This window comes from Dreissena polymorpha, chromosome 6, assembly GCF_020536995.1.
Source record: "Dreissena polymorpha isolate Duluth1 chromosome 6, UMN_Dpol_1.0, whole genome shotgun sequence".
Lineage (NCBI taxonomy): Eukaryota > Metazoa > Mollusca > Bivalvia > Myida > Dreissenidae > Dreissena > Dreissena polymorpha.
Window position 1 is genome coordinate 43,513,133 of NC_068360.1, and position 72,089 is coordinate 43,585,221.

The 72,089-nt window shown below is 35.0% G+C and overlaps 1 protein-coding gene and 1 non-coding gene across 2 annotated transcripts; both read right to left on the reverse strand.

The window, feature by feature from the left end:
- Nucleotides 1–13,794: 13,794 nt before the first annotated feature.
- On the reverse strand, nt 13,795–43,845 carry LOC127835634 (galactose-binding lectin-like). Its single transcript, XM_052362070.1, has 5 exons — nt 43,793–43,845; nt 17,779–17,812; nt 16,851–17,158; nt 14,298–14,563; nt 13,795–13,985 (listed from the first exon to the last, which is right to left on the reverse strand). Exons 1-5 carry the CDS (start codon nt 43,843–43,845, stop codon nt 13,795–13,797), a joined length of 852 nt encoding a protein of 283 aa, XP_052218030.1.
- On the reverse strand, nt 15,741–15,830 carry Trnaf-gaa (transfer RNA phenylalanine (anticodon GAA)). Its single transcript is given in 2 exon segments — nt 15,741–15,776; nt 15,794–15,830. It is a non-coding gene; the product is annotated as a tRNA-Phe (tRNA).
- Nucleotides 43,846–72,089: the final 28,244 nt, after the last annotated feature.

Genomic DNA, 72,089 nt, shown 5'->3' on the forward strand with positions numbered 1-72,089 from the left:
ATTGATGGAAAAACAAAACAATACAATTCCTTTTGGAATAATTATTAATCTTTGTTCTAATAACTGAATAAAACGTTTAATGTCACAAACTGTATTGGTAAAATTCATACAAAACACAACTAACAAACTGATCTTTGATAAAAATACATCGTTAATAACCAGGGTACAATTCTCTCTCTGACAACATATCATGAAGCTGGGAAACTGCAACTGTAACATCTGTAAGGGCTGCGTGAAGCAGTATTTTGAGGTGGCCATACGTGAGGATCATGTGCGCAACTGGAACTGCCCGCGGTGCCTTAGTCCTAGTCTGGAGGATGAGCAGGAGTCCTACTCTTACTTCGAGTACCTTGTACTGCTGGTAATTATTAAACTTTGAGTTCCTCGTACTGCTGGTAATTATTTTACTTTTATACTTTTTGAAAAAATTGCCTGTACTTAGAAATGCCTTGTAAATAGAAAAGGGAGACAACTTGCTACTTCCTGTTCCTGTTAAACATGTGCTTTGGCTTGGGGAGACTACTGCTAAAAACAATGGATATACAAAACAACTAGTTTGCTTCCGTTAGACAATGTAGCTTTGATCTAAAATAATTTAAGCGTATTATTGAAATTCAATAAGCTGTATTATTTTAAGAAACACAGGCAGAATCTCCTTTCCAATGACATTTTATTAGTACAAATACAAATTATAGAAAACAGAAGAATAAGAATGTCAGTTTTTTACCACAGTGCCTCCACAGTGCCTCCTATGAATAGCAAGGTCAAACTTGTCATTTGGAGTAAGACAGTGTTTGAAAAATCCAAAAGCCCCGGGAACCAGATGATGTCATGTTTAGCTCCACCATTTCAAGGTAAAATTACTTCTGCTGATTTTGTCTCCTCCATATCCAGTATCCTCAATTTATCATACGTCTCCTCCATATAAAGTCTCCAAACTTAATACGTCTCCAAAGTCTCCAAAATGAATCTTCAAAATAAGTCTTCAAAGTGAATCTCCAAAATAAGTCTCCAAAATAAGTTAAGTCTCCATAACAAGTCTCCATAATAAGTCTCCTTTATCCATTAATGGTAAAAAAGTCTCCGTTGTTTGGCCGCCTTTTCCGATCCACACTTAAGCAATTTGGTGTTAAATCAGGAGAGGCTGCCTTCCAAACAGAATTTTATTTCTACAAATTATGCATTGCATAAATTGAGACAACATCGGAAAGGAAAGGTAGCAGTTTAATGATTGCCAAAGTTATCAAAATGCATTTACATTTGAATAATTGTATATCTGACATCATCTGATTCCCAGCAGCCTCGAATTTTCCGCCACAACAAATGGGAATATTTACAGAACCATTTGTCCTTCAAAATAGGCTGCAACATTTAAAGTGTCTTACATTTCAAAATATTTTTGTGATGATTTGGAAAGTTGTTCTGCTGTGCATTCCCTTAAGCGTGCAGCGACTCTTTTGCAAAAGGAGATCACCATCATGTTCTCGGAGTCTAGCAACAGCCCTAAAAAAACAAAGCCTTGTTGTTGGCCCTTCTGTCTTTTCGTCTGCTAATGGTACACCTAACTGTGACACGCAAGTTACAAATACTGACATAAGTTCCCTGCATTACCCTGAATCTTGCTTGCCTCACCCTAAAAAATCATCCAAATAGTGCATAAGTTTGTTTGGACTGGACTTATGTTTGACTACAAATTCCAAAAAATCTGCAAATAGATTAAACAAATTGCAGCTGATTGAGCAACCAAATGAAAGGCATTTGTAAAAGTAATACATGTTATCGAACATGTACCCAAGCTGACCAAAATCTTGTGGAGAAACTGGCAGTAAGCGAAATGCATTTTGATATCCATTTTAAACAGTTCACAGTTTTTACCTAACGACTGAATCATTTCAATGGCCTGATCGAAACTGCTTTATTGTACTGAGCAAACTATAGAGTCATTTAGGGACTGGCCAGCTGGGTAAGAGAGTTGATGGATAAGCCGAAACTAACCACTAGATTTCTAAGGAACAACATCAATTGGTAATACTCTTGGAGTTGAGATTGGACGGTATTGAAATGGCTCCTCTACCGGAGCTACGCTGGCCGCATCTGGTATAAGACCTGTTTTCGCATGACGCTGTTCATATTATCAATTATCTCGCCCACATGCATACACATCAACAACTAGTATGTGTATTTAGATGTGAATCAAGTTCCTTTGTGCCTGAGGCTGCAGTATGTAATGACCAGGAGTGTCTGCAATCCACGTTTTGGTGCAAGCCAAGTGATTGTTTTATCAAAATGAAAAATCATGTGTGTAATTAATACAAATTTACATGCTATATATGTTAATGCCATCGTGCGTTTGTTGATCGGGGCATTAACATTGTGTATTACTTTGCAACGCTTACATTGAAACGTTTTTGAGGCAACCAAATCGTGCGGCATCAAAGCTAAACTCTCTCTCTCTCTCTCTAGGACGAGATATATAGAAGAGAGAGAGTAGGTATCGAAAGATAAAGAGAGGAGAGAGAAGATATCTCTATAGAGAGAGCTCTCTCTCTCTCTCTCCTCTCTCTCTCTATCTCTCTCTCTCTGTCTCTCTCTCTGTCTCTTCTCTCTGTCTCTGTCTATTGTATCTGTCTCTCTTGTCTCTGTCTCTGTTCTATCTCTCTCTGTCTCTCTCTCTCTGTCTCTCTGTCTGTCTGTCGTCTGTGTCTGTCTCTCTCTCTTATGTCTGTTTTCTCTCTCTGTTCTCTCTGTATCTATAGAAATGTCTCTCTCTCTCTCTGGCTATGAGAGGGGGTGGTCTCGATAGAGGGGTAGATCTATATAGGGGTTTGCTCTCTAGATGGGGGATCTCTATTCTATAGATCTAGAGAGAAGAGAAGAGAGAGAGCGAAGAGAGAGAGAGAGAGAGAGAGATCGAGAGAGAGAGAGAGAGGAGAGAGGAGAGAGAGAAAGAGAGAGAGAGAGAGAGAGAGAGAGAGAGAGAGACGAGAGAAGAGAGAGAGAGAGAGAGGAAGCTTCTTCTCTCTTCTATCTTCTATCTCCTCTCTCTCTTCCTCTCTCTCCTCTCTCTCTCTCTCTCTCTGTCTCTCTGTCCTCTCTCTCTCTCTCTGTCTCTCTCTCTCTGTCTCTCTCTCTCTCTCTCTCTCTCTCTCTCTCTCTCTCTCTCTAAATGTCGTATTTGTAAACTAGAATGTTCTACATGTAAATAATTTAATATATTTTAGAACATGCGAGTTTTTTGACAACATCATTTACTTACCATAGTTTTAATTCTTATTTAGAAAATCTACAATCTTAGTGCCCTGTGGAAAGTCAATGACTAGGATCATATGCCACGTCTACCCCAAATCTACGATGAATTGTTTTACATGTCCTCGAAAAACGTCTAGTTAAACCGGGGACACAACTTTACGGCGTCAAAAAGCACAAGTAATGCTATCGTTGTGCAAGTTACATTTGCTTTAGATTGCACGAATGCCTTGATTTGAAGAAAAACATCATGGAGAATTTAAAACCGATTTCATGCCGTTACAATATATTACCTAGACATTGTTTTCAGTTTAGGATTCTTGGTGTAATAAATATCATTTGGGAAGAAAAGATAAACTAGTTCACCATTTTCAAACTCGCCTCATCAAGTATCATGAAAATTCGACAAACATGTGGCCTATAGGGTATTAAAGCCATATAAGGAAACCGTATGAACAATCCAATTGTTGCATGTCTATACCCAGCGGTCTCATTAATACGAACCATATTTACTGATGTAATGGTCGCATGTCAATCTCTCATAGTGAAGTAGTAAAGCAACGTTTTCAATATACAGGGTTCGCATTTAAATCTGCCTTGCTCTAGTTTTAACCCTCCATATTCACAGTACTGTGGTCGCATGTCAATATCTCGTTGTCTAGTAGTAATGCACCGTATTCTCAATACAGAAGTCGCGTTTTAATCTCAATTGGTCTAGTAGTAACGAAACAATTACAGATTACATGGTTCTTATGTCAATCTCACGAGATTTTAGAGTAACACACTGTATTCATATGACAGGTTTCGTATTAGCGATGGTCACCTAACTTTTAATACTTTGTTTAAATATGAAATAGTCTTGAAGTAATGTAATCTTGAATAGGTATGTCTCTTAAAAGTATTCAATAGAATGGTTTTATGCATGTTTTATGTGAATATTTGTATGTGTGTATGTATAATTATGTATGTATGTATACGAATGAGACAATAATAAAGTTTGAATATATGTCAATCTCTACTGGTCTAGTAACGCAACTTATTCACAATACAGAGGTCGGCAGTCAATATCACGTGGTCTAGTAATAACGCACTGTATTCACAATTCAAGGTTCGCATGATCATCCCTATTGCTCCAATATTAACACACCGTATTCAGCATATTGGCGGCCTTTTTATGGATGTATTGTGTACAAGGGTGTGTCTAACTGACATAAACCAGTTCAGTTAAGCATATGCATCTCAAATAACATTAACCTACATACACATGATTTACGAAAATTTAGCGTGTATATTTTATCTTTAAAAAATTGGATTGGAACGGAGCACATTTTCTTCTATAGTTCTGTTCATTTAAAATACATGGTATTGCCTTTTTTCAAACCGAACATAATTGGTATTTATCCGAAAACGCCCGTAAGGAAAAGCGTACTACAACAGGAAACATTGGGTATCGAGTATAATAAATTGAGTACATGGAATGTAAAAAGTAAATTGTTAGGAAAAGAAAAAGAGTTTACAAAGTAGTGGAAAAGAAAAGATAAGTAAATAATGTTCACTTTACACAATAAATATGGTAACTGCATTGATGAGTTTTGCATCAGTTTGTTAAGAGTGTCATCTCCATATAGAATATGTTCAATACCTAGGGCGGAATACATGGATATGGATCTTTGAAAATTCTTCGCGATTATTCACACATCGTCTTCATTTCAAACAAAGTGTTTAATTTGATCAACAGAGAAATGAAGATGACGAGACATGTGGATCACTGTCATTTAGATTTGTGTATCAATATAGAGGAAAGTATATGACAGTGACGTTAAAACATTACTTAACAAGACTATTGCCAAGCAATATATGTCCCCTACCGGCTCCACCATTGTCCGAGTATATATATATATATATATATATAGTTATATAAGTAAAATGTAATAATCCAGATTGTGAATATTATATAATAAAGTAAAAACACGTGTCTGGGATTTTTAAATATATATTGATTTAGCCAACGCGTTTCGCATAGCTCATCAGGGCATAATACAATATATTACAACGTCAAAATGTCATGGAGATAACGTCATATGAATTATGACGTCATAACGTCAATAAATATTAAATGAAATTTAATTTGGGTTTAAATACATGTATAAAATGTTGTTCTTTTGCTAACCTAGCTGAAATATTGTTTGAAAATAGCTTATAAAATGGAAATATTTCAAATTTTGGTTCATTATGTGAACATTCATCTAAATGTTTACTTAAAGGCATCTGTCTTGTTGAGGGGTCTCGCATTTGTTGTTCATGGACAGATCGCCTATTTCTAAGTTTATCGCCAGTTTGGCCTATATAATATTGTTTGCATCCATTGCATACTAATACATAAATCACATTTTGTATATCACATGACATATTAGTTTTTATTTTGAACATTTTGCCATTAAAATCAAAAGAATTCCCTTCAATAATATAACCACACAGGGCGCATCTAGGGTCATTACATTTGGATACTCTTGGTTCTTGAGATGAAAAGTAAGATTTGGTTAACAGACGTTTTAAATTAGGTGGCTGTCGCTTACATTTTATTATCTTCTGATTTGAAATTATTTTCTTCATAACCGGGTCTGTTTGTAAAATGTCAATGTTGTTTTTTAATACGCCAAACAGTTCTTTATTTTTTGGATTTTGTGTTGAAATAAATGAAATTATATTACTCTTGTCTTTTTGTGTTGCTTTTGAAAGTAATTCAAGTTTAGGGATGGAAAGTGCTTTTTTAATACCTGTATTTATAATAGATTGTGGATATTTTCTTTGAATAAGGGAATGCTTAAGTTCATTTAAACGTTTTAGTTTAAGTTTATCATTCGAAACTATGGTGCAGATCCGTTTCGCTAAAGTGAAAGGAATATTTATCTTTGTGTGTTATTATGACACGAGGTAAAATTAAGATATTGTTTTAGAATCGGTTTCTTTGTAATATATATCAGTATTAATTTCAGTATTGTTTTTTATAATCAATATATCAAGAAATGGTAACTCGAGTGTGCTTGTTTGCATTGTAAACTTGATATCCGAATGTAAGTTGTTTAAAATAGTATAAAAGTTTTGAAGTTCATGGGGAAATTTTGTCCAGAAAATAAAGCAATCGTCTAGAAATCTTTTCCAAAATGTTTTTATAAAAGAAAGAAATTCATCATTATAAATTGATCCAATTCTTGCATATAGTTTTTGTTCTAAAAATCCCACTACCAATGTAGCGTATGTTGGCGCGAATTTAGTACCCATTGCAGTCCCTTTAGATTGGTTGTAGTACTTATCATCAAAATTGAAGTTATTATTTTCAAGTATTATTTTTATGCCTTCTTTTATAAACCGTTGCGAAAACCTTTCATTAACCGAATCTGGATATTTTTGAAGCCAATAATCAATAGCTTCTAAACCAAGAGTATGCGGTATATTAGAATATAAATTAATTACATCAAATGATACTAATGTACTTGACTCTGGAACTTGTGAAGGTATATGTTTTAGGAAATCTATGTTATTTGTTATATTGCTATTGACATATTTTACAAACGGTTTTAACAAGATATCCAATAAAGAACTTAAACGACTTGTTTCACAGTTAGTTCCAGCGACTATTGGGCGAAAGTTTAAATCGTCTGGATCCATTAACTCTATATATTCTGAATTGCTATGTTTAATTGCATCCTGAATGATTTTACTTTTATGAATTTTTGGAAGACCATAAAATAGACTTGTTTTCCATTCGAATTTTACTAAGAAATCATTTTCCTGTTTAGTTAGTTTATTATTTTCCTTTAGTAAATTGCGTATTTTTGAAAGTGTTATTTGACTACCATTATCAGGGATTTGTTTATAATATTCAACGTCATTTAACATTGCTAATAATTTTCTTCTATAAAAGTCTGTATTCATTATAACAATTCCGCCACCCTTATCTGCTTCTTTAATAGTTATGGATTTGTCTTCTGCTAATAAATCTATAGCTTTTCTTTCTTTTAATGATATGTTATGTTTAGTGTCATTTTCCATTTGAGAATGTTGAAGGCAAATTGTTCGAGTAACATTTATATAATGGTCTAGTGTATTATTTCTATGTTTAGGTGGATAAAAGGACGTTTGATTTTTTACAATAGAATTGTTTGTATTATTATGATCACTATTATTAAAAAACTCTTTAAGTCTAAGTGATCTATGAAAATCATCAACATCTTTTATTTGATCATAAGAATCATTTTTATATTTAGGTGTTGGTGTAAATTTAAAACCCCTCAATAAGACGTCAATTTCAGTTTGAGATAATGATCTTTTTGAAAAATTGCAAATTTTTGTAAATAATTTTGAATTTTCAGCTAGGTTACCTAAAGTTTCTATGTCGGACTGCTCCACTCCCTGCCTCCTTCTAAAAACTTTTCAAAATAGTATAATAGAAAACTATTTTTCAAAACTTTTATACTATTTTAAACAACTTACATTCGGATATCAAGTTTTCAATGCAAACAAGCACACTCGAGTTACCATTTCTTGATATATTGATTATAAAAAACAATACTGAAATTAATACTGATATATATTACAAAGAAACCGATTCTAAACAATATCTTAATTTTACCTCGTGTCATAATAAACACACAAAGATAAATATTCCTTTCACTTTAGCGAAACGGATCTGCACCATAGTTTCGAATGATAAACTTAAACTAAAACGTTTAAATGAACTTAAGCATTCCCTTATTCAAAGAAAATATCCACAATCTATTATAAATACAGGTATTAAAAAAGCACTTTCCATCCCTAAACATGAATTACTTTCAAAATCAACACATAAAGACAAGAGTAATATAATTCCATTTATTTCAACACAAAATCCAAAAAATAAAGAACTGTTTGGCGTATTAAAAAACAACATTGACATTTTACAAACAGACCCGGTTATGAAGAAAATAATTTCAAATCAGAAGATAATAAAATGTAAGCGACAGCCACCTAATTTAAAACGTCTGTTAACCAAATCTTACTTTTCATCTCAAGAACCAAGAGTATCCAAATGTAATGACCCTAGATGCGCCCTGTGTGGTTATATTATTGAAGGGAATTCTTTTGATTTTAATGGCAAAATGTTCAAAATAAAAACTAATATGTCATGTGATATACAAAATGTGATTTATGTATTAGTATGCAATGGATGCAAACAATATTATATAGGCCAAACTGGCGATAAACTTAGAAATAGGCGATCTGTCCATGAACAACAAATGCGAGACCCCTCAACAAGACAGATGCCTTTAAGTAAACATTTAGATGAATGTTCACATAATGAACCAAAATTTAAAATATTTCCATTTTATAAGCTATTTTCAAACAATATTTCAGCTAGGTTAGCAAAAGAACAACATTTTATACATGTATTTAAACCCAAATTAAATTTCATTTAATATTTATTGACGTTATGACGTCATAATTGATATGACGTTATCTCCATGACATTTTGACGTTGTAATATATTGTATTATGCCCTGATGAGCTATGCGAAACGCGTTGGCTAAATCAATATATATTTAAAATCCCAGACACGTGTTTTTACTTTTATTATATATATATATATATATATATATATATATATATATATATATATATATATATATATATATTTGTTGCCATAGCAACCAGAATTTGTGACGTAGGAACAAAATGCAATGACGTGCATAATGTCCACAGTAAGATCTATCTATGTTTCAAGTTTCATGAAAAAATATGAAGAATTTTAAAGTTATCGCAGGATCTAGAAAAGTGTGACAGACAGACTCACAGACAGTCGCACAGAGCGCAAACCATAAGTCCCCGACGGTGAAACCGGTAGGGGAAAATAACATTGAATCGGAAAAAGTGCTTACACTTGTTTTTATTATAGCTTAAGATTCATACACTCAGTGGTTCCAGACAAGAATTGTTCACAGAATAATAGGAACTAAATCTGTGTTGTATAAAATGAACATTGTTAATGGCACTTAATGTTCCTTTTGTAATGAAGATGAAGAAACTGAATTACATATATTCTGGGATTGCAATTTGTATGTTATTGAATGTTTAAGTGTTACAAAATGTGCAAAAATATAATGAGATTTCCTATCAAACGATGCTATTTGGGAGTACAAGCATTAACAAGACTGATATCTATATTGTTATCCTGGAAATTTAAAAGTACATACAATGTATTTGTATTCAAAAGAAAGGGTTTATTTCCTTCAAAAAGAGGACTGACGAATAGTAAAACTATGTGTAGACCAATAGCATAGTCTTATTTTAAATTGTGTTGATTGCTTTTACTATTTAATACCATGGTCATTTGATTTGTCTATGGTTGATTAAAGGTTGATATTTTTCGGAAGTCCAAATGTTTGTTTCTATCATAACATGACATTTGTGTATGTGTCTGTGTGTGTTAAATGTGTGTTTGTGTCTGCATTATGTTATGCATTAATTTTATCTACGGTAACCTCTATTATAGCAATACCTGTAATATATCAAGCAAGTTGAACAAATTGTTAAGAGAACTCTTTTATATACTAACAAATTAACATGTTAACTAACAATAAAATTTATCATGTATGGAGGTGAATAAAAGCTACATAACAGAACAAAAATTAAGTATGCATGCGAACTATAATAATTGTTTTTAATAATAATTATACAATTACAGATGAAATATTGTGAAGCATACATGGAATTTAAAAGTAACTGAGTATAAATAATAAGTTTGATTGTCACTCAAATACACAGGTCCCAAGGTCAATGTCATAACTCTGTCTTTGGATTTTTTATGCCCCCGGTAGGGTGGCATATAGCAGTTGAACTTTCCGTCAGTCAGTATGTCAGTCTGTCTGTCCGTCCGAAAAAAAAACTTTAACGTTGACCATAACTTTTGCAATATTGAAGATAGCAACTTGATATTTGGCATGCATGTGTATCTCACAAAGTTGCACATTTTGAGTGGTGGAAGTTCGAGGTCAAGATCATCCTTCAAGGTCAAAGGTCATTTTTTTATAAATTTCAAAGCGGCGCATTAGGGGGCATTGTGTTTCTGACGAACACATCTCTTGTTTTAAATATTTAATATCTATCCATTTTAGTGTTTAAGCTATACAAAATACTAATAATGAGAATGCACAATGATCATTTAGGGTTTGTTCTTTTTCAAGGAATGTTCTGACAGTTATTGTTGTAAACTCAGTTAAACACTACACGCTTTTATTTCTTTGAATACATTAATATGATAGTAAGTGTTTATTAGATGTAAAAAGCAGACAGGTTATTTATCATTTAAAGAAACGGGATATTCCCATGGTTATTTGATACACATTATTACGATGATAAAATCATATCATTTATCATCTCGCAGTCGATTTATAAAGAATTTGAAATGTCATGTGGTATATAAAAAAGAATACATGTTAGTGTGACAATGAGAAGACAATCCGCAAGATGTGTCTGCAGTGTACCAGCATAAACAGGAAGATGCGGTGGTTATCGTTCTGTCGTCTTCATAATTTTACTGCAGGTAGTGCTGTCGCTCATGCAAAGCGTGCGCTCTCATTGGCCAATATCGATTGTCAAATACAACGACGCTCCGCCTAGCATAGTTAAGCAGCATACTGACTTGCAAAATTCCCTTTACATAAGTTGTCCGCTAGCGCGAACAACTAACAATTTGTCAGAAAATAATTTTGTAAAATCCCATTAATCAATTCAACTTATTAACTCAACCAATAAGACCTTATCCAAAGCAAGTGTACGTGCAATTCTAAATCTTTAACGCTATTACTTGAACAAAACGTGCAATGCTAAACCATTGTGACTGTTTAACATCTGGATTTGTAAACCATGCACTGAGTGCAGGATTTCCATATTATTTATATTGTGCAATTTTTATAAATAATTAAAAAGACTTCATACTATTTAAGCTTTTAAATGAAATTTATACATCGCGGAGATTTGACAACCTATCCACAATTATTCACAAAAAGTCGACGTTTCTCACGAAGATACTTGAGAGTTCAGTTCATATTCGGTAACGATTACACACAAAAAAAGAATGGACGCATTGTACAATGCGTTTCGTTTGTTGAAACATTTTGCAGCATTAAATAGTAAGACATAAACAGAAACATGAGACGTCTTTAACAACCTACTAGTACATATAAGTGAATATTCAGATTCATATTTAGCAATTATGTAGGAAATTATACAAAAGGTAAAATAAGCAAAAACAGAAAATAAACTTTTTATTATACCACGAAAAACATATTTAGATCAATAGGTGTTTTAATTCCTTCGTTGGATTTTACATGTTACGAATACGTAAAGAACTATTAACACAGTGAAGCTTTATTTTTAGCACTATGTCCGGTATTTATTTATTATAACCAAATGCCAACACAGTGAACATAAATCTTAGCAAATCATAGTTTGGAAGGATTTGCTTCAATAAGGATTGCCCTTTTTATTAATAACTCTATTCAATAGTACATTCGTTTAGGTTGTCTTGTGTATATTTCTGTCATTTATCGTAGATGACTTCATCCTAGGTGTTTGAAGTTGACATAGAAGATCGACATTCTGGTGCGAATATCGAGCAAGCTCTGACATCGACATTTATATGCGAACCGTGAATATCAAGCTGATGCGAATATCGAATTGGTGGGAATGATAAGTTGTGTTAACTTTAGAGCACTGGTTCGTTTCTAACTGTTGGCAAAGGCAAGTGGCTTAAGTAGCTGTTATTTTGAAATCATGTATCGTGGAAACAATTTCGACAGGCTACGAGTTAGTAAATTTAAACTAGGACAGGTCCTTTATCATATCCAAATGTTTGTCTACCTTAAAATGTTTAAATATGCATTTCATGTGTATTATCATTTTAATTGTATGTTTGCTGTGATTTGTTACACGAGGTTTTGAAAATATCGTTTTTTCTTTAGTTGTTTCTCCAACCTTATCACGCCCATTCTGTCGCTATTTGAATGTACGTAACCGAATTATTTACCCGAGTACCACAGAATAAGGGCACTTAAATATTGCATTTACCAATCTTCAGTTATTTCTTCTGCATAACTCAGTGCAAACTTTTTTGCCAACCATTATCATTAATAAACTGACCAAAATAGTATGTGATGCGATTATTGCCTATTTTTTTTTTGTTTTAGAGCAAAGATGCACAATGAGTAAGATCTTTAATTAACAATGTTTATTTATAGGCATTTGTTGCGTAGTGAATGTAGTCCAAACCACGAACACTGCTACCTAGTTACATTCTTCTGTGCTTCATCATTCTGACTCATTTCAGATTGCACTACCATGCGTCCGATTACGTTGTCATGTTTTAGTTTGTTATAATAGGTATTATTTCATTACTTGTAATATTTATAACGATATCCGAAAAATTGCTTTCTTTCATAAGTTCCAAGCAACATAATAAGGTATACACTTTAAAAATATTACATGCTGGTCTGCACTTTGGCATATATCTCCATTATCAAGGAGGTCTTACATATAAATATATGTATATATTTCAAAAGAAGCTTGCTTAATTTTTATTTCGAGTTTTCATTGGTTAAAGAAACGATATTCACAGAGTAATTTAAAGACGTTGCATTTTATTCAAGGAATATATTCTGTCTTGCATAACTCACCAACGCACACTAATCTGTGCTTTCAGAACAAGACGTCCATTAAAAATCTGTTCAAAATCACATATCATGTCAAATGCAATTATTTGAATGAATCAACAGTTTGTCAATAAAAGAGGTTGACGTCGCTTCTTTTCTCCTTTCAACTTTTGCTTAGTTAAATTTCTTGTCTTGCCAACATTCTCTCTACGCTATCATCGTTCTGATTATGTTTTCGTATTGTTTGTATTGTATTAGTGATCGGCTCGCTGCATTAACTTTAAGACGTTGTACATGTTCTGTCTGTTATTTGCTACTGATGGTGACTTGAGTTTCACTTTATTTTACACTTTTATTCTTAAAAAAACAAGAAACTACCACAGGCTTACATAGGTTAATTGTACAAGCATACTTTTAGCAACCATAAAAAAAGAACAAGAAAAGCAAAAAACAAATTAATACGGCATCATTTAGTTACAAAATAACATCGAGTAAATTCGTATATGGATGATCTAATAAATTAAAAAAAAACAACTACCAAACAGATAAAACGTAAATGAATAACAAGCTAGAATATAGGATCCGAAAATCAAAATATCATCATAATATTTAAAATATTTTTCAAAAACATTTCGCAAACCCATTCATGTACATAACACCGGTGCAATATTTGGAATATAATAAATATTCTGTGCGTGTGTGTCCCTACACTACATGTACACAATTGGCGTAGAATTATTAAAAGGAAATTTGTCACTATAAAGTTCCAAAAAACAATTATTAAAAAAATGTTATATATAACAGTGAATGCAGTTTCTTTTTTATTTGAACTTAACTCGTTCATTTGCAGGCAAACACAGATCTATTCAACACTAAGGCGTTTAACGCGAGTTTCCATATCATGTCCTGTTTCGACCTTGTACTGCAGTTCCCTGGGTACCTCGGTCTCACTTCCGGTGTCGGCTAGAAGGTTGCTCTGGTATACAGACTTGTTCTCGTTTTGCTCCACGTCAAGCACCCACTGCCAAGTGACCACTGTTTGACCAGGTTTCACTGAAACGTAATATATTTGATTATATTTATTACATGGAAACTGTAATGGATTCCATTTAATTAATTAAAAAAACAACAATAAAATATCTGTTATACATAAAAACTCATAAGCAAATAAGGTTTTTCATAGTTTAAAGGGACCAAATAAATACATTAACATTGAATGGTATATATATATACCATTGATTTGGGATGTTGTGGTCGTTTCGTTGGACATGGTCTACGAGGAAGTTTGTTCCATCATGCACTTGATGGACGGCGAAACTGACAAACTGAGAATTTCCATTTTGACACCATAAGAGGTCTCCTAGCTGTACTCAAATCCGCATGTTCTGCTCTCAGTCTTGGACTTGCCAACTTTGACCATCAGTGTAAACGTATGCTCTGCCGACGGATTTAGAACCATATGGATGATTTTCCACTTTCCGATCATTTTTGGGTAGCCGTAAACAAGCACCTCTGTATTCAGATTGCTGGGCGAGAAAAATCCAAACTTCATGGCTGCGTGCTCATCACTGTGAAGGTTAACAGTTGTATGGTTTCCTGCATCTGGTCTGCCACCTTTTGGATGTGCAAACCTGCCAATGTACAATTGTCATTTAGTATTAATTCGAACTCATTAAATATTATAAACAAGATAAGTAGTGATGCAAAGCATCAAAGGGCGTCGGGAATTTCAGTGTAAAAGGCACTCAATGAAGTTACATGGAACAATTTTTTTTCTACTGTAAATATTTTAATATATTCGCCGATTATTTTAAACAAAATAGAAAAAGATACTGGTATAACCATTATCTATGATTTTGTGTTATAACCCCCAAATAACCATTATTTATGATGTGTTATAACCCCCAAATAACCATTATCTATGATTTTGTGTTGTAACTCCCAAATATTTCATGGTTCATTTTATTTACATTGGTTTTCTTTTTTTTACTGGTATCCGTGTGCGGTTTTCATTAATGGAACAGAACTGTGTAGGTTTTAAAAAATCTGCTTCATCTTGTCAGCGTAATTTCATATTTTTCTCAACTTTAAGGGGAGATGATTTGAACTTATTCTTACGTTGCTCATTTACGATAGGGGTTGAGTACTCATTGATATGAAAACACTGTAAAAGTTTGAAAAAAAAATGAATGAAAACTGTAAATTTTATAAAGAAGCTGCATTTCACAATACTTTGAAATTCAGTAAAAGATCATAATAGATTTATTGCTCCAATATTCATCATTTTCAATAGGGTTTGAGTTATACTGATATAAAACACTTAACAAGTTTGGAAAGATTCAGACGAAAGTTGTGAACTCTTTTAAACAAGTGGAAATAGTTTATTTTGTCAAATTTAATAGAAAAAATTCTGGACTTATTGTCCCGATGTTTCTCATTTTAAATGAGGTAAAAATGCTCATTGATATGAAGACACTGTAAGTTTGGATATAATCTGATGAAAACTGTTAACATAATCACATAACCAAGCAGTTTTTCACTTCTATTTTTAAATTCAAAGAGACATAATTCTGGACTTATGTTGTGTTTGCATTTATTTGTTAATATTAAAACACGTGTATTTTTTTATAAGATATTTAAGTGATGTAAGAAATTTTAATTAACGTTGTCACCACGTTGCATCCATTAATTTTAATAAAAATGTCCAATTGTAGTAAAATGGATTTTAAAATGTCTACATAAAATAAAGCTTTATTATATTTATTAACCTGACTGAAAAAATTGTCAGCCGCCGAACTGTTCCGTTCTTGCCGGAACCCGGGATTGAACCGGGGGCCTTTAGATGACTGTTGCGTAAACAACTTCAGTCTAACGCTCTCCCAACTGAGCTATTCCGGCTGACATTCACTTATGTACTGCTATTTGGTGAAGTAGTGTATAGCGATCGTTATTATATGTCTATTAATAAACTAATACATTGTACGTTTTCGTACCACTACGCCTTCCAATAAACTTGCTTGCGCGATAGGTCGTCAAATATCGTACTACATTGATTCTACACTAAAAAAGAAAATTAGAAAAACCACAAAATAAATATATTTTGATTATGTTTTGTTTTTTTTACAAAACATTTGTTTTTATACAAAACCAGAAAGTTTCGCATATTTGCCCAGTCCCTGTGATCTTTCCCCTGTGATCAGTTGTGGATCAGTTATTTATTAAAACAATAAGCTTTGCATTATTGGCAATACATGTTGTAATAAATGTAAAAGGCACAAATGCAGTACTTATTTACACTAATTTACACAAAAATCACCACTATGCAAGATATTCTTAAAACAAAAATATAAACATTGATCCGTAAAATAACTTCTCCTCCCATAAGCGAAAACAAAATGCATTACATACTAGTTGCCGCCCGTCAGGGCGACGCCAATAATTACTGGTTGCTTTATTGGTTCTCATTAAGGGATTTATATTGTGTGATGCTAGGTTCTAATGTCTTGTCAACAATAAAGGTCTGAGCTGATACCTATATTTTATCCATTTCATTCTTCCTCAAAATGTTGTAATTGTGTTGCTCTGTTTTAATCTAATTATTGAGTTATTTAATTGCAATAACATCGAATAATTCTCTGTTAAGTCTTTGTAATTTGCACGTGTTTGTTTTGTGATTGATTCTGGGCTGGTCAGCTAGCGTTATAACCCAAATGATTTGCATTGACCGTTTCAAGGCATTGTCCCAGTTTTAATAATTGTTTATAATAAATATGTGTAAACTATGTATTGTTAGTATATACTATGCAAATGGTAACTAGCCTTAAATATAAAAAACTGGAGGTTTAGAAGAATTTATCTCCTGAGTATGCCTCTGGAGTTTGCTTGCTATATTTGTACATGCACATTACTCGTACTCACTTTCCTCCCTTGTGAATCACGTGATGGTTGTTACCGTCGAGAGCAAAGAGCGCTCCCCAATGCCTAGAACTGTGGACTACCAGGTCTGTGCAGTTCCAAGGTTTCAAACTCCCTCCCCTCTGGTGTATGATCTTGCCAATTGCCACGTGCTCAATGTATCCCCAGTGATCTACCACCAGCACAAATCGCCAGTGCATTCTGTCATGCGTGTCGCTATGCAGGTCCAGGGTAGTTCCGTTGCAAGGGTTACTCCAACCGCCCCTTGGATGGATGAACCTTCCGCTAGACAAATGCTTAATTACAAATGTCTATTCGCAGTCCTATATTCTAAAAAGAGAATGTTTCAATAGATAGAAAGAGCTTAATAGTTCAAACGTTTGTTTAACTGTCTTGGACAACACTTTAGATGATGATGATGATGATGATGATGATGATGATGATGATGATGATGATGATGATGATGATGATGATGATGATGATGATGATGATGATGATGATAATTTTAATACTGTTAGGAACACCTTTACTTAGCGGTCCTCGGACATAACATATGTTCTACGTAACTAATGGCTAGGTGAGCGTATATGAAGACAGCCGCGATTTTGAAAAATCTTCCTAAAATCGAGAAAATAACCCCCGATTCGTGAGTATCGTGTAAAGTTTAATTACTATTTGTGAAATATTCTGAAAATATTAACTAGATTTTGCATGTTCTTAACATTAACCTGCCTTCAACGAAAACGGTAACCAAGTTGAGATTCATCAGATGCAGCGTTTCATGTCTTACAGAAGTGAAATCTTGTTGCTGTAAACCACAAAGTAAATTTAACTGTTAATTATCGGAAAGCCGCCCTAAAATATCCACGGATTATCATTCAAACGCTTCCTTTTCCATACCGTTTTGATATATATTTTGAAATAAATCCACCACAAACGGGGTCTTGGGGGAGGGGGAATGGCTCCTAAAACGAAATGAACAAGTCATGAGTAGCAACGTCGATGCAGGCGCAAAACGTTGTTTGCATATGCTATTTGAGGGGACCGCTAAAGTACAAACTACTCTATTGTCATGATGATACAACTAGAAAATTAAACGTGTAAATATAGTAAACAATTAAACTCTACAAACTATAATATATTTTATAGTTTGAAAAATAAAATGATCAAAACTGGGATCACCGCATTGAGACTTTCAATTCAATTGGGACTTTAAACCGGATTGATGGCTCGCCGAACCTCACACTTACCCAAAATTAATTAGAAACCTTTCCCTCGTCACAGATTTTAATAGCATGTACCTATGCACACAGAAAATGAAAACATGAAAACGCGACGCGCGAGTCGAATATTACCCATTTTAAAGTCCTTGAGTCGAATTTATCGAAATTCTATGAAAACGATGAGGGGATATGTTTTAAAGTCATTAGTTTACAAAGACATATGGTCCACCTATCTACAGAAATGTGTCAAACAAATTAGGTGTAAGAAAGATCTAAATACTTATTATCCACATAACAAAAATAGCTCTACTGCTTACAGCCTCTGAAGACTGACATATGACACCATTGAATATATGAATGGTTTAATATACAAATATTAATAAATGATACGTTATGTGTGTGCTTATATATTACATGCCTTCATTTGTAAGTGTTATTATACTGTAGATAATCGAACACTCTGACTATCGATCTTATCGAACGAATGAAAAGAACCCAATACAACATTCGCATGTGTGACTTCTTTCTGAAACGAAGGTATGTAACAATTATAATTAATACTAATAATACTTCTTATTTTTAGTATAGATAAGTATAAATTATCTGATAATCAATTAAATCTTTCGAAAGTTCATACCGGTTTTTCTGAATGTCCTCGTTAAGAATTACTCCTAATTTAATTTGATAAAATGAAAGCGTCTGATTTTTTTTTAGTCTGCAAGGTATTCCATCTGTTCAGCCTTTTTAGTCCCCGGGAAAAACAACATATTCTACGTAGCTAAGGACTGTGCGCGTCCATAAAGAGATCTGCGCGGTATGTGTCAGGTAAAAACACTATTGTGTTTATTGAAGCATTTACAAACGGCGATGCACGATCTCGTACTTGTTTTTACCTGCGAAAGTATAGAGGCAAATTGAAACCTATCAAACGTTGAGGATTAACGAATTAGAGTAAAACGTTGATAAGCAATTCAATCTGACAATCCTAAAAATAAAACGTTTTCGGCGATAGAATTGTTGCATTCCAATTGTTTTACTTGTATTAGAACAGAAACATGTGATTAATGAATACTGATATTTTAACGCCAATTGATTAGACACATGGTTCATCACACAGCATGCCTTGTCCAGCCACTAGATTTCAAGACATTGTTTAAATGGAATACAATAAAACATATATGTACCTTTGCTTTAAACCTTCTTTATTTTAAGTATAGTATAAAGTTATTGTGAACGTATAACTGTTGCATGGGTTCATAACACAATGCTTTAAGCACTAATTAAAACAAGAGACATTGTATTGAGCATATTCGTTTCAACATTTATTGGATATACGTGTTACCACTGCCTGTGGCAATGTATTTTTCTGCAACAGAGACAAAATGGACAACAAGAAATCTATCGTTAAACAGAATGCGCTTCAATTGCGGTCTCCTTCTGTTTAGTACAGACAGATAGCCCGTAGCACATAGGATTCTTTTTAAAACTTGTTACTTACATTTGCTTTATCACTGTCTTTTTTATTTTCGTCAACAAGCGTAATTGCAAACAAGAAATCAAGGCCGACATTTGTGATTTGTACCAGTCATACTATCTCTATAAGAACCAGGTGTCATGCGTTGTTTTTATTTTCTCTTTTAAACCATAAACAAGACGATTTTCTTTATATAGCAAGCCATATATATATATATATATATATATATATATATATATATATAATTTATTTTAAAAAAAGGTTCATTCGATGGTAACGGTAATGTAAAGTTTCTCTATCAACTTTTCTTTTCATGCTCGACTAAAAAGAAATTTAAACATGAATTCCCGATTTTGCTTATGATTGAATTACAGATGTTAAGTGAAAACGACAATCGCCGTAAATATTTTACCCGTAAACAGGACCAACATTATCGGTTAGGGTAAACGTAATATTGTAATCTGAACATATAGGAAGGGAAGCATCAACATGACCTTATGTCTTAAACATATGTCTTTACCACTTTGCCGCAATTCCGTTACTTAATACTGTATTGCTATTCCGTAAAATATATATAGAATGCTAAGCAGCAAAGCGAAGCTATAGTGAGATTGTAAATAAGTTACCTTCTTTATTCACAGGCGGAGCAGCTATGTTCGCTTCTGAAACACACCGACGCTGACTTTGCATTACTGTGCCTGCTTTAATTAAATAACCCAAAATGAATAAAAAACAATCTATCGTCCAAACCGTAAATGATAAAAATATGATAATAGGATATACCACTTATTTACAGTAATGGTGATATTAAACTCAGAAAACATGTGCATGAACACAACCGAGTGTGAACAAAGGAAACAATGGGCATTAGTTATGTATGCTTTGTGAATTTGATCAGGCTCGAGGTTTGCTCATTAATTTCATTTGGATTTAAAAAAAATTTATTTATGCATACGTGATGCATGTTATGATAACCACATGTCTATTAAGGAATTGTTACTGATATACACATGCTTTTTCACTAATTTATTTTTAACAACGGAATAAACAGGTATTATGTCCCATTGTGTAGTGTCACAAATGGTATCATATTCGAAGCGTGCGGCATCTGATCGGTATAAAACATTTTAGATTTGTATCAGTTACAGTATAAAGCGAATATGCAACATATGGTATTATTTAGATAGCGCATTAAATATAAAAAGACCAACAACGCCAGCTTGTGTAATGTATTGTATTCGCAAATATCATCATGCCATAAGACTCCTACCAATTCCACCAGGCTGAACGAAGCGTTTTTCCTCCTTCCGTCATATCTCTCTCTCTATATTTATATCACGATGATGCCATTATAAACAATTTGTGTGTTTATTGTATGATATTTATCGAGTAACATCTGGGGCCAGCTGATGCAAGGTAATTTGAGGTAAGTCCACAATAGAAACGTTACACTAGACAACTTGACTAAATTTTACAACACTCAATTACGGCTATCCGAATAACTAAAGAACCACATACAGTATTACTTGTATGTAATGCAACAATATTTGACACGTCCAACACCGATTGTAAAGATTAAAAAACATAAAAAAGGTGATAACAAATTGTGTTAATAAAATGTTTTGTGTTCCAATATAGATAACTAAAGGATAATGACTTGTTTCCGACTAATTTTTAGATCAATTGTGGTAACCAGCGACAGCTTGTTGAGAGAACCAACCGCGATCACACACAATACTTCATAAACATTCATACCTTAACAGTTAGCATCAGTTACACGTGTTCCCTAAGATTATTTAAATGCGTGAAACTAACTTTCCATTAATTGATATAGACCAAATAATACTATAAAAATATCGAACTAGTTTGATCTTGATCAAAATTAATTACTGATGTTACCCCCATTCCAAATATATATATTGAATTTTCAATGTTGTTAAACCTCTGTATATACACACACACGATCTATCTATCAATATTTAATATATCCTGGCACAAACACACGTACAATTAATACACTTATTTCTCATCCATTTCAAAATGATATATTTACTGTCTTAAATAAAGAGTTATTTACTTGAAGTTGTACCTATATGATGCTCTACTACTAACCTTATTTCATTTATTAAGCAAAGTGCTCCCTTGGTTACAGCCCAAATGGATTTGATTTACATTTTTTCTTACGTAATTGCCACGCGTCATTTTCTTCAAAAAAGAGGTCATGTGTTCATATAAGATTATGATCTTTTTAGTGTATAAGACATGGTTTTGAAGCAATACTGTTTAGTTAACTTTTTTATCAAGAAGTAAATTAAGTAATTATTTATGGATAAAATTAAAATAAACTTATCAATAAATATACACATTTAAATAAATATTATATTTATATAAATATTAGTAGAATGACAACTTTTTAAAATTTATCGAACATATAATTTAATTTGTTGCTCATTTCTGCCAAAAATGATTGATTGTAAGCCAAGCAAGTGTAAATTGCTGTTCAATAGCTATCTGTGCATTCAAAAGGTTATTTTCCCCATGATAATGAATTCCGAGACGCAAAACTCATTCATGAGTATACAAGATAATATTACACAAACAATTTTTACAGTAAAATGAACTTAATATTGAACATCGTTGACAGCAGATGTTCAACAAATATACACATAACAATTTTTGTAGTAATAAATGACATATACTATTCATAGACTTTTTCTAAACAATAAAAAAGAAAGTTATCACTTATGAACAAAGATGTTATTTAACAGAACAACTGTAATGAGAAAAGTGTAGCACTCAGTTTGTAGGTACTAGACCACTCACTATTAGTTTTAGACATATAGACGTATCTATGAACGAACAATCTCAAGAAAAAATAATTTCTGAATGAAACATTGTTACATCAAATTTTCGGTGTAAATTAGCTGTTTATATAATTAAGTGAAATAATTTTATAAAAGTTTTGTGTAGACTTATTGGTCTTATTTAAGATATCAGAACAACATGTTAAAACATGTTTTCAATGCGAATACAAACTGACAATAATATTTATGTCTCACGTGATGTGTCGAAGAAAATTAATCCGAAACTAGGCAGCAAATATACTAAATGTACAATTTTTTTTAATAATTATAGTCTAAGAGCTTACACGCACAACACAAGCAGACGTTTGACGATGTCATAATATTTTATTTCTTGCTGTTTTAATTTATCTGAATGGCTTATTTTTCCTTGGAACATTTGCGTCTTATATCCAATGCGGGAAATCACGTGGTCAGAATTGAGGAAAAAATGGCCGCCGATGCCTCGATTCGACCGAGAAATCAAGTTTTCAAACAGCTACATCTTCCTTATCACTTACTTGTTTTTAATCGGATGACGTCTGTCATAGTGCCAGCCGGAAGCGGTTTCAGCGAGTATCAACCGTTTTCCTTCGGTTGGCCTTATACACGGCCAACTTCTTGAACAACCTGATATTGAGCACGCACATGTCAAGGAATACCGTTTTCTCCGCCCAATAAGTCTAAAACAACCTCGCATTGGCATGTTCTGGTACATGTAGCGATACATATCTAATGTAAAGGCACTGCACTGTAAATGTTAGTTTCGTATACGAAATTGGCTATCTGGATCATCAAAATTTTATTTTCAATAGGACTTATATTGCAAGCCTGTTTCGGTGAAATTCTTTTTGTTATGGCTTGCGAGTATTTGAAACTGTTGTTTTTCCTCAAGACAGTTTTATTAATATTTTTTTTTGGATTGCTGTTTTTTGCTTGAAGACATAGGCGTCATCCGATTAAAAACAAGTAAGTAATAAGGAAGATGTACCTGTTTAAAAACTCGATTCCTCGATCGAATTGATACATCGGCGGCCATTTTTTCTCAATTCTGACCATGTGATGCCACGCATTGTATATCTAAACGAACATACAAAATTGACGATATAGCACGATGAAAATCATTTTTCAAACCTCTACGCTACTATCAGAATGCTTTTGGTAGCCCTTGATAGCATTACCTACAACAATCAAAACATGCAGCGCGGGCGTTCGAGGCATATAAAGAATTAATGAAAAACAGTCACAAGTTGTTTTTGCAAGCAAGTTGAATAAGCTAACTCATAAATGATTTGTGAACTGTCGAAGATGTTCGACGGATGGCTGTTTTCAAAAGATAACTAATACGTATAAAGTGCTGTCTTTATTATAAACTCCCAATTATCGACGTAATGGTTAAATAAATGCCGAGTTTTTCTGGGTGAAAGTGATTGTTAAGAATAATGTATTAGACAATGGGACGTTTGACTTGGAAGAAAATAGACTTGTTTAGACTGTTTCGCCTTAAACAAATTATTTCATTTAGAACACTATACTATTTCTAATAGTCTAAAAAAAGTAGAATATCAAACAACAAAAGATCACAAATAATTTGCCACCTGCGGGATTCGGACCCGAGACTGTTCGGTGTTAACGCATAAGCTTTACCTCTACGCAACATCGGGTGTTATTATTGTAAGGTGAATATAACACATATCTTGTTTTGATATTAACCAAAGTATCGTGTTTTACTCATAGAGTCCGTAGCGGAAATGTGCTTACTGATGCGCTATTACACAACATTTATTATACGTCTTAATTTTTTACCGATGAAACGACTTGCAAGTCTCACCTATGAGTGGTTATGTAAGCCACGATAAACCGTTTTTTCTGTAACCACGAATAAAATAAATACACGATCATACATCGAATTAGCAAATGCAATTGTTAAGTCTATGGTTAAGTACAAAAAATATGATACGCATACGCAAATAAAAGCTTCAAAAGTAATTACGTTTTACGTTATTGTATAATACGTCGTCAAAATAAGTTATTTTGCATAATTTTTTCTCAGTGAAAAAACTGAACTATTTTTTTGGCATTCAAATTTGATTCTCTGAAAAGAATGTAATAATGATGACTTATTAGAAGTTTGGTCATAATTTACAACTTTAATTGTTATTTCGGGTTTATTTGTTCGTTGATTGAATGAAAATCTTCAATACAAATGACAGCACAGTCTTTTCAAGACCGTTAATCACATACACTGGGTGACTTTGGTTTAAAGAAAATTGTCCAGGTATATATCGAGATAATCACCTGTATTGCTTTTGGACAATAACAAAAACTTAACTAATTTTATTTAAGGTTCATTCGGTTGGTTTAAGCGTGTTGATAAAATAAATATCTCAGAAAACGCAACGGAAGCTATAGAAACGAGGTAAGTCATTAAATGATCAAAGTTTTTAGATTCCTCATAATGCCGATTGTAGCATCGTCAATTTTCGGCTACTCGCTAATAATTAAAGTGGTTAAGAGGGGCAAAGTAACTGCAGTCAATATTTTTTTCCGAATACTTGCAGGCACAGATATGTTAACGCTGTTTATGGGTCTGCAGTTTGGCATCATTATGGCATTTAGTCGACCGGTTATGGCATATTTTATTTCACCGGCTACCCATGTATATCGAACTACCGTTGGTGACACGATTAACCCATTTATGCCTAGCGTTCTGAAAAAAGGACTTTGCAAACAGCGTAGACCCAGATGAGACGCCGCATCATGCGGCGTCTCATCTGGGTCTACGCTGTTTGCTTAAAGGAATTTCAGTAAGTAATATTTTAAATATAGAAATAAATATACTAGACATCCCTAATTTTGGAAATAGATTGATCCAATTTAGAAGGATGGGAGAGTCCACTAGGCATAAATGGGTTAAGGTTGTTCAAATATGGACACTGCTTGTCATAACTACACAGAGATTATGAAGTATAAAGATGCCGTTTATATTTAAAGAGGTAGTGACGTTTCCATGGTTGATAATATCGTTGCTGTGGTCGTGCATTTCCTGCGAAATTTCCTCGCTGTCGAAATTGTAAAATATGAAGGTTTTTTAAGTAATCTTCCCAAAAGTCATACATGGAATGTATTCTTTCTTTTTCTGCCATGGCATATTTTTCAGGCATACCATTACTTGTAACAATATCAGGGCGTTTATTAAGATGGAATAGGCATCACACATCGTTTGCAAAGAGACCCACTCAATCCTAAAAACTCAGTTAGTGACAATACATTTTCTGATGCGATTTTTTATAGTGAGAGAATTACATTAGTTAGTTTCAATTTGACACCAACTTATATGCAGTAAGATACCTGGAACCTCATTACAATCTTAACATGTATGTCTATATTTTTAGCGTTACGAAATTTATGAAAGACATGAACCTATTATTCTCGAGCTTAACAGCCCAAAAAACATATATTACATTTTTATCACTATATTGAATTCTATTTAGATTTTGTAAAAGACGTTACAATATGTTAGGGAAGGTTGCGCCGCTTACAGTAGGTTATGTAGAGTTAGTTGTTATAAATTATTTGTGTATACAATGTATACAATGACTGTACAGAAAAACGCTTCTTAAATATGTATACTCGTGATGGCCATGGAAAGCTAAACATGGGAATATCAGCCCTTACATAAACAAATACGAGACGGATAAAGGAATTTGATTTCATAGAGAAGTTTGAAACACAGTCTTCAACTAGATGTCCTTCTAAGAGAAATTATTTAGTTAAAATTATTTGTGAAAGACATTTTATACTAACCATCAACATACATAAAAATTATAGTACTAAATGCAATTTATCCTATATATAATATGTTTCTGATACATTAAATATCAAGTATATATCATTATTGACTTATATTGTTTGCGTAGATATGGATATATATCATTTAATTCATTTTATAAGTTTATCCTATTTAATTTATTACAAACAGTTCAGGTAAATCATAATTATATATTATGTTTCATTGTTTTATTGTTGATTTACTAAGTATGTGGAGAACAAATGTTGACATTACATGTTGACATTTAATATGTAAGTATTTAAAGTCATTTCAGTTTTTGCGTATTGTTACGATTTTTGGCGCCATTTTATATAAAGTTGTTTACGACGTTATCATTTACAACGTCATTTACAACGTCATTTGACGTTTAAATACAGAATACTTTTTTCGGAGCCTCTTAAAAAAACGTCGCTTTATTCGGCACCGACCTATTATTCGATTTATCCCATCAATTTTCTTAGTGGGTGGGGAACTTGAAATAGTGTTTCGGGTAGAAATTCCGCTTCGGTCTGGCGTTGTTCCGGCTTGCTAGGGGGCTGCGTTGACGAAAATGTGACCGTGCTTGTGACATAGTGTTTTCTACCTTGAATTGGTTCTGCATTTTGACCAGGCAAGTATGTTAGAACATTTTTTCTGTCGCTCATGACTTACATTTGAGTAATTTAAAATTTACCGTACATTTTTGTGTCGAGTGACAGACATTATTTCAGTGGCTGAAATGTTGTGTTCTCTAAGTTTTTGAACCAGGTGCTTGCGAGTGGAATGATTGGTCAGGCGTTTTTCAACTGGTAGCCCTTCTTCAGTTGCCATCATCCTGAGCATTTTGCTCAATTTTTTGACGAATGAACCATTGCACGCTTTCTTTGCGATCAGACTCAGACTCTTGATGTTCTTTTACTTTATGAGTTGAAATGTGTTGTAAAAAACATAAAATATTAATAAACTTAATAACCACAGCCACTTTTTTCTTGTGTCCATTTTAGGGATGGGATGCGGCGCTATATTATAGGCCCGGAAAATGTTCAGAGGGTTGAATAAGGGGGTGGGTTTTTTAAAAAGACCCCCCCCCCGCTAATTTTGCCGGGCGTTTTATTTTTCTGACAATAAGGCATTTGATTGCTACATGGTTGGATATAAAAAATTACATTACAATTTTGTGTATAAATAGAAGATGAATGCATAACTGAGTGTAAGAACGTTCGTTCGCAAACATGTCGTTGTATCAGAGACTTCAATCTTATGAAAACAGGCCATCAAAACGAATCATTAATCCGCGTATAAGCGGCTATGGTCGTTACGGCATGTCAAAGGAAGACCTGGCTAGCCAAGGGCTCATCTACGACACTTGTGTAATCTCCGAAACTATTGAGTGCGTTCGATGCGTGTTTTGCCATGTGCACATTTCCATTTGGAACATGGATAAAGAAGATGTGAGACTTAGGCATCGACAGCTGTGCCCAGTTTGCCCTTTTGTGTTCGATTGGGTCATGAACTCAGAAGAAGATTGAAACTTAGTCAGCGACGGTTTAGCCGTGCTTGTCCTTTTGACAATGAATCATTCGGTAGGTACTTACAAAATGAGTTTGCTAAGCTATATCAAAGAGCGAACAATGGAATTGCGAAAACAGAAAGCAATAACGATAACCAAAGATGTTCAACAAAATCGGTTGATATCCTTCAAACCAAAAATAACCAAAATGATGACGAATACGATGATTATAGTGATTTCGATGAACTGCTTACGGCGAAAATTGAAAAGAATTGTACTCGTACCCGCCCCAATTCTTATCGAAAACAAACTGAAAAGCAGCGTAAAAAGGCTGAACAAAGGCGTTCGCAAAGGCAACTTTCAAAACGAAGAACAAAAATGCGCTATGCAAAACGAGATCAAAAACAAATATATTGCCAGGACAAAAACGACGATGATAATTACACAATTAAAAAAAGTTCCAATGATCGAGATGTGAAAATACATGATCGAAAAATGTGTTGGGTTTGCAGAAGCAGAGATATCGATGATATGATAAAAGATAGATTTTTGGAATCTTACGAACGGTTTTTGGAAGAGGCCGACCATTTTTTTTTTCTGATTATAAGGCATTCGATGAGGCATACGATCGATACATGGATGAATATGTATATCAACAAATGTTAATTAACGAAAGACCTTTCTAGCCTTGGCTCGCCATACGCACATTTGGCACATGGACAAAGAAGATGTGAGACTCAATAATTAACATTTAATGCATGTTTGTTCTGTTGTGTTCGATTGTATATGTTCATAAAAAAACTTGAAACAATTTTGCGTGTTGTTTTGATTTGTTTGTAGAAAATACTTATATAGGAACTTTCCCAAATGACAATACATCAACAACTCGTCATGTATATGTTTGTGTATATAGGTGCCCTGTTTGTTTCCTTGGTTTTACAAACAAATGCGTTAGGACGTCCTAAACCAAATTTTTATGAACCGTCTTGTTTCAAGCCTGTACAGGACAAACCGATTGACGTCACGAATGGTTTATTTTATGTGTTGATAAACGTAACCTATGAGTATTTGTCATTATACGACGATGTCATTGAAAATTTACAATTTTTCAACAAATGGATGAAAAACCCAGAGTTTAGTTTAGAAGGACATGAGCAACAATGCAAATCCATAGGTCTATCTAGATGTCCGAACAAGAAAAAAGCGTTTTCGAAACCGGTAAACAGTGTAGTTGATGGTTTTGTAGCGGGATCAATGTTTATCACTTACGACTTACCCAGTCTTTTAGTTAGATTGCAAATTGAGCCGAAAACGTACTCTATCAGTGAATTTGTGGAATCTGTGTTTACTGAGATTTACACACACGCTTGGATACCTTTGTTTCCGTACAATTTTTCATTGACCTATGATGGAAGTGAAATTTGTGCAAATGGGATGCATGGTCATGCCTTTATCAGATTTAATACTGAACTGTGTACAACGTTCGGAACATGGTGCAATGTGAATTTAGAAGGTGCTAGTCCCGAGAAACAGGATCATGCGTTAACACGAATCAAAAATGCGTTATTGAAGAGAAAACTGAATGATTTGTCAGTCGGCAAGTATATCAAAGAATATGATCTAGGTTTGGAAATAATCCCTTCTAAGTCCAAAAAATTGCGAGACACAATTACACAAATAGAGCAAGAAATGAGTGAGATTCGCTTAAAAATCGATGATAAGTTCGACTTTGACGATGATCAACCTGACGAGGATCACTCTGACGAGGATAACTTTGATGAGGATTACTCTGACGATAATTCGGATGGAAAGCAAAGCGCTGAAAATGTTCCAATTATCGATTTTGCTGACTTTTTTTTCAAAAACACTAAAGTTCTGTCAGTAACAAACGAACCTATCGTTGAACCTATCGTTGAACCTATCGTAAGCCAAAAAGTTCACGATATTCAAAATGCCGATACTATTGTTACCCAAAAATTTCACGATATTCAAACTTCTACCAACAAGCCAAAAAACAAGATAAGTCTTCCAGTTAAAAAAAATACTGTTGTTAACCAAACATTTCACACAATTCAAAATGCTCTTAACAAGCCAAAACTCAACGGTAGTCTGCCAGTTTAAAACGATAACATCGTTAACCAACAATTTCAAAATATGCAAGATACTATCAACAAGCATAAAATAGGAATTAAGCACAACAAACAGACCGTTGCAGAAGTATCTACGTATGGATTGCAGAATTGTTACTCCCTAACATGTAATTGTTCTACTACAATCGGCAAAGTACAAAACAATCGTTGCTATTTTATCAACTTGGATTCATCATTCAAAATTTCCTGTAATACGTATTATTCTCCGTTTCGCGAATACACACTCTTGATTATCAACGAACGTCATCATGCTTTACGTGCGATGCTATGTCAAATAGTGAAACAAGTGAGTAACGAAATTATTCCGCGAAAAAGGCTTCATCATATCGACTTACTGTCTTCAGCACCAAAGTTGGCACAACTGTTGATAGGACATGTATGTCGTTATTCCGAAATACATATCAAATTGAGAATTGCACCGAGAGCACGAATGCTGTGCTTATAGCGAGAGAGGGTCATTTCATTTGCGTACCACAAATACAATTGGCTAATTTTACATACTGCGATATTGGTGCTGTGAAAGCGAAAAAGTATTGCGAGTGTTTACGATTTGGATAATACGGTTGTTTCATATTTGGTTAGCATTACTCAGAACACGGCACACAATATGAGTGAGGCAAAGTTTCAAATAAAAAATATAGATGATACTTCTGTTACAAGAGATCACTTCATTGTGTACAACAAAAGAGCAAACAGTGAACATGAATGCACGTTTGTCGACATGCGATCAAAGACAATTTCATTCGATAAATGCGAAAAAAGACTCACAATTTGCGAGGTATTGTTTGGTAAAAGTGTATCGAATGACGAACCGGGACTTAAAAAACTAACGTTGTGGGAAACTGTTGCTGTTAGTATTGGTGGATACATTGTGCTTGTGATAGCTGCTATTTGCTTCATAATTGTACTACACAGCATAGCTCGGCATAACGATACTGTTGTAAATAGTTAACATATATCAAAGCGTTTGTATCCGTTATTGTCATAACTCACAATGACTTCGTATGACGACATGTATACCATTGAAAGCGAGAGCATTGGTAACACTCAAGAATTTTCCATCCAAGTTCATAGATGCATCAGCGTTTTGATCAATGAACAAGAACTGCTCGAAAGCATTTTTGAAACCATACTAGACGATATTGGAGACGAAAACGTGTTCATATTTGACTTGACAATCGATTTTTGTTTCACAACAGTTAGTAAAACTATACATATCAGGCAGCTTAATTCGCAAAACTGTTCGTGTTTTGACATTACTTGTGCTATGCAAGAACACGGAATCAATTTCACTGCACCAGCTGATCTTCATGTTTTTTTAACAAAAAACGCATAAACACATTTTTAGTCATAATTTCACTATTTTGAGTTGTTGATGGACTACAAAGTTAAACCATGTAACGGTGAGCGCTGCACTCTATGTTCTCAAATAAAGAGTGGAAATAGTTTTCAGTTTAATTGTGGTTTTGTGTATAAGGTGGAAGATGGAGAGAACTTGACTTGTAAATCAAAAGATGTTATATATGTTCTGAAGTGCAACACTTGCTGCGGTGAGTATATTGGCGAGACAGTTAATCTGAGAAAACGCATTCACACACACAACTCTCATATTCGAACAGAGCAGCATTATTGTCGAGCTACTGATCATTTGATAGAATGTGGGAAACACTTGTGCGATGTAAAAGAACGTTACACTGTATTCGTTTTGGAAACAGAGCGAGACAAGCATGTGCGTAAAGCAAAAGAGGCGTACTACATTCGTTTATTCCAGCCAATGATGAACAAGTAAGAAGTGCATTATTTTTCAAGCGTATATATATAGCTGCAGTTAACAAAATAAGCACACTCGCAATCACTTTCTACGATGGCACAAGCAATGTTGACCTCGAGCTATGCTATGAAAACGAACAACCGAGAACGAATACAGCAGTTTGCGAACACTGTACTGAATCACGGCGTGAAAAGGAATTTGGTTTCTGAAGTCGAGTTAGGTGTCTTCTTGTCGCCTAACGATTATTTGAAGATAGAAGAACTTTCACAGAAACTGACACAGATTGATGCCAAACTAGCGCAGTACAAAAGCCTCAAAGTAAGAACGCAGAATCTGATAAAGGGCATCAAGAAAACAAAAAACCTGCAGGACGATGTTGTGAAAACTGTGAGCTCTAACGTTTTCGATCGAGTTCCAATTGATGTGATTTACAAAATACTCGGTTCTGGGGAAGACGAAAACATGTTTGCGCTGATAGAGCGAATAAAATCTTCCAATGTTGAGGAAAAACGCAAATATGCCGATATCGACATCTCCGATACAGAAATGTCAGATACGCTGAACGATGATGAACAGGAAATTATGAACGCTCTATCTTTTAAGAAAATGCGCAAATCTGTTGAAAAAAAAGCTGTAAAGAAACCGAAAAAGGAAAAGACTATCCTCAGTGATCTAGAATTGAGCGATGATGACGAATGACTACGTTGTTGCAATATTGTATGATTATATTGACTTGTGTGTGCTATATTTTTTGTATATGTTGTAAATAAATTAGGGATGGCAACGAATACCGATATTGGTATTCGGATATTCGGTCATCCTTCCGAACGAATATTCGGATATTCGGTCAACATCTGTTAGAAAAAAATCAACTATGTTTACCGTACCATTACTCCATGAATTCTACTTTCGTTTTTACCGGAAGTTCCCCGGAATTGACTAAATATTGACACAGCATTGCCGTCGCTAATTGTTAAAATTGAATGACGAAAACTGTTTTTAAACTTTTAATATTGTAAATCAACAATAGAACGAGAAACATAATATTTACATGACGACAAAACAATTACATAACAAAACAGTTAGATCTATAAATAATTTAAGCTGAACTTAAACATATTATTTACATAGCGAACACGTGCTTTAATATTGTACATCAACAATAGAACGAGAAACATAATATTTACATGACGACAAAATAATTACATGACAAAACAGTTAGATCTATAAATAATTTGAACTGAACTTAAACGTATTATTTACATAGCGAACACATGCAAACAAAACACCGTTGCCACATTTAAAAGTCACTCGGATCGGCGTCACTGGGCACATGAACATTGTTCTTATTTAAAAACACGATTGCGTCGACCAGATCACTGGCGAGTCTATTTCTTAGTTTATTGATGAGCAATCCAGTGGTTGAGAATATGCGCTCAGATGGCATAGAAGTTGCAGGTACATATAGAACACTCCTAGCAACATACGCGACTTTCGGAAATTCGCTCTCGTGACGTTTCCACCAGTCAAGAGGGTTAGCGTTTGGCTCCATTTTCACAAGCAAATATCTCTGAAGTTCGTCAGAATTCTCTTGCTCGGTTAGAGGTTGAGTAAATTATTTTCTAAAAGCTTTTTTTGATTGGACAACGTGATTATAACCATACGATCTTTTTTGTTTTTCACACCAAGTCGGTACTTCCTTTACTTATTTAATCTTTTATCATGTTAAATGTAATTCGAGTTATTAGATCAAGACGGGTCGGTGTTTTAATTGCCATACGGTCTTATTTGTTTTTTTACAACAAGTCGGCTTTTCCTTTACTCATTTAATCTTTGATAATTTTAAATGTAATTCGAGTCATTGGATCAAGTGCAGGTCGGTGTTTTGATTGCCGATGCGATTAGAACCTATCATAATTTTGACACAAAGTGACTGTCTTTGTTAGGCAATTAGCGGGATTTATGACCGGTATACTGTCATCACCATAGCGACGAATTATCCGGACTAAACATTATGACACGAGGAACGACTTTTTGTACAATGTTTGAAGCAAATTTCACGAATACAAAGTCTTTGAAATTACTCGATTTTTTTGATTTTTTTCTTCCGAATATTCGATTCGGAAAATAGTATCCGAATATTCGGTCCGGGACCGAATATTCGGATATTCGGATATTCGTTGACATCCCTAAAATAAATTGTATCAATGAACTGTAAACATTTGTTGTCTTATCAATGGATATCGATGAGGTTTTGATTGTTGACGAAGACGAACAGTTAGCACAAAACACCTACTTGTTTTCACCCATGTACTCTAGACGTCACCACGAATGCTCGCTATGCATTTTTCAATACATAACAGAATACGAAGAACAAATACGCACATTCGAAAGCAAGCTAGTAGAAATGAACTCAAAACTCGGGTGTGGAATTCAAACGTGTGTCACAATGGTTCACAATGAGTTCAAAGACGATGAACGCATGTCGTTGTTCAAGAAATTGACAACTAGCGAAATTACAAGCCATTTCGACTCAGTGTTTGGTGATCCAATTTGTGGATACAACCGACTGAAAGCTTACAATTTTTTCTCTCTGTATGACGTAAACAATTCCACATACATCAAGTTTATTTACGATACATACAAACATTCGAGAAACACGTCACTATGTCCTTACTCACTTCTAGGCGTTTATGTTTTTCTTGTTATGATCAACACTATAGGAGGTAATGCCCAGCTTAAGAAGAAACACGACTTTTTGTGGATGTTCAACTGTCTATGCAATCACAAATTACGGTTTGGAAAGCTGATATAAAAATCTATTTAAGGTCAGTTTTTCTATAGAAACGTATACCCGCACACAACCAACAACCATGTTGACCATAAACATTAAAGATATTAATTGTGTCACTGACATCGAAGCCACGAATCGCTTGTTCACTAAACTGAAGTACGATATTGGCATTCAAATCACTTCGAAGCTCATTCAGTCGCTTAAACAAAGCAAAGACAGGGTTTTCTTTTATGTGGGAAAAGAACAGAGATCTTACCCAGCAGCAATTGTGAAAATGTTCACTAACGTTAAGGCAAATCATGTCAAGATTGCGCTGAACTACAGTGTTCAAGAATTGATGAATGTTTTTGAAATTCTCATGAACCTGTCTGACTACCAATGTAACGGTCTCACGCAAGATTACTCGGATTGGCAGTCGATATCTAGCCTGGTTAACATGATGGAACTTGGCGAGTTGTTAGGCATGACAGAAGTGGTGATGTTTCTTAAACGTATTCCACAACTACTTACATTGCACAACAAAAACGCGTATGATAACGAATTGCTAAGACGAGAAAACGAGTCTATGGAAAACCAAAAACCGATGTCTGTCAACGAACCTAGCGAAAACGATGTAAAGCGATCGAGAACTAGAAAGAGAAGCTTTACAAAAGTGTTCAGTCGTAGTCTGAGCCGAAAGCGCAGAGAAGAAAATGTTATGAACTAAATGTCGTATGTTGTTTGTTGGATGTTGAAAATAAAGAGCAAAAACAGTAAACTTGCGTGTTTGTTTTCTTCACGCAGCAAGAGAAAAACCATAACGTTAATATACTTGCATCTTATCTACCAAACTTAAACATAAAATTTATTTCAACATTTTATTTGACGATATTATTCAAACAAATACACACACAAGCATGCACTCAATGTCATAGCTTCTAGTCAATCAAATCAATTGGTACCCAACCCGAGGTTTCAGTTCAACACATGGCGCATTTGTTTCCGAACAGATGCATGTTCCAGCAACAGTTGATGCAAAACTTGTGCATGCATAGTTCTAACGTACAGATTTTTTCTTTAGCGCAGCAAACAATACACGTCCGCGAGTCCATAATCTGTATGCATTCCTTTCGTATTTTCCTAACAGAAAACCACTACCGCAGTTCCTGAATAAAGATCGTCGCAAGGACTGTAACAACAATCATGGCTTCTTATTATTGTCAAGTTTAGTCTTTTTGCGATCCCAAAAAACGGGGTTTCGTTCTTCGATGATAAATTGAATAAGCAAAATGCCAAGAAATATAGTCGCAAACATCAACAAATGAAATGAAGCTTACACTTTGTGCAGAGCTTTTATATGCAAATTTTGTAACGATATGTATCACAAACCATTTCACTTTGTCTGTTAACGTTGCCACATTGGTCACATTTTAGAACATGGAGAACTTTCAAAGCATATGCTTCAATGCTCGTTCGAAAACACCAGAGCAGAAACGTATTCAGAAAAGAAAATGGAAAATCCAATCTCAATCTGCTGCAAACAAGTTGTGGGAGATTATATCAAAGCATATGAGCATTAAATCCACAGAGTAGCCTAGGGTGAAATTGTTTCGCATGTCTATATCTGAAACATTTGAACCATCTGCATTGTTTTCTCCGGACTATGAACCTACACCCGAATTCGATTATCAGATCAAAATCACATGCTTTGGACTAACAGTTCATTTGACTGTGTATGTACGATTGGGTGAAGACGACGACGAGTACAACTTGATGCTTGTTATGGACAGACCAGACGATACAAAACTATATTTCAACATTTTTGACCGCGATGGCGTGATTGAGAAGAAACACAGTTTTCTAAAAACCAATGGTTCTGATATGTGCAAGGAAATCATCGATATGATTGGCCTTAAAGACATTATCGATGAGTATGAATTATTCGAAAATTTGGCTTCAAACATATCGTTATCTAAAGACAGTGAAGTTGAATGTGAATGAGATACTGAACTAGAAATGGCGCGGCAGAGGCCGACGCGTATCCCCACGTCGAATGTTTGACCTAGGTGTGCCCCAGGGTTGGTAATGGGGCCATGCATAGCTGAGATTGACCGTATTGTCATAAGAGAAGTTCATCATCAATTAGAAGTGAATTGGTGTAGAAATGAAGAAGTTATAGTAAAAGGCAATTTTGGGTGGGTGTGACATATGTGGGCAGGGCGCCCCAGGGTTTGTAATTGTGCCATGCATAGTTGAGATTGACCGTATTGTCATAAGAGAAGTTCAGTATCAATTTGAAGTGAATCGGTGTAGAAATGAAGAAATTATAGTAAAAGGCAATTTTGGGCGGGTGTGGTCTATGTGGGCGGGGCCCCAGGGTTGGTAATGGGGCCATGCATAGTTGAGATTGACCGTATTGTCATAAGAGAGGTTCAGTATCAATTTGGAGTGAATCGGTGTAGAAATGAAGAAATTATAGTAAAAGGCAATTTTGGGTGGGTGTGGTCTATGTGGGCGGGGCGCCCCAGGGTTGGTAATGGGGCCATGCATAGTTGAGATTGACTGTATTGTCATAAGAGAAGTTCAATATCAATTTGAAGTGAATCGGTGTAGAAATGAAGAAATTATAGTAAAGGCAATTTTGGGTGGGTGTGGTCTATGTGGGCGGGGCCCCAGGGTTGGTTATGGGGCCATGCATAGTTGAGATTGACCCTAATGTCATAAGAGAAGTTCAGTATCAATTTGAAGTGAATCCGTGTAGAAATGAAAAAATTATAGTAAATGGAATTTTTTGGTGGGTGTGGCCTATGTGGGCGGGCGCCCCAGGGTTGGGATTGGGGCCATGCATAGTTGAGATTGACCCTAATGTCATAACAAAAGTTCAGTATCAATTTGAAGTGAATCCGTGTAGAAATGAAAAAATTATAGTAAATGGAAATTTTTGGTGGGTGTGGCCTATGTGGGCGGGGCGCCCCAGGGTTGGGAATGGGGTCATGCATGGTTGAGATTGACCGTATTGTCATAAGAGAGGTCCAGTATCAATTTGAAGTGAATCGGTGTAGAAATAAAGAAGTAAATGTAAAATAACCTAAAAAAATGAGTGATAATTTCTGACGCGGCCCCACCCCAACCGCTATAACTTTTGACCCAGGGGTCAAATCAAAATTCCAAATTGTGCAGGGTCGCACATATGCTCATAGCTACCATGTGTGTAAGTTTCAAGGTTCTAGTGCTTTTAGTGTAGGAGGAGATAGTGGCAAGGACGGACGGACAGACAGACAGACAGACAGACAGACGGACGGACGGACGGACGGACGGACGGACGGCGGAGATAACCACAATATCCCCACCTTTTTTTCAAAAAGCGTGGGGATAATAAAACAACTTAACACAAATTTGTCTGTTTTCGAGTTTTTATTCAACAAACTTGCTTACAATAATCAACAAACGATGTCCATTTACCAGGTTGTGTTGCAACCCAGTCAGTAAGTCTATATTTACGGAACACGTTCTGTAGTGTATTTAGGTGGTAGAAGCCTTCAGCGTTGTAATTCGATATTTCACGTACGACGGCCGCAAACAAAACAAATGCAGTCACAAACACATCCAAGGTCAAACCACTGTTCAGCTTTTGTTCAAGCAATTCGGCGAAATAGTCTTCATCAAAACAAGCTATGGTCAATTAAGTACTAATACCAAATGAATTACATAAAATTTGTGCATTAACCATCTATCAAATCTATTGTGCCATATACAAAGGCCATGTATCTACTCCAATTGAGCAATTACCCCCCCCCCTGATATATTTTCACCAAAATGATGAATCCTTCTCAGAACTAATATATGTACTTAAGTTATCGTGCTAAATATGTATCTTGTTTCTATAAGCCTGAAGTAATAAGATAATGAATAATTGCAATGGTGTACATAATAAATGTTATAACAAATTAATTATTATGGTGTATAAAATGTTGCATACATTTCTTATATTTATCACTCCCCAAAACAACTATGTATTCTTTCGTTTGGTATATTCTTCTTTCTTATTACTTTATAATATCCTACGATAAATAACTAGATTTCTCGACACTCATTCTACTGCTTTGTGGCATTCTACCTTCTACTATGATTTTAAAGATCTTACCAGATTCATTGCTTGTACATGTCTGTCCGAATGTTTCTTTCAAGTGTGGTGTGCAATTACGCCCATAACAGCTGGTAACTAATCCTCGAATGAATAAATCCACCAGCTTGAAATATGAATATCTACACTTTGGTGAACAACACATCCATGTTTTTGTTCAATTCAACTGCACACTTCTTACTAAAAATAATCCATTAAGATGTACTTTCAATAATCCATTTCACCCGAAAATATTTGCAAAGGCCTAACTTCATTACATATATTTAACACGTTCTATCACCTCTAACTTGTGCCTAAACTGTAATTTTCAATTCTTTGACACACTCCCAGTGCACATGTATCTTATTTTCAGCTTGCGGAAATCGTGCACTCTCCCGTTCGGCGTTCATTTACACGCATCATTGGCATATACTACAAGCTTTGTAAAAAGCTCGCCAATTTTCGGCATGATTATTGTTGCGTAGATTATTGTACTTCTATGTTAACACGCGCTCATCGACTACAATTTCGACTTTTTGTATCCTTTAGACAGGGCAACATATAAATTTATCAAATGAGGTTTTAAACTTCCTTAAAACATCGACATGACCAAACTTTTTGTTTATTTTTGTTATTCTTCTCTTGTCATAATTTTTCCATTCTATCTTCCACTTCTCGCGGGCCGGGCGCACGATAGCGTATCCTCATCCAATTATCTCTTACACTCGGGCATTACATAATGTACACTGACATAGGTGTTTACAGGATGAGGATTGGTTTGTTCTACTTCCTCACAATGAAAAGTTAAGGGCTTCAACAAATGAATATGTTCGAGTTAGTTTGCTGGCTGGCAATTCTTCTTCTTAGAGGAGGCGATGTCCACCAAAATCCTGGACCCGACGACTCCTTTGATATGTTTTCCTCATCTACGGGTACATCTTTTTCAACTTCCATATCTGATGCATTTGCGCATTATCTTAAAATTGTCCATTACAACGTTCAGAGCTTCGTCGCCAAGAAAGATATTTTATATTCCGACCTTAATAATTTTGACATAATAGTTTTTTATTGAAACTTGGCTCAGCTAAACAGTTGACACTGCCGACTTACTTTTCCCTTTCCATCATACGCCGTTTAGACGCGACAGACGTAACGATCCCCATGGAGGCATTCTAGTGTACATAAAATCTGATCTCTTTGCCATTGAGCGACCTGACCTACACATAGACGATCTAGAATGTCTTTGGGTTGAATTACGTATCAAGGGAAGGCGTCTTTTATTTGGATCTTTCTGTAGACCACCTAACTCTTGTCCTTATATACTAGAATGCATAAACGATTCGATCTCACTAGCCGTTGAAACAGGTATTGAAAACATTGTTATCACAGGTGATTTCAACCTCGACATGAATAAACCACAGTGTAGGATCAAAATAGACTCCCTTTTTTTACAGTACAATCTCACACAGGCTATTAACGAACCTACGCATTTCACTGAAACCTCAAATTCTCTTCTTGACCTTTTTATGTTAACATCATCATTGACAGTGCTAAAAAGTGGCGTCGGAGAACCTTTTCTTGACCAACAAGTTCGGTTTCATTGTCCAGTCTACTGCGTCATAAACTTCGACAGAAAAGTTGTGTCAAATTTTAAACGTAAAATATGGAAATACAAAGATGGGGACTACACTAAACTAAGACAACTTGTGCAGAACTTTGATTTGAACAACTGCTGCGATAATAACATTGACATATATACCTCAAATTTCACACGTCAACTTATCTGTTTCTGCGAAGCTACTATCCGATCCAAAACAGTTACTATAAGAACAGCTGATCCTCCATGGCTACATAATACTATTCGAAAAGAAATCCGACGCCGCAAAAGAGCATACAAAAAGGCCAAGGCTACCAATTCAGATCATCATTGGCACATGTATCGCCAACAACGTAATATGGTCAATTATCTTGTAAAATCAGCAAAAAAAGGTCACTTTGATAATCTTGCTAAACAAATACGTGAAAATCAACACTCCTCATCCGACTTCTGGAAGATAATTAAAAGATTCACGAATAAAAACACCTCACATAACGAGTTGCCTCCCTTAATTCACAATGGTACAATATATGAGTCACTTCTTGACAAAGCAAATATCCTAAATTCCTTTTTCCAATCTCAATCGACCCTAACTATACCCAGTACGCACATGCACAACTTACATTCCCACGAGCCAGATTGCCCAGTCTTTCAAGATCTCATCATTTCCCGTCAAGATGTTTTAGATTCCATAAAAGTAATGAAAACGGGAAAGACATCAGGACCAGACAAAATAAATAGCCAAGTTTTAAAGCAAATTGCATCTGAGATTGCAGATCCACTACAAAATCTTTTCAATTGTTCCATCAGTACTGGTAGAGTCCCTCGGAGTTGGAAAGAAGCAATTGTTTGTGCACTTCACAAAAAGTCTGATCCTCAGGATGTTGGAAACTATAGACCGATCTCACTTTTAAGCGTGTTAAGTAAATGACTAGAGAGAATTCTCCACAAATACATTTTAACCATTTAAGGGCTACCGATTTTATAACCCCATTCCAATCAGGTTTCATACCAAAAGATTCCACTGTCAACCAATTAGTCTCGGTATATCATACCTTTATTAAAGCTGTCGACGAAGGTAAAGAGGTAAGAGCCGTATTTTGTGACATTTCTAAGGCATTTGATAGAGTATGGCACGAAGGACTTATTCACAAGCTCCGACTATGTGGTATCTCTGGATATCATCTATCTTGGTTAAAAGACTACCTACAGGAGAGGATCCAGTGTGTTGTAATTTCCGGCTGCCAATCTGACCCATTACCCATAAATCCCAGGGTTGGGATTGGGGCCATGCATAGTTGAGATTGACCCTAATGTCATAACAAAAGTTCAGTATCAATTTGAAGTGAATCCGTGTAGAAATGAAAAAATTATAGTAAATGGAAATTTTTGGTGGGTGTGGCCTATGTGGGCGGGGCGCCCCAGGGTTGGGAATGGGGTCATGCATGGTTGAGATTGACCGTATTGTCATAAGAGAGGTCCAGTATCAATTTGAAGTGAATCGGTGTAGAAATAAAGAAGTAAATGTAAAATAACCTAAAAAAATGAGTGATAATTTCTGACGCGGCCCCACCCCAACCGCTATAACTTTTGACCCAGGGGTCAAATCAAAATTCCAAATAGTGCAGGGTCGCACATATGCTCATAGCTACCATGTGTGTAAGTTTCAAGGTTCTAGTGCTTTTAGTGTAGGAGGAGATAGTGGCAAGGACGGACGGACAGACAGACAGACAGACAGACAGACGGACGGACGGACGGACGGACGGCGGAGATAACCACAATATCCCCACCTTTTTTTCAAAAAGCGTGGGGATAATAAAACAACTTAACACAAATTTGTCTGTTTTCGAGTTTTTATTCAACAAACTTGCTTACAATAATCAACAAACGATGTCCATTTACCAGGTTGTGTTGCAACCCAGTCAGTAAGTCTATATTTACGGAACACGTTCTGTAGTGTATTCAGGTGGTAGAAGCCTTCAGCGTTGTAATTCGATATTTCACGTACGACGGCCGCAAACAAAACAAATGCAGTCACAAACACATCCCAGGTCAAACCACTGTTCAGCTTTTGTTCAAGCAATTCGGCGAAATAGTCTTCATCAAAACAAGCTATGGTCAATTAAGTACTAATACCAAATGAATTACATAAAATTTGTGCATTAACCATCTATCAAATCTATTGTGCCATATACAAAGGCCATGTATCTACTCCAATTGAGCAATTACCCCCCCCCCTGATATATTTTCACCAAAATGATGAATCCTTCTCAGAACTAATATATGTACTTAAGTTATCGTGCTAAATATGTATCTTGTTTCTATAAGCCTGAAGTAATAAGATAATGAATAATTGCAATGGTGTACATAATAAATGTTATAACAAATTAATTATTATGGTGTATAAAATGTTGCATACATTTCTTATATTTATCACTCCCCAAAACAACTATGTATTCTTTCGTTTGGTATATTCTTCTTTCTTATTACTTTATAATATCCTACGATAAATAACTAGATTTCTCGACACTCATTCTACTGCTTTGTGGCATTCTACCTTCTACTATGATTTTAAAGATCTTACCAGATTCATTGCTTGTACATGTCTGTCCGAATGTTTCTTTCAAGTGTGGTGTGCAATTACGCCCATAACAGCTGGTAACTAATCCTCGAATGAATAAATCCACCAGCTTGAAATATGAATATCTACACTTTGGTGAACAACACATCCATGTTTTTGTTCAATTCAACTGCACACTTCTTACTAAAAATAATCCATTAAGATGTACTTTCAATAATCCATTTCACCCGAAAATATTTGCAAAGGCCTAACTTCATTACATATATTTAACACGTTCTATCACCTCTAACTTGTGCCTAAACTGTAATTTTCAATTCTTTGACACACTCCCAGTGCACATGTATCTTATTTTCAGCTTGCGGAAATCGTGCACTCTCCCGTTCGGCGTTCATTTACACGCATCATTGGCATATACTACAAGCTTTGTAAAAAGCTCGCCAATTTTCGGCATGATTATTGTTGCGTAGATTATTGTACTTCTATGTTAACACGCGCTCATCGACTACAATTTCGACTTTTTGTATCCTTTAGACAGGGCAACATATAAATTTATCAAATGCGGTTTTAAACTTCCTTAAAACATCGACATGACCAAACTTTTTGTTTATTTTTGTTATTCTTCTCTTGTCATAATTTTTCCATTCTATCTTCCACTTCTCGCGGGCCGGGCGCACGATAGCGTATCCTCATCCAATTATCTCTTACACTCGGGCATTACATAATGTACACTGACATAGGTGTTTACAGGATGAGGATTGGTTTGTTCTACTTCCTCACAATGAAAAGTTAAGGGCTTCAACAAATGAATATGTTCGAGTTAGTTTGCTGGCTGGCAATTCTTCTTCTTAGAGGAGGCGATGTCCACCAAAATCCTGGACCCGACGACTCCTTTGATATGTTTTCCTCATCTACGGGTACATCTTTTTCAACTTCCATATCTGATGCATTTGCGCATTATCTTAAAATTGTCCATTACAACGTTCAGAGCTTCGTCGCCAAGAAAGATATTTTATATTCCGACCTTAATAATTTTGACATAATAGTTTTTTATTGAAACTTGGCTCAGCTAAACAGTTGACACTGCCGACTTACTTTTCCCTTTCCATCATACGCCGTTTAGACGCGACAGACGTAACGATCCCCATGGAGGCATTCTAGTGTACATAAAATCTGATCTCTTTGCCATTGAGCGACCTGACCTACACATAGACGATCTAGAATGTCTTTGGGTTGAATTACGTATCAAGGGAAGGCGTCTTTTATTTGGATCTTTCTGTAGACCACCTAACTCTTGTCCTTATATACTAGAATGCATAAACGATTCGATCTCACTAGCCGTTGAAACAGGTATTGAAAACATTGTTATCACAGGTGATTTCAACCTCGACATGAATAAACCACAGTGTAGGATCAAAATAGACTCCCTTTTTTTACAGTACAAACTCACACAGGCTATTAACGAACCTACGCATTTCACTGAAACCTCAAATTCTCTTCTTGACCTTTTTATGTTAACATCATCATTGACAGTGCTAAAAAGTGGCGTCGGAGAACCTTTTCTTGACCAACAAGTTCGGTTTCATTGTCCAGTCTACTGCGTCATAAACTTCGACAGAAAAGTTGTGTCAAATTTTAAACGTAAAATATGGAAATACAAAGATGGGGACTACACTAAACTAAGACAACTTGTGCAGAACTTTGATTTGAACAACTGCTGCGATAATAACATTGACATATATACCTCAAATTTCACACGTCAACTTATCTGTTTCTGCGAAGCTACTATCCGATCCAAAACAGTTACTATAAGAACAGCTGATCCTCCATGGCTACATAATACTATTCGAAAAGAAATCCGACGCCGCAAAAGAGCATACAAAAAGGCCAAGGCTACCAATTCAGATCATCATTGGCACATGTATCGCCAACAACGTAATATGGTCAATTATCTTGTAAAATCAGCAAAAAAAGGTCACTTTGATAATCTTGCTAAACAAATACGTGAAAATCAACACTCCTCATCCGACTTCTGGAAGATAATTAAAAGATTCACGAATAAAAACACCTCACATAACGAGTTGCCTCCCTTAATTCACAATGGTACAATATATGAGTCACCTCTTGACAAAGCAAATATCCTAAATTCCTTTTTCCAATCTCAATCGACCCTAACTATACCCAGTACGCACATGCACAACTTACATTCCCACGAGCCAGATTGCCCAGTCTTTCAAGATCTCATCATTTCCCGTCAAGATGTTTTAGATTCCATAAAAGTAATGAAAACGGGAAAGACATCAGGACCAGACAAAATAAATAGCCAAGTTTTAAAGCAAATTGCATCTGAGATTGCAGATCCACTACAAAATCTTTTCAATTGTTCCATCAGTACTGGTAGAGTCCCTCGGAGTTGGAAAGAAGCAATTGTTTGTGCACTTCACAAAAAGTCTGATCCTCAGGATGTTGGAAACTATAGACCGATCTCACTTTTAAGCGTGTTAAGTAAATGACTAGAGAGAATTCTCCACAAATACATTTTAACCATTTAAGGGCTACCGATTTTATAACCCCATTCCAATCAGGTTTCATACCAAAAGATTCCACTGTCAACCAATTAGTCTCGGTATATCATACCTTTATTAAAGCTGTCGACGAAGGTAAAGAGGTAAGAGCCGTATTTTGTGACATTTCTAAGGCATTTGATAGAGTATGGCACGAAGGACTTATTCACAAGCTCCGACTATGTGGTATCTCTGGATATCATCTATCTTGGTTAAAAGACTACCTACAGGAGAGGATCCAGTGTGTTGTAATTTCCGGCTGCCAATCTGACCCATTACCCATAAATGCTGGTGCTCCTCAAGGGTCTATATTAGGGCCCCTCCTCTTTCTTATATACATCAACGATATTGTACGAGATATACACTGTCTAATGCTTCTATTTGCAGACGATACTGCGTTATATATAATCGTCGACAACCCGATTGATGCAGCTAACCATCTTAACTCTGATCTTGCAAAAATCCATTCTTGGGCTGATAAGTGGTTGGTTACCTTCAATCAATCCAAAACCGAATCCTTAGTAATGTCTAGAAAAGTCAACCGCCCAATCCATCCCCCTCTTTTTCTCAACGACTGCCAAGTCCCTGAGGTTTCGTCTCATAAACATCTCGGCTTACTTTTTTCTGATTCATGTTCCTGGCACGAGCATATTGAATCAATCAAGAAGAAAGCATGGCAGAGAATTAATTTAATGCGAACGTTCAAGTTTACGCTCGATAGAAAGTCCCTTCTATTGATATACACAACATTTATCAGACCAATTCTCGAATATGCTGATGTAGTCTGGGACAACATTACTACACAAGATGAAATTAAACTTGAAAAGATTCAACAGGAAGCGGCAAGAACAATTAGCGGAGGAACACGTTTAGCATCTCTGCAGAATCTATATAATGAAACGGCTCTTGAACCATTAAAAAATAGGAGAACACAACATAAACTCACCAATTTCTATAAAATGTATAATTCTATATCACCCTCCTATTTGTGTACTCGGATCCCCTCTAGCGTTGGAGACAGTTCGGCTTATTCACTTCGCAATTCTAACAATATTCGCAGCATTCAATGTAAATCACAACTCTTTTCACGATCTTTCCTACCATCAGCTATAAACTTATGGAACTATTTAACTGAATATGTAAGAACAGCTCATTCTCTCTCAGCTTTCAAAGCAAATCTAAACAAAGACAAAAAAATAATTCCCCAGCATTACTACACTGGAGAGCGGCAGTCTTCTTGTGCTGTATTGTGCTGTTTTGTACTGTTTGGGCAATCGGTCACTTGCCTTAAATAAAGGACCAACTAATTGTTTTTAATGAAAATTCAATACTGCTCCAGCAGCTGGAGTTTCACTTCTTTATATTATATTCTACATGCACGTTTACGAATGCATTGTAGCAGCTTAAATGAACATTTGTACACAAAAAATATTGTACAAAGTCCATATTGTCAATGTGGTGAGATTGAAGATACATACCATTTCTTCTTCAATTGTCCCATTTATACTGCAAAAAGAGTTATCCGTTTTAACAATCTGTCCAGTTTTCAACCAATAACTCTGCAACCATTTCTTTTTGGTGTTAAAGACGGATCATACGAAGTAAATTCACTAATTTTCAAACATGTTCAGTCTTTCATGCGAGATAGTCATAGATTCTAATCCTTCTCCATCTCAGGAACAAACCATTTCTGCTAACGATGCCCCGTCCCGCGACTACTTCCTTTCTTATCGCAACTTCTCTTATTCGAACTCTACTATTACACTTCCTTCCATTTCCTTCTCAACGTACTACATTTTTTGGTATATATACTACCCTGTTATATGATTTGTATTACCACATATATATTTTCTCCATTTCTAAACGGTATTCAAATACCAATAACTGAACTATACGTTTCATAATTTTGTGATTTTTATAAGTTGTAGTTACACGTTTGGTTGTTTACACCATATCAGCAGCGCTTCTAACAGACAGAAGAGAGACATAGCATAAGCCTCGAGCTTTTTTCTCAATTCTGTCAAATTGTATCCGACAGCCTTTATTTTAAGCAATACTGCAATTTCTTCCTGCCTTGTGTATTGTTCGAAAATAATATGTATGTTTGTATTGTATTGCTTATATGTACTTTCTTTTGAACTAAATAAATAGTGTTTAAACCAATTGATCCTTTGAAAGAACATGCATCGTAACAGTGCTATTTACAAGCAAAATCACACATTCGACAATGTCACAAAGAGTGTCATTTGAGTCCTCAAACTGCTTGCATTCCAAGTAATTTGCTACCATCGCAGCCACATACTCACAGCTCAACATTTTTACGTTATGACAACTACTGACTTTGCGTGAATGGTTTTATACTCGAATTAGGCGCTTGTTATTTGAACTTTAGTAGTAGTTTGTACACGTCCAGATCGAAATCCTTGCAACACATACGCAATAACTATAACTATAACCAAAGAAACAACCACAAATGTTAGTGCAATAAATAAAACCCAAAAGCTGTTTATTTTGGAATCATCGTCACTCGGTGAATCAAGTCCAATGCCAGGAATTCGAATCTGACACAGAGTTCGTTTTGTTGTACAATTTTCATACGAAATAGATTTTTCATTCACGTCGATATACAAGCACGTATTGTTCCCATCATATGACACTCGCGAATAGACTATCGCGTAATCGTTTAATTCGAGCGTTTCGTTCAGACTGTCAATTTTAAACATCAAATTTTGAGATATCGCATTCACCTTCGGGTCGTGCGTTCTGCTAATTAGATAGTCAAATGCGTTTTGAAACTCTTCTACTGTTTGCAGCACAGCTGGTAAGCGCTGGCCATCTTCATTCACCACGAAACAAGTTTTAGGTGATGTGATCGACGCTGCTGCGTTTTCGTCAAATGAACACGTCTTGTACGCACGCGGCTTGAAAGGTGACACTGTTACAAACTCTCCTCCATCCGCTTTTAACAGCGCTATGTTAGCCATTTTGCATGAAATGCCCAAATATTTCCGTTTGAACAAATGAACGCATTGAGCAGGCCTATCTTTGTTGTAGAACAGCGCTATCTTGATAGAACGCTCGATGTTATTCAAAATAAATTCGTTGCTTACTTGAGTGAAAACCGTTTTCAGATGAATGTTTTTATGCCCAAAAATGACCACATCGTATGCATTATAGCCGGTGCTGTTTACAGTTTTACTAACATTGACTTGCGTTGAAAACTTGTTCGCAACTTTGAACTGTTGCTCTATACTGATAAAGTAGCAAGATCCATCATATATTTTACCAATACTTTTGGTCGGATCACAAATATTGCAATAACAGTTTTGTAAACCGTAAGAAGAAACGCTTTGAAATTTTGTGTCTGCGCGTACAACAATGAAAAAACACAAAATGATACACGACCGCATGCTTTGCTTAGAACATCAAGAATGACAAGATCCGTTCGTATAAGTGTTTTATATTTATTTTAGTTGCTTTGTTTTTTTATTACGTTTGATACAAATCCTATTAGCCCTTGTGGTTGTTGAGCCATTGTTGGTGATATTACCACGCGTTATGTTATGGATTTCACTGTAGTTTTGTTGTGTGCTAGTTTCGTTTGCATCTATCGATGTGGTTGTTGAACCATTGTTAAGGGCATTGACAACTGATGTGTTAAGGTTTTTATTTAATGTTGTAGTGGTATTTTCGTGTGCAACTCTCGGTGTTGTTTGAGTGCTTTTTTGTTAACCTTTGTGGTTGTTGAACCATTGTTGGGGATATAAACAAGCGTTGTTTTTTGCATTTCGCTGTTTTTGTGTGTGTCAATTTCGTTTGAAACTGTCGATGTGACGAGATCTTCATTCGTACTGCGTTTTTCGATGTCTGCAACATGATTAGATGTATTGTCTGGTAACAAGAATCGCCATAGAGAATCAGTAGCTAGCATCCTACCTATACTCTCGGTCAAAATCAAAAAGAGTTTGCCTTTGATTTGGAAACAAAACCTGTCCCTGTGATTATCAATGGTCAAATTATTACCATTCACGCCCAAATTTTGATTTATGACTTTTCGTATGGCCTCGAGAATATCATATTGCGTCGTGTACATTCTCTCAGGAATATATACAATTTTGCGTAACTTTTCTAGCGCATTATCATAGGAAACGATCGAGAATTCACCATTGTATATACCCAGATCGAGCTCTGGCAATTTCTTGAAGCAGTTATCGTTACAGCTACATAGAGACACAAACAAGACAAATAGTTGAAGCGCAACATTGCTGGTTTTTATTTCATTCATCTAACAAAACACATATAATAGCTATATAACAAAAAAATATGCACACAACAGACTACAACACAAAATCTGCAGGAATGTACAAAACGAGGCCGTCTGTCAGCAATTCCTTCGACACACAAAATGCGACAAAGTTCGGTGGGATGTGTATGTTGGGAATGCATGTTCTAACCGCTTGAGTGAGCATATCTTCGTGTTTTTCGTTTTGACACTAATTGACGAAGTAAACTTTACATTGGTCTTCTTCAGGCAACATGTCGCTTACGGGCATTAGGGCTTCCTGCACCTCTTGTTCTGGGGTAAACGTTTCCACAATTTCTTCTTTCACGATTGACAAATCGACCGGCATACTGATTATCTCATTTTGCTCCGAACATGCCTTCACATCAGAACAAGGCATTTCATTTGTTTTGCAAATTTTGCAAAGCATCTTTTTTGGTAGACTTGACTGATTCTTTGGATCTTCAACAAATTTGCGTTTGCGATTAGGAATAGCATTGACTAGTCTACCTTTTCCCCCATCGATCAGCTCCGTTTCAATGTGAAGACTGTTAATGTGCTTGCGGTACAAAGGATGCATCACAAACAAAACCTCTAACGCCTGACACAAATTTGTATTTGGATATCCATATTTTGGTTGCAGTGAGTATACGTTAGCATTCATCTCTCTCATTTCGATGCCAGTTTGCAACGCTGCGTATATTTCACCACAGCTTCTCACAATTTTCAGACCTATTGTGAGCTCTTTCTGTGTACTGACAAGCTGAAAGTTTTTACTCGGTAGCACTCCTTTTTTCACCAATATTTCCACGATATCATTTTCCGAACAATCGAGTAATGTCATGACTGAGTCCTTTCCAAAGATAGACAAGTGGATTTCACCGAATACACTTTGCTAAACTCCTCGATTCCGTGCAACTCCAACACTGGTATTATGCATATCGGCAGTCTATAGTTTAACGTTGGATTTGACTGCATTTATCTACCCTTCTTTATGCGCTCGTTTCGAGTTGCGAAATGTTCTGGTACTAATGTTTTCAATATTTTGAAGTAGCACATATCAATCTTTTCATCGGCAACAGAAAACATCAGGTCAACATATCGTTCAAACGCAGCTAGTGTCGGTTCATCGAGAAACACATGGCCCAGCGTTGGCTTGTAGTTTAAGTAGTCGTACGGACTGTTCGTTATCGACGTAAAACGCAGTCCCTCTACATCTGTGAAAGAACATGTAACGCTGAACATGTACTTCTTCTGGTGACCATTCGCATTGAAATTTCTTTTTTCACGAATGAATTTTTCGCACAATGTTTGGACGAACATGTTGTCGCTTCGGTTGTCAGATTGTAAATGAGACGCATTCAGTTAGTCGTTTCGCTATTTATACCAACAGCCATATTACAAAGTTGGTGTTATAAGCTTGAAAAAGTAGGTTTTGAAAACAGATATGGCTCGTTGCAGCGAAAGGAAAGGCGAAAGCAAATCGAATACACTCATCAAAGCAAACCAACCCAAGTTGTTAGCAACACACATTAATCAAAACTTTGATTTCGAATCATCGTGTTACCCAGCAAACAATCTATTTGGGACCCATATGGGTCCCATGTGGGCACCTATATGGGCCCCATGTGGGCTGCCAACATGGGACCCAGATAGGAAGTGCAACCGGGCTCCACATGGGTCCCATCTGGGCTGCCCCATGAAAGTATATGGGGCAGCCCAGATGGGACCCATATGGAGCCCGGTTGCACTACCCATCTGGGTCCCATGTTGGCAGCCCACATAGGTGCCCACATGGGACCCATATAGGTCCAATATGGGCATCCCTTTTACTCAATATGGGCTACATACAGGCAGCCCTTTTACTCAATATGGGCTACATACGGGTAGCCCTTTTACTCAATATGGGCTACATACGGGAAGCATTGTACTACATATGGGCTACAAGCTGGTAGCATTGTATTCAATATGGGTACACAGAGCCTGTAAAATTTTGGACAACGCATTAATGGAAATTCAGGTTATGTTAGAAATAATATGTAGGCTGCAAACATGAAATACTGTGTGTTCAAATTGAACATCAGACAAAAGATTCTTGTACATGTACATCCAATTTCCTTTTTTTTTATCTATTTCTTCTTGCTGGAACAGAGTGATATCAAAGGGTTTAAGAGCTAAATAGCATTATCCTGCAAGAAATACAAGGTTTTTGTTAAAAGACTTAAAAATTTATGAAAGTACTTTCAACTTTTATTTACATAAAGTATTACACACATATACATGTATACATACATACATAGCAGGAGGATCCCACGTTAACTATTCTACCAGAAAATTCTAAAATAATATGGTGATTCCTAACTTTTTGAATGTAACATCAGCAAAAATATTATACATGAAGTTGCTAACGAAAACATGTTTCTATCAAATGTTCTATCCGCATGGAGTAATGTTACTCATAATGTTACTCATAATCTATGAACCCAAACCAACAGTAAAACTATTTTATGGAACAATAAAAACATAACTTCAAACAATAAGACGTTTTTCTATAACATTATATATGTCGACCAGTTATACGACTATAGAATTAAGGACTTCTATTATTTTGATATTAAATATATATTACATATACAGAATACCTTCAAGTATTTTCCTGATGTACTACACATTACTCAAAAGCATACCCATGCATATTAAATCTTTAACCAATACAAATAACACACCATGTACTCAAAGAACATTTGTAGAAAACATACTCGCAAGACTAAACAATTTTTTTTATAAACTATAAATTAAAAACCCTGCAGAAAAATCCAAAACTCAAATAAATGGCAAATCCTTTTTCGAGAACAAGTCCATATTATTATCTTTGATATCTTCATACATTCTAGTGTTTTTGTAATTGCACATGATATATATATATATATATATATGTCTTTTAAAACCTTCCAAAAACTGGAATGCTGTTTCTTCTTTTGCAAAGGAATATATACCATTTCATTTCCAGATAAAAAAGATTGTACGCTTTTTTAGAAGATGAGCCATAAAGAGATGGTTTAGGATCAATAGAGAAAAAATGTCAATTACATTTACAACATTGCTTAATATATTTGATAAAAAAGCTTGAACTATGCAGCAGTCCTAGAAAAGATGGATCCTAGCTTCATCACCAAGATGCTCTTCAAACTCCTCCATTTGCTCAAATGTTCCAATTGGAAGACTGATGTTCTCTGGCAGTTGCATTGGCTTGTCATCAGTAGCTGACCTAGCCAAGAGCCGCTGCAGCATCCGCTTCATTTCCCTGTGTAACTGCATCTGAAGACAGAGTAAAAAAAAACTGTACCTTAAATTATGTTGACAATAATATATGTCACAGCTGGGTCGGATATAATTATATTGGATGTGTGCCGATATAACGGCGTTGGGCCCGATTTGTCCCAACAGCTGTTGTACGGCTAGGGCTGATTATAGCAACTTGCACCTATATGCCCGTCAACATCAATTTGTTTCTTTTATTAGTAGAAGTATGTTTTATTATAGATCACTGAATGACTGTGTATTTTATATTTTTTAAGTTGGATTATCTGTGTACATCAATTATTTATGTAATTAACTATCAGGCATTTAATAAGCAGTAATTCCAAAACTTAAATTATTTTAAGTTAAAGTTTCAAGCACAAAAATTAGTTACCTTGTCCTATGAACTGTCTTTGGGAAGGCTCTTCAGCTGGTTTTATTGGGAGTGACCGGCCTCTGTCATGCACTGCTGGACATTCTTTGAAAAGACGATGTTGGCAAACGAGGCGGTGGTGAATATTTTATTTTCTGAAATAAATTTGTAAAATAAACAATACGAATTTAATCATTTCTTAATATACAGATTGTTTTAATATTCTGCAAATGTGTTTAAATAATCATTAAAATTTGTCCACAGGCAGACAACCTTGGCTTGCGTGCAAGTAATCAAAGACCTATAAAAAAACATTATATTAGACGTCTTTGATGATTATCAATGTATGAGATAAGTAAGATTCTCATGCATTAGCATGATTACTAATTTAGTGTTCCATTATTTCAGACATGCGCCTGTCTGCTATAAATAGTTTGTATTGAATTTTAGGCAGAATCAAGTTGAATTAAGCAGTTTAACTAAGAGATTGATCTATGGCGACTAACGAACGTAACGACTTACGTCGCGAAAATACATGACAAAGGCAAAGCGAATAAAGAAATCTAATAATTTGCAATTCAATTTTTTAAACACACAGGCATTCATTGAAGTAACAGATAAATAAATAATGCGTGATCAGCAATATATATCTTATTTCAAAAGAAATATATAATTACGTGTATAATATCACAATTTAACAAATTACCGTTTCGAGTGTTTTTGCTTTGAATGTTTTCGCGAGGCGGAATTAACATCTGCGCATGCGCATATTATTTAAATACTTTATTTTCCTGCGCGATTATTTAAATTAAAAGTATCTCTTGAAAATAACTTTATATTAATCATAGTATATACATTATTAAAAACAAAGCCATATCAAAAACAGAATTTTCAAAAAATGTGCGCCCGATAGCTGATTTTGTCCTTTGTTGGGCGGCCCAAATGGGACCCGTATGGGACCCATATGGGCTGCATATTATTTGCTTATGCATTGATTTTATATGTTTGGGTAAAATATTAGCAGCTGAGATAAAGTTTGTCATACATACGTTTTAAGAAATAAGTTTTAAATCAAATAAATAAAAGTTTATATCTTTTTCCTGATAGCGCAATAATATGGGACCTATATGGGACCCTTAAGGGCATTCCCATATGGGCTAACCCATATAGGTCCCAAATGACTCCCATTTGGGCTTACCCATATGGGTTTGCCCAGAAACAGCCCGGTAGCTGATTTTGTCCTTTGTTGGGCGGCCCAAATGGGAGCCATATGGGACCTATATGGACTGCATATTATTTGCTTATGCATTGATTTTCTATTTTTGGGTAAAATATTAGCAATTTAGATCAAGTTAGTCCAGCATACGTTTTAAGAAATGAGTTTTTAATCAAATAAATACAAGTTTACATCTTTTTCGAGATAGCGCAATAATATGGGACCTATATGGGACCCTTATCGGCATTTCCACATGGGCAAGCCCATATAACTCCCAAATGACTCCCATATGGGACCCGTATGGGACCCATATGGGCCGCATATTATTTGCTTATGCATTGATTTTCTATTTTTGGGTAAAATATTACCAGTTTAGATCAAGTTAGTCCTACATACGTTTTAAGAAATGAGTTTTTAATCAAATAAATACAAGTTTACATATTTTTCCCGATAGCGCAATAATATGGGACCTATATGGGACCCTTGTGGGCATTCCCATATGGGCTAGCCCATATTGGTCCCAAATGACTCCCATATGGGCTTACCCATATGGGTTTGCCCAGAAATAGCCCATATGGGACCCATATGTGCATGTTTGCTGGGTACATTGTTATGAAAGAAAAACATGTTTTGCCTGTTAATTCACACAAACAGATCTAGAACAAGTTGTCATTCATATATCTAAACCTGAATTCATACAGTTTGTGAAACTCAGGTTTAGTGGTTCTCAAAGCAATGGGTCTGATTTTCTGCTATGTGAACAAACCGATTACGAAGATATCTATGGCAATGAGGTTCATCAGTGTCACCTTTATTTTTCAAACAAATGTACCAAAGATATGGCAGCTACAAGCTATTTCTTGACACAAGCTTTAAGTATGATTGGAGTACTAACATTTTCAAAGCATACGCATGACAAACTGGCTTCGTGTCTAATCAAACGTTATGGTCAAACACTCGTACCCAAATGCACTACTGAGTTTTGGAACAAACAACTTGACTCATTTCGCACAAAAAACATTCGTGAGAAAATAGATCAGGTCTCACAACAAGATGACTCAACAACACTTCGTGAGGAAATTGAGCGTTTGGTGCAAACAAAGTACAACTTTGTTTCTTGTCAATACAATACTGCCAACGACATTCTCAATATTCTGTGCACAAACACAAGTGACAACAACTTTGGGTTAATGGTTCTCAAACAGTCGCTGGGTTGGATATAAAAGCGCTACATGACTATTGATTCAAATCATTTTTTATCAAAACGCCAAAGCAACAACATGTCTATACAAGCAACTAAATTTCAAGTTCCACAGACTGAGAATTGGGCCCTAGAGATAAGCCAGTCCGAGATGAAAAGTAAGTTGTGTTTATTAGATATTGTGTTTTCATAGCAGTTTTTATTTTAAGCATTGTTCATTTAGTCGCTAACTTTTGCTTGTTTTGTTTCAGGAAATGCCAGCATCGGGGTGGTCACCCCAAAAACGGAAGACTTGGACGATGAGATTGCGGTGGCGAACCGTCCTCCTTTCTTTCTCAGCGTGGGCAAAGTAACGCAGCGACATATAAACCGAATGCACCGATGCTGGACCTGTCACTGCGTGCCTGTAAATTGTCGATGTCCAAAACATTGAATAAACTTGTTGAAACGTTTACATGTGTTTGTTTGTTTGGTAGAAAATGTTATATAGGTAATAACTTGAAAATTAACTCTGTACACATCACACTTAACAATGCTAGCCGTTGAACTTAAAGATTTGGGATTTTTTCGACATATGTTGCGTTTGAATATTGAACAGTGGAACAAAGCTGTCGAAATGTACATCATGGATCTCTATCCAGATGTGAAGTTTACATTTTCGACGCGAGATCAATGTTGGAAAGCGACAGATACGGAAATTGTGTACTATGTCGATATTGAGGTTATTCTGATCAATCCGAAATATGATTTGTGCTGGACACACCAAGATCCCACAAAACGACTTCAAACAATAAACGGCATTTTGTTAAGCTCAAATCTAAGAGAACAAAACTCGTATCGTTTGACCAAGAGTATTTTTGGAGAAAAAATGTATAAAGATGTTGAAATAATCAATTGCATGTGTAATAAAACGCATATCATATCATGGATGATACCGACGCTTTGTGCACGTATCGAACAAGTATGTACATGGACAACTATATCGATAGACTGAAAACTTTTGAGCATTGGTCTCCCCAAATACAACCAAACAAATACCAGCTTGCTTCTTGCGGACTGTATTACTTGGGACAACACGATCGTTGCAAATGTTTTCCTTGTGGCATTGTGTTGTATCATTGGAAATCTACAGACGATGCTTTTTTAGAACATCATAATCATTCACCGCATTGCCAGTTTTTGCGAATGGTGGTCCAGGAACAAGACTATTGATTGACACATGAGTATGTTTTGTATGATTGTATTGTAAATAAATATCACGGACCGTTTAATTCGTTGTGTTCTTGTTCTTGTAATAACATTTACTTTTTCATGCAACTACCAAACGCAAAGTTGAAAAACAAGTACTATTGTGTGCACGAATGTTTGATTTCGCTATTGCGCTAGTTATTGATATAACCCAGTGTCGTATGTTTTCTCAAACTATATTATCCAACTCTAGTCAAAGCAAATACAAACAACTAGGTATATGTAGTTTCAAACGATTTTATTCTGCAACAATCAATATTTCGAACATATAATCTTTCGCAACAACCACGTACACCAGTTTACATAGTCCACTCGATCAGTCCATGTTTACAGTCATCACAGATGCAAATACCTTGCTCCTCTGTTTTGGCCATAGCCCTGAATTTCGCCACACCATTCGCAACGATCGTCGATCAGCGTACAGGGAACACAGCTGAGGCCCTCGCATCTACGGCAAAAGTTAAGCATTAGTGATGAGTTTTTGCACTTATGACACACAATCACGAAAGTAGTATCATAAACAGTTGGCAGCATTTCGCCCATGCTCTCAATCCATCTTTCACAAGCTGCTTTGTTGTTTCCAGCTGACGAGGTATTCTGTCTTTCTAACCACGCTATGTAGCTCCCGCTCTTTTTTATACTTAACATCCACCTCTCGCATGCTTTTCTATCAGTCATTGTGCGTGTTGTTATCTCTGTGACAAAATACGAAATGATTCAAACACGAGCGATTCGCCTTTTATAGCCTGCCGTTTTTCAGCTCAACAGCATAAAACTCGAAATGCATGTCCCTTCCCCAAGACATGAAATTTAACAAAGTCGACAAAAGCCCCAATTAATTGCGTGTAAACAAAGTTGTTTGCTTAGATATGTCTTTTTTTATCAACAAGCCGAATTTTGCGGAATATGCGGTGTCATGAATTCTAGAAAAGTTAGTTTTACGTCATGCTTGACAAAAAGTTTGTAGTTTAGTATGCTTTTTGGAAAATTTTAACGTTCAAAGATATGAGTCATATGACAATGGTTATCCGAACCGTCCGATAATTGGTCTTGTTCTATGTACTGTATCGATACATGTATGTGAGGCATTTTCAGGCTTTCTTTCTTGGATTGAGAGTACAAGAAACGATGAATCCTGTCAAAACATGGATAATATAACAAGTAAGTACCACGAAAATGTTTTTGTTGTTTTGTGATAGACAAAACCGTGGATTTTTTAAATGTCAACACATCTCAAAGGTAAACAAAAAAGATGAAGTACATGATAAATCATAGTGTGTAGTTTTTTGTACCAAAAGTGAAATACTCTTAACAAAATGCGTTCTGCAATTCAGATTATTGTGACAACTTCTGTTTTGTGGAAAAGAAGTCAGGTTAACTTGATATGTGTTGTTTTGTTTTCTTAGTTGCATCAGACTTCTTTTGACTTGAGGTTATCTGTACACATCAAACTCTGCCATACAAAGTTGATTTCTAAAATGAATGAACACTCAGTACTTATTTGTAACTGTGTGCGGCTAACACCGTGATTGAATATTTCATCTCATATCATAAGTTGAACAATTTCTGACCAGAATTTACATCTCAATATGATACTTTATGTGAAAGAAAACATGTGCACTGATTTGTCAGCATATTTCTATTTAGGCTCACTTTTCATATTTAAGCCATATAATGCACAATTGCCCATGTTAAAGTCTTATTCGCAAGCACATTTTATGTCCTAAACTCCAAAAAATCTATATACACAACAAAATACAAATTCTGCTTTTTGCCAACATGTGAATTTTTGGTCACAACAATCTTTCATTCAAGTTGACACAAATATCGTCGACTCACGTTAATTCGCGACTAACCTAGATTCGCGGATTTTGTTTTCGTCACGTTACCGGTACCAATATTTGTTTCTGCGCATGCGTGATCGTGGCGATATGCAACTGAATGTTTACTCGATTGGAACGATTGAAGATTTGTGAAAAATAATGCGTTTTAAACAAGTAAAAAGTGTAAATTAGAATCAATTAGCAAAAATACCATATTTTCTTAACACCAATAATACCCGACCATCGAATTTCATATATATTAAGTAAAAATCAGATATCACGAATTTTTGTTGTCGTCTGCTGTTGTACTAGCATTGCCATATATGGAAATGTTACGCTTCGAAAACATGAGTAATTACAACACATGATTTATTGTGTGTTTCTTAGACCATGACAATTAAGCTAATTTCTATTTTTTTTTAAGGCCATCCCTAAGCATTGTCGCAAGAAGTATAGGCTTTATTTACCGACTTCCTTGATAAATGCTTACAAAGCTGTTAAGGAGAAGATTATGTCCGTTCTTAAAGCCTCAAAATTATACAGATTGCCTAAAAATACATAACGTCACAGGGTCTTTGAAACAATCCACCCAGACACAGTTGTTATGTGAGCTGCTCCCATTTTCCATGCACTTTACCCTGTTCATATGTTAATATTTTATTGTTATTTCGTGTTTGACTTTTTTGTTAAATGTTTCATTTGCACCAGAAACCAATTTAAACTGTTAAAAATAAGTAAGCTTGGCCTAATTACTCGACATTGCAATGATTTTTTGTATGACGTCATACCCGCGAATCAAGGGTAGTAAAACAAAATGGCTGACGCTTTACACTTATGTCAACAATATTGACATTTAAGAGCTTTAAAAACATTGTTTGGAAATCACAATGGAACAAATCAGCGAAGAATGAATTTATTTTAAAAGGTTAGTGTTTGTTTTCGTTGTTTTTTATGCGTTATTATTTTAATATTGACATTAAATGTTAAGGTCGCGAATTTACGGTAATCGATGATATGTGTATCAACAGCAAACCCCATTGGAAGTTTGTCTTGGTTAGAGTACCTATAGTATAGATATTTAAATATCAAGAAGCAAAAAAAGGTACTAACACAAAAAATGGAAAATGTGCATGTTGGTCAGTACAGAAATTGTATTGCACACACATATGTTATCATGTTGACTTGACAGTGAAGAATATTTCATTTTGAATCAGAATTTGAAAGTGTGATACACTGTATGAATAACAAGAGAACATGTGTTCACTCTCTCTTTAAACATTTTTATCTCTACAAAAAAACTTTACTGCATATGTTATTCTGTTTCAGGTCTTTTTTTCTGATCAGTTCCCATATAAGGTATATTTGAGAATTTTGATGTAAATCCCACATAACTGGTTATGGTTGAGAATGAATGAAAAAAGGTATTTACACAAAAAATGGAAACTTTTGCTATTTTTGCAGACATGACCATGTCTGTTTACCAGATTTTATTTTAATGCACCTTACAGTGTGTGTGAGCTAGCCAGCACAACTGTACCCGAGTGGTTTTTAACCCCACTTTACTTATGTGTAACCTATTTCTTGTGGTCAGTTCTCATGGTATCAGGCTCTTTCGGTCCCAAGCTTTTTCGGCCCAATCTGAAATTTCAGGCTGATTCGGCCCCAAGCTTATTCGGCCCCAAATCGACCAGGCTTATTAGGCCCTATATTTTATCACACCTTTTCTTTAAAACTTAATTGATTACAGCGGGTGTTAGATTAGCTAGCCGTCCGTTTGGTGACAATATATTTTGATTATAATTGAATAAAGGTGTTTAAAATGATATATTGTGTTGTCGGTTTGTTTCTTTGTATTGCTTTTGATTATGGATGCTTAAATGAAATTAATTGAAAACCATTATCGTTTAACAACTGTTACCTATGTATGAAATTCATTATTGTTTTAACTGTTAAATTGTGAAGGCTTTTAATTGAATCGATTGTCGGTTTGTTTGTTAAATATTGCGTTTGATTAAAGGTGTAAATGATGAGTATTTGTTTGCTATCTTCAATTGTTATTTAGCGAAATATTGTAAAAATGCTTTTTAAATGCGAACTGAGATATGGAATGCAAACGGGGATTAATCTTATGGCCTTATGAATTTGTTAATCCGGTGACACATGACACATGTATTTTAAAACCTGATAAAGGTCATAAAACCGGGCATAGATGCGGGTGCTAGTCAATGGCTTCACTCGATAATGAAAGACTGGGTCGTAGTAATTAAGCGTATGCTGTTAATTAGAACCTTTTTTCTATGATTGCTTATGCAATTAAATTGATAATTGTTTTTTGTCAACTTTTAAGTTCTATCAATATGCAAAAAACTAAGTGAAATGTAATTGAGATTACAGTATAAATGAAATAATCAATCATTAAAAATAAAAATTGTTTTAATTTCTTTCTTGACGATATATATATATGCCTTTTAGTAAAAACGAAATCTACACATCTATATACATCAACAAAATCTATTATAGCTGACCTACTATGCATACATTTATACTTTTGGTAACAAATACTAACGATGTAAATCTAACTTATCTCGCGAACGATTGTAAAAATGCTTTTTAAATGAGAGCTGAAACATAGAATGCAAACGTGAATTAATCCAATGGCCTTATTACAACTTCAATATTGTTTTTTGATTGTGGTATAAGCTGGACATACAAGTAAGAAGTGGTATTCACGTTCGATTACTTTCATATTACAATATGTGTACAATCTATTTTCTTTTGGGATATTTTCATGTCGTCCTTTCTCAATCGCAAGATTGTGTGCTTATGAAAATAAATTAATAATGGTCTATGAAAGTCAAACAATAACAGTTTCGTTCATTTAAGTGTCAATTTATAAATCAATAATGGTATGTACAGCTTTCCTTATTTTGTAACGTAATTTATGACGAAATTTGCAAACAAGTTGTAGGCATTTCCGGTAAATTTATAGTTTGTTTTATTTTCACAGCTGTCTAAGACTCTTGTGTGTAGTCTATATTAACGCCCAAATCAATTTCAATTATAATAACGCCTCATTTCGACGACGACATACCTGAAGCAGAAGACAAGAGATTTTTTTTTTCAAATGGAATAATCTTCAATAAAGATAATATAATACTGTAATAAACAATATTCCATAGTTTTAAAGAGTATCGACTAACATATTTGCAACGATTTATTCAAATTAAAACTGGGTCCGAAAAAGCCTGGTACTTGGGCCGAATGAGCCTGAAATTGGGGCCGAATAAGCCTGAAAAAAAAACGGGGCCGAAAGAGCCGACAACCGTTCTCTTACTAATGGGAATGGTTTTGTCAGTCTTTGGAGGGAAACTGTTGGACAAAGAAAGAGGTTTTCTTCGTGTAATATTTTGAGTAATACATGGTTAATCAGGACTTCTACTGGTTAGTATGTTGTATTTGGTTGTATTGAACTGCATTCAATCCATTGTTACTGTTTCAATTGTATTTAAAGAAGGATTTGACATGTTGGTAATGTTGAGTCATATATTTTCGCGGGTGTTGAAATGGTTGCACAATGGATACAATTCTTTCTTTTTATATTTTAATATCTTGAATTGTTTTAACTCATTACTAATAAATGCACTTAATAATGTTTGTGCATGATTAACTTGCAGCAGTCACTGAAAGCGTGGGAAGAAGGAGCAAGGGAGTGAAATCCATTCAGTTCCACAAATTGGTAATTAAACTGTGTGTTGTGTACTATGCAATGTTCTTGTCATGTGATATGTTTGTTGCTTTGTATGTTTGTTATTATTTGTATTGCAAAATAATGTTTAAGGTTCAGGTGCAATTGTAAAGCCACTAGAACAAGACATATTATAAATGTTATTATTAATTCTATGATATTTATATTAATAATAATATTATAGAAATTATTATTAATCATATGTCTTTATATGTGTATTTGTATATTTTACAGATTGGAGCCTTGACGTGTGATGCTCTTGAGTTATCTGTGAATCAAATATTCTAATTATATGGAAACGTAAAACTAGACAGTCTTGAGTTATCTTCCTCCTGTGTGGTTAAGTAGCGAAAGAACCACAAAGTTATACAACCACAAGCCAATGTTTGGTTCAGATTCATATCTTTAGAAGAACATATGAAAATTTAAGTACATATAGCTTACATGTATATAACAACTCTGTTGCAAAATGACCCTTACATTCCCTTGTCTACAAAGCATCTTAGTGCATCTGCACTCTTGTTTCAGTTTCAATATTCATGGAGCTTATTATGACCTTGTAGTACCCAAGAACCCAACGGTAAGGAATTTGGTTCTGTTGATTAGAGCTTTCATTTGCAATATTTTTTTTACGGTTATCATCCCTTGACATTCATCTGTCTTCAAAGAATCTGAGTGCATCTGCACTCTTGCTTCAGATTTCATAACTATAGTAGAATATATGAAAATTTTAGTACACATCCAACATAGCAGGTTTGATGCAAATGATGAGAAAAAAGTATTTAACTGCAATTTTGAACGCAGGCTTTTCTGTCAGAACATTCATGTCTGGCCATAAAACTCATTGTGTGGTGTGTGTTTGTTGTCAGTGTTTGTTGTGTGTGTTTGTTGTGCAGTAATGATCAGTTCATATACATGTAATCAGAGTTGTTCAATGAAGAACGCCTCTTGAAGAAGGAGATCTAGGTTCAACACTGAACGCAATTTACAGTGTGTGCGAGTTAGCAAGCACAACCACAATCCAATTCTTGGTTCAGATTTCTTGTATTAATATGTATAGTATAATATATGAAAATTTAAGTACACGGCCTACATAACAGCCTGATACAAAATGACCTTGACATTCATCTGTCTACAAATTCATGTAATCTAAGTGCATCTGCTGTCTTGTTTCAGTGTCAATATTGGTGAAGGTTATTATGGGTGTGAGCTTGAAAGCACAACCATCAGCCAATTCTTGGTTCAGATTTCTTTTTATTCTTATGTATAGGATAATATATGCAAATTTGAGTTCTTGGCCCACATTACAACCTGATGCAAAATGACTTTGACATTCATCTGTTTACAAATACATGTAATCTGAGTGCATCCGCTCTCTTGTGTCAGTGTCAACATTTGTTAAGGTAAGTATGTGTGTAAGCTAGCAAGCACAACCACATTCCAATTCTTGGTTCAGATTTCTTTTTATTCATAGGTATAGTATGATATATGGAAATTTAAGTACTTGGCCTACATAACAGCCGATGCAAAATGACCTTGACATTCCCTCGTCTATAAAGCATCTGAGTGTATCTGCACTCTTGTTTCAGATTTTTGTATTTATGTCTATAACATTTTACAGAGTAGTACACATCCAACATAACCGGTATGATGCAAATGATGAGAAAAAACTATTAAAAGCTTATTTTGAAAGCATGTTTTTTGTCAGCACATTCATGTTTGGCCACAAAACTCATTGTGTGTGTTATGTGCGCAGTGATGATCAGTTCATATACTCAGAGTGGTTTAGGGAAGAACGCCTTCTCTCGCAGAAGGAGATTTAGGTTCAAGTCCTAGCTCTGATATGAGTTTGAGAAATCACTGAACGCATATTACAGTGTGTGAGCTAGCAAGCACAACCACAAGCCATGTCTTGGTTCAGATGGTTTTTGTATTAATGACTATAGTAGAGTATATGAGCATTTTAGTACACAGTCTGCATAACAAGTTCAATGCAAAATGACCTTGACATTGCAAAGGAATCTTACAGTGTGTGTAAGCTAGCAAGCACAACCACAAGTCATTTTTTGGTTCAGATTTGTTATATTCATCTATATGGATAAGAATATGAGAATTTTTATACATGGCTCTCTCTCATAACTGGTCTGATGCAAAAAGAGATTGCCATTCCGAACGCATATTTCAGTGTGAGTGAGCTAGGAAGTACAACCACAAGTAAATTTTTGGTTCAGATTTGTTTTATTCATCTATATGGATAAGAATATGAGAATTTTTATACATGGCTCTCATAGCTGGTCTGATGCAAAAAGAGATTGCCATTCGGAACGCATATTTCAGTGTGTGTACGCTAGCAAGCACAACCACAATCCAATACTTGGTTCAGATTTTTTTTGTATTAATGACTATAGTAGAATATATGAAAATTTTAGTACACATCCAACACAACAGGTATGATGAAAATGCTGAGAAAAAAAGAATATAAAGGCTATTTAGAAAAATATGGTTTTCTGTCAGCACATTCATGTCTGGCCACAAAACTCATTGTGTGTGTTTGTTGTGCAGTGATGATCAGTTCATATTATCAGAGTGGTTCAATGAAGAACGCCTTCTCTCGCACAGAAGGAAATCTAGGTCCAAGCCCTAGTTCTGATATGAGATTGAGAAATCACAGTGTGTGTGAGTTAGCAAGCACAACCACAAGCCAATTTTTGTTTTCAGATTTCTTTTTATTCATAGGTATAGTATGATATATGGAAATTTAAGTACTTGGCCTACATAACAACCTGATGCAAAATGACCTTGACATTCATCTGTCTACAAATATCTGAGTGCATCCGCTCTCTTGTGTCAGTGTCAACATTTGTTAAGGTTAGTATGTGTGCGAGTTAGCAAGCACAACCACAATCCAATTCTTGGTTCAGATTTCTTGTATTAATATGTATAGTATAATATATGGAAATTTAAGTACACGGCCTACATAACAGCCTGATACAAAATGACCTTGACATTCATCTGTCTACAAATTCATGTAATCTAAGTGCATCTGCTGTCTTGTTTCAGTGTCAATATTGGTGAAGGTTATTATGGGTCGAGCTTGAAAGCACAACCACAAGCCAATTCTTGGTTCAGATTTCTTTTTATTTATATGTATAGGATAATATATGGAAATTTAAGTTCACGGCCCACATTACAACCTGATGCAAATGACTTTGACATTCATCTGTTTACAAAGCATCTAAGTGCATCTGCTGTCTTGTTTCAGTGTCAATGTTTGTGAAGGTTATTATGCGTGCAAGCTAGCAAGTACAACCACCAGTCAGTTCTTGGTTCAGATTCATATCTATAGAAGAAAGTATGAGAATTTAAGTACACAGCCCTCATAACATGTCTGGTGCAAAATGACCTTGACATTCCTCTCTCTACAAAGCATCTTAGTGCATTTACACTCTTGTTTCAGTGTCGTTATGATGACCTTCTTGTTATCAAAAAGCAGAACTAATCAATATGTTTGTTGATGAGAGTTTTCATTTCCAATATTTTTTAAGGTTAACATGACCTTGAAGTTGCAAAGAAAGCCAATTGTTGCATAATAACGTTTGTTGATGTGAGTAAAGCTGGAATACTTGCTCAAGGTTAACATGACCTTGTAGCTGTATAAGCATATACGGTAACAATTTTTACAAGCATCAATCATGTAAAACAAAACACGTTGTAAGTTTCTATAGATTTTATTCATTCTATGTATCAACCAACAATGCCATAGCGAGAACCAATTTGATATGTGGCGTTCTCATCGTATTGATGTTTGCATTTCAGACAAATCAGTCGCCCAGAATTTTTGTTGTATACGTACTCCAAATACTTCATGATGCAGTTCATGCAGCAAAATCCGTGCCCACACGCCTTGCTAATAATTTTAGGTGGATTGTTTTCATTTTTGCATATTCGGCAGGAGTCAACAACGCCATTGTTTTTTAGCTTGCTTGAAATGCTTTCTAAAGCATACGAAATGTTTGAAGATGCCTTTGACAGAAAAGTGGTAACCGTTGGCTCATCGCTTTCTTTTGATTGCACGTATTGTAACGGGTGCCGGTCAACTCGTACCTAAGTCAACTCGCACGGTAGTCAACTCGCACGTTTTTTGGTCAACTCGCACGTTTTTTGGTCAACTCGCACGGCATTTCTGGTCAACTCGCACTTTTCAAAGTCAACTCGCACGCCTCGAAAAAATATATAGGAATAGATGAAGGATGTAATATGATCAGTAGTTTATAAGAAGTTTATAAGTAAAAATAATAATAATTATGTCCTTTTTCAATAATCTGAATATACGGTTGTCACATTTAATGGCTCTTTTACACTTGTGGTCGGTGTTTTTCACGGGTTATATGAATGTTTGTAATAGGTGTGAAAGGTCTTATATTCAACTAACAATTATTAAAATGGCAAAGCATTAATCAAGTAAACTAAATTGGTATGATAATTATTCAGTGATAGGTTAATGTTTGTCACAAAACGGAGAATGTTAATTTAGCTTGTAATTAAAATGTTTTTACTTTTATAATCAGGTGTGAGTTAAATTAAAGAAAATTAAAACGAAAATTAGGTGATGTTTGTTGCATTCGGTTATTTCATAATAGATCAAAGTTTCTTAGTTATGTATATAAATCGACTAAATTAAGTTATCATTATAAACATATATGTGTTACGGAGTACATACGTATAGTCAATTCATGCGTTTTTTGTGTGATGGATTATCCGTGTATATTGTGTTCAAGGAATGTGGGTCCAAGGCAGCAAGCAATGGAATGCGATAGTTGCCAAAAATGGCAACACAGAACATGCGAAACCGGTAAGTACCATTCATGTCATTGTATACTATAATATTTCAAACAAGTGGAAAGTGATACTCATTTTCTATAGCGTGTCCGTTGCAAAACTTACATTTTCTATTTTCGCGTATTATGTTATTATAACGACCTCTTTAGATTTCTAATTAATGTGAATATAATCGAAATCGTGTTAGTGGTGTGTTGTATTTCTTATTTCTGATTTGTCATAAAGTCAAGTAGTTATCTCAATATACAAGCTTTTCTCAATATACCAGCTTTGCTTGAAGTTATTTAATAAACGTTTTTAATTTGTAGGTAAATGTTAGTTTTTGTTAGTTTTTGGGACACTGTTATCACTCGATTCAAGTATTTTTAACCAATATCGGAATATATGTAATTTGCAATTATTAATTCAAATACGTTTAATTGTTCGCGTGTTGATTTATATTATTGGAAAGTATTTAATTATTTGTATTCTAATTTCTATTTAATTGTTATAAACTTTGTATAAGCTTATATTTTTTACCTTTAATGAGCTATGAAAGATATTGAAAACAGCTGTCATCTAATCAGTAACAATACCCTATTTCTCACCACTAACATTACAATAAACAGATAATCTGTCAGTCATTCGGAGCTGATGAGGGTACTGATTATCGAGGAGTAGATAAGGCTATTACTGATAGGGGTCGTCTAGAGATAAGGCTGTAGTATGTGATACTTAAATAAATATTTTTTATTTGTTCATGCTATACAATTTAATATTTAATTAATTAATGTAGAACCGTAACTCATGTACAAATTTTAAAAATGTTGGTAAATTTTATTAAAGTATTAAATAAATAAACATTTGATTCTTGTAAAATTGTATGATTGAGAATTATTGTAAAATTAATCATTGTTTCGTACAACCATGTTTAAATACGTGTAGGTATGATAATCATATATGCGCGGTTTATATGATACTAAGCTAAACTATACGTATTTGTACTCACGTTGACATTATTGTTATACGTTTTTTTCCTATAATTGTGTGCTCAATAAGTTTTCCATACGTAACGGAATCTTCATTAATTGTTTAACGTCTTAATAATTAATAGTTATTAAAAAATATGTGCATGCATTATTTATTTGTTTCTTAGTTCCATTTTCTATTTATTATTTGTTCATGTATTAAATATTTCTACAACTTCATAAATAACAAGCATGATTTGAACTTCCAAATGGAAAATGTGTTTACAAAATGAGTATTGCTTTGAGAAACCGGGTCTTAACGCAAATGCGTAAACTTCTATTAATTTGATATATTGTTACCCGAAAATAAGATGCACAATTCCGGACATAAAATTAAGCGTTTCCAACAGTATACAATAAATATTTGAGACTTCGTTAATTGAAATTAAATAAATCTTTGTTAATTAGGATTAATTAACTTATTAAATTGAGATAATAAAATATTTCACGAGATTGTAATTTTGATTGGATTACATTATAGGTGTATTACTATTTGTTAATAACGCACAGTGTTTACTATTACTTGTCATACACCTTGCTATGGTGCGCTTCATATGTTTCAGATTTCATTGTGTACATATTGTAAAGCTTTCTTAATGATTGTAAATATTGAAATAAATATTAAAAGAAAAATATGTAGATGTATGTCTACTTGTGTACATATTGTAAAGCTATGATACTGTGTGTAAATATATTGAAATAAATATTACAATAAAAGTATATAGATGTATGTCTACATATATAAAGCTTTGATAATTTGTATTAATAATGTTATAAAAATTTAAATAATTGTTAAAAAAATATATTTTTAAAAGTACTTAAAATGTCAGTTGTAATGTGCCGATAACATTACCATGGTATAAACAATATTTTGTGATTTTTTTTTTATTTATTTTGTAAATATTTTTCAATAAAAAGTATTAACTACACTCTGAAAGTATTAATCATTTGTTTTTATGCATACATTACTCATTTATAACCCATTAATACATCAATATTTTGACTACCGTGCGAGTTGACTTAGGTACGAATTAACTTCCGTGCGAGTTAACCAAAAAACGTGCGAGTTGACTACCGTGCGAGTTGACTAAGGTACGAGTTGACTGTAAACCATTGTAACGCCTTTTCTATGAAAGCGATCCTAGCACAAGCATCAGCGTGTAACGATTTTATTTTTTGTTGTTTCTTGAGATACTGCCCTACAAAGTCAGTCTGCTTATTGCCAGTTGAAATTGGGTCTTGTTTTGAAGTTCGCGAACCTTTAGGTTTTTTGACAGTCTGACAGTTATTATTGGCATTAGCTTTGCGTTTATTCGAATTCTTTTTACTAGTCGAACCTGACGAGTCGTTAGAATTGTTCTGTACAAGCTGCGTTAAAAAATCAACAGCCTTTTCGTCTTCTCGGGATTGAAACTGATTGCCAGCTTCTTCGTCTGTCATTTGGAGAAGAGAGTGCACATTTTGACAAGTTTGGTCGAGCTCACTTGGGGTGAGATATAACGGATGACTTTCATCGTCTAAAGAAAAACCAACATCAGCAAGTTGTTTTGACACCATTTCGCTTCGCTTACTCAAATGAGAATGATTGAGTTTGTCAAAAGACTGGATTTATATCGTACAAGTTTGTGTTATATTATTTTTTTTTTATTTCGCTGTAAATTGCGAAAAATATTGATGCAACAAGATGCTAGATTCCACAATATGATCAAGGTCAATGTGACCATGAAATTGTAACGCTGTATGCAAGTTTCTCGCTCATGCATAGGCATCAAAAACACAGTTCGCTTTAACACATTGATACGGGAAAGTTCTTCAACGTTCATTTTCGTGACAAGACACAACAGTTAGCTTATGATGTCTGAAATGTTGTTACTCTGTACGTATTTGATGTTAGAACCACTTATTTCTGAAATCAAACTTTTATTGTCATCGCAATTGTGACAAGTGAGCGTAATGTCAGGAATTGTCTGATCAAGTATTTCGATCCATCGCAATTGGATACAAAATTGTTTGTGAGCTCATTGTTATATTGCTCTACAATCAAACTATATCTAACCTGCTCAACTAACGACCAACACATGATATGCATTTCAACATTTTATTTTACAACAAACAAAGAAGCATATGAATACAGTCAAAACATCTAATCCGTGAAAAGCATTCGCACCCAGCCAGTAACGTCAGCTCGACACATAGCGCAGTTTCCATCAAACATCATCAGGCAGCAGTTTTCACAAAAAGTGTGCCCACACTTTGTCAAGGTTCTGTTTTTTTCCTCTTCGCAGCATATGATACACGTTTTCAATGCTCGAATAGCCTCTTCTTTCTCTTCAATAAGTTTTCTTCTTTGCAAATCTAAAGCCTCCTCTTTCTCAAATTGAAGCTGCGATATTATCCGTTCGGTTTCGAGTTCATGTTGCTCTTATAGCACGCGTTCACGTTTAAACCACTCTTCGTTGAAGTAAAGCTCTTGATCATCAACCAAATGTTCGCTTGCTTTTCTCTGGTACGAGGAAGCCTTCTGAATACACGATACCATTTTTTTGCAGACTACGCGACCTTCTTTGGACATAGCGAAGTCGCTGCTGTTAACGAACGCGGTGACCTGACTTCCAAGTCTGTTCAATTGATAGCCGAACGATTTGAAATCAATTGACGCCGATTGTTCTGGTCGAGTGTATGGCCTTGTAGCATGTCGCTTGTCCTTGCCAGTCGTTTCGCTACTGCCACTAGGAACGTCTGGGTCTTCGAACTTCGGAAGTCGGTGTGCGTATTTCGGCATGATTTCGAGTCAATGAAGACTCTTGGAGTCTCAAATCAAGAACGATGACAATAGCTGTCCGGGTCGCCTTTTATACCCGACGGGCTGGTGCGATTTTGATATATAGACAATCCATAGTGTTTACATACCAAAGTCATTAAGTACGATGAATAGCAAATTTCTCACGCGTGGAAGATGTAGACACTCATATTTGAGAAAAGCGCTGAGCAAAGTTGCATGTCTGAGAGATTTTGATCAAACGTACGTTAGCGAGTTAGGTCTGTACCTAAGAAAGACATTTCCCACACTCCGCGACAACTTAAGGGTGTCACGGTACTCCGTGGGACGGTATATCGTAATAGTCTCCCCTCGGTACGGTTCACGATACGCCTCCGAGTCCGTACGGTACGGCATTTTCCATGACGCATTTCAAGGGAAGTAACTGGAATTCGCCCCAAAAATGGCGGAAGTAGAATTTAAATCACCTACAGCGAGCTTCTAATAAAACATATGGAAGCATTTTGTGTTATCAGTAAAAAAGTGGTAGGCGTTTATTTCGTGTAAACATTTGCTTTATATCACGACTTTAGTCGCTACGAATTTCCTAAGCAGGAGCTGTAATTTTATGATTCAGCTGAGAATTTCGCAAATTCTTTGAAACCATTAAACTCAAAAATGTGATGTGTCGCCTACTTCACGAAACAAGGTGCAATATTTTACTGGTTCTACGAATTGTGCTTGGAGTTTTTTACGGCACAAGCAAAGATAGCCAGTTTGAATAGTTGGTAAACACGTTTTATTTTTAACTTAAATAATCTATCGAAGTAAAGAAACATAAAGCAGTCCGTATTTTTTAAACATATTCATAATTTCGTGTTCATATTGAATCAAAGTTTTAGATTTGTAAATAATAATAACTTATTGTCAATTCGTGTACTTTCATGACATTATATGGTATTTTGTATATTGTATGACGCATATGTAGAGGATTTTAAATATAATCGAAAAATGGTTTTAAATGGTTTGTATGTTG

Excerpts from the sequence above, each read along its gene's own strand:
- LOC127835634 (XM_052362070.1), bottom strand. The coding sequence starts at position 43,845 with ATGGGGATCGTTACGTCTGTCGCGTCTAAACGGCGTATGATGGAAAGG. Across the intron at positions 17,159-17,778 it reads CCCCCAAGACCCCGTTTGTG|ACATTTGTAATTAAGCATTT; the intron begins GTGGATTTATTT and ends GACTGCGAATAG. Across the intron at positions 14,564-16,850 it reads GTGATTCACAAGGGAGGAAA|GTTTGCACATCCAAAAGGTG; the intron begins GTGAGTACGAGT and ends GTACATTGGCAG.